Here is a 72,089-nt window from a genome sequence, read left to right as displayed (position 1 = left end):
AGCAGGTGTCCTCTCTCACAATCCACTCCTGTGAAGACGCAGGGTTTCCAAAGGAAAAGAAAGGCAAGCTTCTATTACAGCTATAACATACACCTCCATCACGCTGGACATATGTATTTTCTACTTTGTTTTGAAGTCACCCTGACCACATCTGCAACAGATTTGAGCCAACTTTGCTCCCTAAACGAGTTTTCTTTGATGCATCTCTACACAGTAGAAAACACTAGATTGTAGCATTGCAAATAAACATGCCAAGAGAGTTTTAGAGTTGTTGGCATTTCAGAATGGGAACACTTTTCCATGAGAAATGGGTCAAATTTTATTCTGGTACATGTTAATATGTTATGTAAATATCAAGAATGAACAAAAGGAAAATATCTCTGATTCTGTGGATTATTTAGGTTGTTATCAAAAAATGTGGGTCATTGTCAAGGAGGGATTGAATTAAAAAATGTCCCTACTTTTGCAGACAGAAACAAACTTAAGAATTATTTTCTTAACTATTTAATCTTGTGATCCAAATACAATCAATTTCTATTACTCTTACTTTGTTAATAATAAAAAAATTTTAATTAATAATAAAAAAAACATAGTAGGAAAATAAAATTGGAACAGAGAAAAGAATGTTAAAGAATGAAGAAAGAACAACTAATGTTTGATGACCTGTCAAATTGAAATGATTACAAAATTATAAATATGAGCTTTCTAAATTATGTATTTTTAACTAAAATGAAGGACCAGAAAATAGTAAAATTGCTTTCCTTTAAAGACTTTGCAGATGTGGAACATGATTATCTTCAGACATTTTGTGATTATTTATCTCTCTATTTTCCTGTTACCTGGTTACTATCTGAAATAACAGTGGATTCTGCTTTTCCTCATCTCTAATTACAATTTAATTCATGTCTTATAACTTTTTATAGTAGACTAGAGTTTCTTATTCTTTTTCTGAGATTCAGCATTACTATGAGAAACTTCCACTTTTTAATCAGAACATTTAGCCATATCATTTGAAAACCCAGTGATACTAGAATCTAATTAGCTGGGACCCCTGGGTCAGAGCTGCTCTCAGCCCTACAGCCTCTTTCTAGCCAGGTAAATGCAAGGAGGCAGAGATCCAGGCAGAGATCCCAGGCTGGGAGATATGAGCTCTGTCTACAGAGGATCCTTGTGCCCTAGAACTCTGACAGAGGGATGAAGGAAGCACATCATGGAGACTTCTTGGGACATCAGGGTCATGTTTGTGGGACAGATCACATAACACCCACCTGTGACAGCATTATTCTACCCATTCCATAGTAAAATAAGCAACTCTAATTCTCCTCACTCTGTTTGAGAAGAGAAATAATGGACATGCAGTTTTTTTTTTTTTTAATGACAGTATCATTGAAAAATACAAGTCTGCATTTTAATTCCCACAGTGAACACACTGACTCATTGCACAGAGGTTAAGGAAAACAGGAGAAGGAATTTTTTTTCCCCTCTAGATTGAGAATTCAAGTGAGAAGGGTCAAGTTGGAAAAGAATCACAATGTACAGATTATGATTAAATAAGAACCATAAAAAATTTTTAAAAACACATTTTTAAAATTTGTTTTTCCCAATGACTTTTATTTCTTTGGAAATGTGTAAAATAGATATGTACATTTATATGTGCTAAAAAGATAAACTAAAGCATTATAAAATTCCTCTCTTTAAGTTTAAGCAAACAGCAACTCTTGAAACGGATAGTGCCAAACAAGAAATAGTTTGGGAGTTCACCAAAGGAACATGGGAAGGTTTCTATGAAGTGAATACAGAAGGGAAATAAAAGGAAAAAACATTGATTGGTTGCTCCTCCACAGTTACTTTATTTGGTCTATTTCATTGGAAAATCCCTAGCTACATAATCATCTCTGTTGGCTGCTTCTGACTGGTTGAATTTAAATTTTGTTTTTATAAGAAACAAGGGCTTTACAAGAAATTGTTCACGTTTTGCTTCTGATTGCAAATCAAGCAAGGTTGAAATCATTTATGAAATCTAACTAAATTTATTTGCTCAGGGATTCTTCAGGCTCATCCTTCATTTTGCTTTAATATATGAAAAATGAACACATCCACATAGACTTAATTTATGTACAGATAAATATATTCAATATATGTGAGTACATACATGTATGTGCATATTTAATTTGTTAATGGAGAACTTGTCATTTGTAAGTTGGATATTTTCTTTTAGTTGATGAGCTTTCAGCCTTCCTTTCTATATGATCCAGTACCCTCTTACTGAAGGACAATGATGCTCTAGAAGGTTGTGCATATGTATTTCATTTTGTATGGGCTCATAAGATGCCCCAAACTGGGTCTTTGTCTTTCTAATGAATGTTTCCAAAGAATGAGGAGCAAAAAGAATTCTTCCAAGGCTTCAGTAGAAACCAAGTCCTAAAGCCTCAGAAGACCTGGTCTGATTGTTTCTGCTAAAAGATAGTTACTATTATTTTGGCATTTGGCCCTTCGAAGCTATCCCATTCCCAAGCTTGATTCTCAGCCACACATTGATTCTATGATCCTCCACAGCCTTCTAATAATTTGTGATTTTGCTTAAGCAAGTTAGAGTAGGTTTCCATTTTTTACTGCCAATTGTACTGAAAATGATACAAATGCTGAGAATATTCTCAATCTTGCGGTTTAACTCTATCCCAAAATAAAATTTTAAGACTACCAAACTGGCAGTTTTATAGAAAGAAAACTACAGCATTTGGAAAACAATAATTTTTGGACTTCAAAGTACATTCTCCTGCCAGGCACAGTGGCACATACCTGTAATACCAGTTGCCCAGGAGGCTGAGGCAGGAGGATCACAAGTTCAAAGCCAGCCTCAGCAACTTATCGAGGCCTAGCAACTCAGTAAGACCTTGTTTCTAAATAAAATATTAAAAAAGTGCTGGGATGTGGCCCTGAGTTCAATCCCCAGTACAAAAAAAAAAAAAAATGCATTCTCCGAAAGTAATAAGAAATGAATAGACAAGGATCTATGGTTTTGAAATTAGGAGTAAAAACTTGGCTTCCCATACATCTAAAATTTTTAATCTATTATAATATTGTACTTTTTAATGATTACCATTAAACTGTTCTCCATTAAGATTATAAATTAACATACTAATATCAATATGGTTTTAAATTATGTAAATAAAACTAAAACATTATTGAGCTATTTGTCATGCACGAGTTCATTCCAACTACCTTCAAAGTCATGTACTATGTGTAGACTGAAACATGGGGTGTTTTATAAGAGTAATCACAAAAACCATGAAAAGTTATAATATCCCACCCCCAATGGATAGACCCATACTATCATTAGGAATCATTTTTATATTTTAAGTTATCATGAAATACAAAAAGGTTTTACTAAACTTTTTAGAAATATCCTTTTTATATATTTTAGGCAAAATTCAAAGTATAGTATAGTAGGAAGTTTCAAAATTGCTTTTATGGATAGTTGAAGAAGAGTTTAATAAGGTAAAGTCATCCTAGTTAAAGATCTTGGCCAGGAATTAAATATATTAAAATTATACTATTAAACACTCCAAACAAGAGAATCATAAAACTTTCTGTAGTCAACAGACATAAACAACTATACGCATGCATAGATAACCTCTTAAGAGATTTATTTTTTAAAAAATGATAAGACCAAAAAATAAAAACAAGACAATTAGCTGACCTCTTATAAAACAAACAAACAAAAAAAAACTATGAGATACCTTTATCCATAATTATTTTGTTATTAAAAACAAAGCAGACACACCAGAGATATGAACAATTGTGCTTTATATGTGTAATATGAATTGTAATGCATTCTGCTATCATATATAACAAATTATATAAAAATTAAAAAAAATAATTAGGCCCATTTTGTTTTCCTCAAAATCCTTCCTTGTGTTAAACCTCCTTATTGGTTGAAATTTGAAAAGGAAATGGGATCTCTGGAGGGACCTCTACAGTTGATCTTCCAATGGCAGAATAAATTTAACAAATATGTAGGGAACTAAATTCAGAAATGTATCATAATAACACTTTCTCCTTTTATGTTTCTAAAAGCTTTGAAAGAAGATAATGGATGTAACATAGAATATGCAAACTTTAAACTATGTGAAGTTCTATAGAGAATATCAAACAGTGGCATTTACTGATAAAAAGCACAGGCAACATAAAAGCAAAGTGGAAGATACTAATGGGCAACCAACGACGTATTACCACAGTTTTATCTTCCATGATGTGTTAAAGTAGTTTCTTCCAAACACCATAAATTTGCAAACTCTCCAAAAGATGCATTTAAAAAGCTGAAAAAGATGCAAAGGAAATATTGAGATTCTTAAAAAGCAACATAAAGTGCCCCAAGTATAAAGATCAGCACTTTTCAAGCATGTATCATCTCTCCCACTGGCACCATGTACAGCCTTTGTAGCTGCAAGGTGTTGACTGCTTCAAAGTACTCTAAATCTGTTCTATTTGCTTTCCCCAAAGCACCATAATTAAATTCAACAATCTGTATCAGCACTCAAGCAGATGACTTGCTGAAGAAAATTACACAACAGGACCACTCATTTTCCTTTAAAATTAGGACATGAAATTTCCAATGTACATTTACCTTTGTCAATAATTCTGTACTTTTCAAATGAAGTCTTTACTCTATGCTATGTTTATTTTATATATTTTCTTTACTCTGGCATGTAACACAGAGCTTAAGATTATAGATTCCAAGTGATAATAAATATGTAGAGCAATAGGACCTTTCCAAATTTGCAGGTGGATGTGTAATTGACTCAAAATTGTTTGGCTGGACCTTCCAAAGAAATTCCACTTCTAGACACTAGGCACATTCCCAAGAATGTGTACACACACACACACACACACACACACACATGCCTGAGCAATCAAAGCATAGTCATTTTACTAATAATGGCCAAAGACTGGAAAGCAACCCAAAGGTCCATCAATGGCACAGTAAAAAATATGTGGTGTATTTATACAATGGTATTCCAAAGAACAAAGAAAAAGAACAATGATCAATGCATGCACCAATATGGATGAAAACCAGACACAGAAGAATATAGATCATATGATTTCATTTGTGCACAGTTCTAAGATCAAGGAAAAAACTTACCAATTGTAATAGAAGTCAACGTGGTGACAGAATTCTGAGTGAGTGTGTATTGATGGGGAATGAGGAACACGAAAACCTGAAAGGGAGCTGAAACTTCTCTATTTCTTCAACTGGATAGTGGCTACATGGGTATGTGCATATAAGAAAAATTATTGAGTTGTGCATTTAGGTTGTTGCATTTTCTATTTTGCGCTGTGAATTTTTAAGATACTTTCATTTTGAATGTAAATAGCCATAAGAAGCTGCAAAGGAAAGTACAGGAAAATTCTGTGCTTCTTCCCCCCAGTTACCCTCAAATTTAACATCTTACACACATACATTTTGATACCAAAACCATGATATGAGATTAGTATAATCTATAGAGGTTATTCATAGGTCATACCTGCACACTTTTGTGTACATAGTTCTATGCAATTTTATAATGTAGGCTTATGTAACTATCATTTCAATAAGATATTCAATTGCTATATTCTCCACAAGATTTCACTGATAGCCACACACAACCTCTCCCCCTTATCGACTCTGGCAAATTCAGTTGTTCTGAATAACTTATTTCTCAAATACAACGTACTGAAATATGAAATATATGTCATTTTGAGACTGGAATTTTTATTGAGCATAGTTTTTGAGATCCATCCAAATTGCTGTGTATATTAATTATCTGTTCTTTTTCATTAATAAATAGTACTCCATGAATATATCAGATTGTTTAATGATTTACCCATTGAAAGACATCTGGATAATTTCTAGGTTATGGATACTATAAACAAAATTGTTATAAACATTAATATATATGTTTATGCAAGGAAATGGAGGCCTTCAGTTCTCTGGAATAAATATAGAAAAATATAATTTCTAGGATGTATGATATGTCTACTTTTAGTCTCAAATTTAAATTAAAATTACAATGTAATTTTCATGTGCATGTCTTTTTTTGCTAAAGATATTGAACTTTTTTCATGTGTTTATTTGTTATTTATGTATCTTTTTTGGTGATGCTTCATGCATTATTCTTGCATTACTTTTATCAACACAAAAGTAAAAAAAAAAAAAAATGCCCTAAGAAAAAAGATTTCAGGCTCTGGAAAAAGACTCCTTTAATGTGAATCCGAGCTTTGCAACTTATCAGGTTGTAACCTAAAGAAAGTTTCCTCATTCTCAGTTCTAGCTTGCCTCAAACAGAGAATTGTAAGACATGAATATAAGTAGATCTACTAACTCAAGAATTCCTTGCAACATGGTAGTTGTGGTTTTCAACATTCTTCAAGGTATGTTATAATACACTGCCTAAGTGTATTAGATCTATTAATTCAGTACGTCCTTACAACAACCTTACAAAGTAGTTCCATATTTTATAAAAGAGGAAATGAAGTCATGGGAGGGAGTGTCAAATGATTTTCCCACGATTAGCAAGCTGTCTGAGGCAAGGCTGAAGAATTGAACTGTAGCACTCTGCTCCAGAATAGTGCTCTGAGCAAGAAGTTGTCAAATGGGAATGGAACTTCCTTCCCAATTCACTTACCTGCATCTGGATTAATTTCCTACCTCGACATTAAAAGAAGTGTGAGTTCATTCACCCAGGGTCGACCTCTAAGCTTTGCTTGTATCCAATCCCTATAGTTTGTTCAAGGATTTTATTTCTGATGTTATCTCCCTTCTCTTCTGCACTCTCAAGTTCTTCCTCCCACCTACATGACTTCATTATTAGAGTCAAGACTTAACTGTTGATATTTTTACACTTCTGATGACTTTGTATTACTCTATAATTGACAGATATTGCTTTCTTCATTTCATAGCAACACTCCCTAAATGACACATCCATATTTTGGGGCTCCACTTATTCATCTGTCTTTACTTCTAAGGAACTGTAATTAGACTTTGCTGCCACTACTCACTAGAAGAGCTCACATCACCTTATCAAGTCTCAAAAACCTTTATCTTTTCTCACCATTTAAACTATTGATTCCATCTTCTTTCTCAAACAGCTTTCCTTTAACTTTCTATTTCAATGTGATTGCTTAATTCTCCTACTTTCTTAGCAACTGTGTTTTAGTCTCCTTACTGACCCATCCTCTTAAAGAAAGCATGGCTCTTAACTCAATTCTCTTTTCTGACCTGCCCTCTCCCTACATGGGTGCACTCAGACGTATGGCTTTAAACACATTTATTGGTCGAAGATTGTTGAATTTCCATCTTCGGCTATGACCCTTCCAGAGAAGGGTTGAGAACTTGAGTTACATGTTCAACTGTCTAGTTGATATCTGTATCTAAATATAGTATTGGCTTCTCAACTTTGATGTTATCCAAAACTGATTTGTTGATTGCCATATGCCCAATACCCAAAACCTACCCTTCCTTCAGTCTTCCCAGCTGCAGTTAGTAATGACAAGCCCAAAGCTTAGAAGATATTTTTGATTCCCCTTTCTTCTACTCTATTTACACAATCCATCAGCAAATGTTTTGGCTACTTTGTAAAAACAGAGATTACATATCAAGTCACGGGTTACCCATTGGTTCCATGCTGTAATCTTTGAGATTCTGCTGCATTTTGTGTTCTTTCTTTTACTCTTGTCTTTCCATGCCTAGGCCAGACTGACCACCTGAAAGTACAAGTTATATTTTATTATATATTTGCTTAAAATTATCCAGTGGTTTCTCATTGTATCTACACTAAAATCAAAACCATTATCCAAATACTTATTATGAAAAAAGCCCTGTGGGGACTGAACCCCACTCATCTCTCTGAGTTTCACTTCTCCATGCTCCCCATTATTCACAAATTTCAGTCTCCCTGGCCTTTTAGCTAGTGCTTAGGTATGTCTAATTTTTACTGCCAGGAGTTTTTCTGCTTTAGATATTCTCATGACATTTTTTTGTTTGTTTTACTAATCAATTTTTTTTCAAATTTCTCTTCTTCAAAAATATTCTTCTGACCAGCATAGTCTAAGAAATTATCTATCATTCCCTGTTATTTCATATGCTATGATCTCCTCAGAGACTTACCGTTTTACTAACTTTACTTAGCTTTACCTTACATGAAATCAACGCTACATTTGATTGTTAGCTTCTCTGCCTATTTTCTGTTTTACCACAACTTTCTCATCTTCTCCCTTAGGGAAAGTAATTTTTCAAAGCACAAGAATTTTGCTCACTACTTTATTTCTATTGTCTACAATTTGGCTGGTATTTAAAATAATCCATCTGCTAAAATTATTAGGAGTTGTAATTTATAGGTTAATTTTTAAAAAAAAACTTAGAGGTGACATATGATAGATATATACCCTGAAATATAAAAATGTACATTCATTCAGGATCTTTTTATGTGTGAGCAAGTCCTTCAGGTGTGGGTACAGTAATTAGAATGCCCAGTCACTGCGGATGAATCATACTGTGAATGCACCATTTGTGGTTACCAGACAAGTAAGGATGAAGAAGCAATTAAAGACATTTGTGAAGCCTTCTGGATGCAGACTTCTTTAAGATTTTTATGGTATTACCTTTTATGTTTTACAATTACCTAAGCAAATTTAAATATTTAAATATTTATTTATTTTTCTATCTATTTATTTATTTATTTTGCTAGGGAATTAAATCCAGGGCTTTGTGCATGCAAGATAAGCACTGTACCAACTAAGCTATATTCTAAGTCCTCTGTATCTTAATACCATTAATATTTTCAAAGGTTTTAATTAATTTTAATAGAAAAAAACTCTTTCAGATTGTTGCTTAAATTTTATTGGTTGTATGTAACATGCCCAAATTATATAATTAAAATCATAACTGTGGTTGTTAAAATTAGGCTTAGGAATGCTTCTTGTTAACCTTCTGGAAAATCAAGAAGGCTATGCATGAGCCTAAGTTTTCCAAACTCGCCTGAACTCCAGCCAATAGGTAAATAACCTGAGAGTAGTCCTGAGATTTTTTACAGTAAACTTAGTTAATAGAATTTTATTAAATATGAATCTTTACATATTCTCATATTGGAGTACCAAGAAACAGAGTAAATATTTATGTTTGTTCATCATCAAAAGACCCTTGGGTAAATTTATATGTACTTATAGAAAATGTTGTTCTAAAATATTACAATTTTCTGCTTTGAAATTAGATTCTTTGTTTTTTTTCACAACTTCAAAGGATACATGACACTATAAATTCAGTTGTAAAGTCAAGACTGACTGGTGAACTAAAAACAAATATCCCTGGAAGTATCCATGTTGTGATAGACCTACATGGATGTCTTCTGCAACCTGCACATGTTATAGAATATGGCAAGCAGCTGATGAAACTATTTGAAATGAGTATTTTCTATAATTACTGTGTATATAATTTAATCCTATTACACAACTAATTTTCTGACAGATCACTGAAAACATATTGACCATTTGTATCACATATAGATGCCATAACAATATTCTTACAGTAACACAAATTTCTTGCTTGCATATTGGATAAGAGCTTAATACAAGAGATTCATTGTATGCACACTGTATAAAACTTAATGCATAGTTCTTTCACATTCATATAGTATGCATTGCTTAATTTGAAATTCTGACTGGTACACAGTTACCTTATTAATAAACTTTTCCCAGAAATCATTTTTTCACCCACTTGAAAGATAAAGGCTACACTTGTAGCCAATAGTAGAAGTTAATTTAGATACATTTTTTACATAGCAGTTAGTGAAGTTTAAACATGCTGTATATTTTTTCTTTTCTTTTCTTTTTTTTTAGCCATGCTGGGTATGGAACCCACATCCCTGAGCATGCTAATGAGTGCTTTGCCAATAAGCTTAATCCCCAGTCCTGCAGTACCACTTTTAATTTTAAGAAAATGCATTCCTTGTATAAAGCCCCAAATTTCTTTTTAGGGATGTAGCAATGGATACAATGCATAAAAGTTCCCTAACATTTGGAAAGCATTAGTTGTAATCAGTAGCAGACTATTAAGGTATTTGCAACTCTATCTTTGAAATTGTCTCATTAAAGTAAATGTAATGCATGCCTCATTAAAGAAATATTATATAATTCAAGCTTTCCTGTTTATACCAAGCACAATACTCAATTCTAAATACCCAAAATGTTCTTGAACTTTTTAAATTTTTAAGGAGACAATAACAATTTATATGTTAATAAAACCATTTAAAAATTTCTCTGAAAGTTATTTCAATGCAGAAAATGAATATAGACATACCTTGGAGATATTTTGAATTGGAATCCAAACCATCACAAAAGACTGGATATCATGGTAAAGCATATAGCACAATTTTTTAAATTTCCTGTACATCTAAAAGTTACACTTATAATAATATTCTGTAGTATATTAAGTGGGCAATAACATTATGTCTAAAAAATGCACATACTTTAAAATAATTTATTGATAATATGTGCCAGTTACTGCCTGAGTCTTCAGTGAGTCATTATCTTTTGCTGATAAAGGGTTTTGCCCCAATGTTGATGGCTGCTGCCTACTCAGGGTGGCTGTGGCAACTTGTTAAATTAAGACAACAGTAAAGTTTGCCAATCAAATGACTCTTTCACAAAAGAGTTTATTATAGTATGTGACACTGATAACATTTTACCCACAGTGGAACTTCTTTCAATGTTGGAGTTGATCTCAAACCCTGCCACTGTTTTATGAATTAAGTTTATATTATAAACTCTTGGTTGTCATTTCAGTAGTGTCCACAGCATCTTCACCAGGAGTAGATTCCATATCAGAAAATCGTTTTCTTTGTTTACCCATAAGGAGCAACTATTCATCTGTTAAAGTTTTATCAGGAGATTGCAGCAATTCGGCACCATCTTCAGGTTCTAATACTAATTCTAGCTTTCTTGCTATTTCCACCATACCAATGTTATTTCCTCCACTGAAGTCTTGAACCCCTCCAAGTCATCCATGAGGACTGGAATCATTTCCCAAATTCTGTTAGTGAAACAAGAATGTTCTCAATGACATGTAGAATAGTGACTCCTTTCCTCAGACCTATCAAATGAATCATTATCTGTAGCAGGTATATCCTTATGCAATATATTTCTTAAAATATAAGAGTTTAAAATTGAAATTATTCCTTGTGCCACATGCTACTGAATGAATGTTGTATTAGCGGGTATGAAATAAACATTACTCTCATTAAACAGCTCTATCAGAGCTCTTGGATGACTAAGTGCTTTGTCAATAAGCAACAATATTTTGCTTCTGCATCAGCACCTGCTGGTTCACTTTTCACTTTGATGCTATGGACAGAGTTTCCTTCCTTAAAACCACAAGCCAACCCCCATTAGTTTCAAACTTCTTTTTCAGTTTCTACACATCTCTCAGGCTTCATACAGTTGAAGGGAGGGAGGAACTTGCTCTGGGTTTGGCTTTACCTAAAGGAACTGTTGTAACTGGTTTGACCTTCTGTCTAGACCGTGAAAACTCTCTCCCTATGGGTAACAGGCTTTCTTCTCATTCATGTGTCCACTAGAATAGGACTTTGAATTTCCTTCAAGATCTTTTTCTTTGTATTCATAATTTGGCTAACTGTTATAAGAGGCCTAGCTTTCAAATGATCTCATCTTTCCACATGCTTTCCTCATTAAAGTTCATCATTTCTACATTTTGATTTAAAGTGAGAGACAAGTGACTCCTCATTCACTTGAACACTTAGAGGCCATTGTAGGCTTATTAGGGGACTAATGTCAATCTTGTTGAGTCTCAGAAAATAGGGAAGCATGAGGAAAGGGAAAGAGATAACGGAAAGGCTAGGTGGGTAACAGTTGGCATAATCACAACATGTATCAATTAAATTTTCAGTCTTACATGAGCACAGTTCATGGCTCTCCAAAACAATGACAATAGTAACATCAAAGATTACCCACTTATCACAGATGACCATTAAAGGTAAAATAATAATAAAAATTTTTGAAGTATTGAGACAATTACTGAATATGTACAGAGATGCAAAATGAAAAGAAAAATGGTACCAACTGATTGCCCTAAGCAGGGTTGTGGTAAAACTTCAATTTTTCAAAAAATAAAAGAAAAAGATATGAAAAAAAGAAGATAAAGCCCACAATATTGGGGGAACACAGTAAAGGGAAACAAAACAAAGTGAGGGATGCCTGTAATTGATTTTGCTTAATTTCTTGCCAGCTAAGAACTTCCAAAGAGAACATTTATTTTAAAGTCAATTAAATATGATGCATCAGTGGAATGCAGTTTGGAGGACGAAGATGCATGCTGTGACCAAATTTAATGCATATCCTCAAAGTATCTAAATCCCCTGAACAGCTTTCAAATCAGCTGGTTCAGACTTAAGTCCTCAGTACATAAATCTTTTGATTAAAGAATATATTTATACAACTTTAAATTGTATTAGATAAAAGTCTTCTCATTCTGCCTTTAGTTGATATACCAAATATAATACTTTATACACTTTTCAGAGAATGAATATCAGCAAATAAGATCTGAGATCTCAAGCTAGGCATTCCGAAGTCTTTCACAGTGAGACTGTGTCAATATAGTAGATAGAATAATGAATGATTCCTTAGGTCTAACTCTGATAATTAGTCTTACAATGGAAATTTGAAACATTTAGAACAGAACTGATGGGTTTCAATGAACTAGTCCAAACTCTGTATTTCACAAAATAACAAAACAATAAAAACTTGAAGTATGGTGAGCTTGAGAAATTTTTACAAGATGAAAATACTAGTTAAGTTTAGCAAAAGTAAGTTTCCTTCCCAAATAATCAGTCAATGATTTGGAAAAATTAGCAAAAATCTTTAAAACTTTTATAAACTTTCCATGGGATCCATATCCTGTAAAGTGTGAAGCCCTGGGTAATCTAGCTTCCTGCACTGTTTATTTTTCTTTGTACAGCATTAAACAACCAGCACACAAAACCAGGAGCCAGTGATGAAAAATGTCATAGAGACAGATACCTTCTAAGGCATTCCCTTGATATTATTTTATGAATTCTTTCCAGAGTTTACACTCAGCTCTAATCAATCTAAACCTTACATCATGTTGAGTTGAGATATTTTAATTTTTTTCTTTAAGAAATCAAACAATTCACATTCAGCTGAAAGTATTTGTATATTCCTGATTCCTGCTTAATGAAAATCCCAGTTGTCCTAAATGTGTAATACTTGGCTCAGCCTACTGTAACCAATATCATGGAATTAAATGACAAATATTCACTTCTCAAAGTTGTAGAGATTGGAAGCCAAGATCAGGGTGCCAACATGGTCAGGGTCTTGGTAAAATCCTTCTTCCTATTCTCAGCTTCTCACTGTCTCCTTATGTCCTTTAAAAAACAAAAAACAATGTCTTTTCTGACTCTTTACATGAAGCACTAATCCCATATTAGGAGGGTATTATGAACCCTTATGAACAAAATTCTCCACTTCCAAATACCATCACATTAGGAATTCAGATTTCAATATATGAATTTAGAGGAGGCACAGATACTTAGTCCATTGTATGATTCAATAGTGAATTTCCTGTTTGTCACTTCCAAGAATATTTTTACCACAAACCTATTGTGCATAAAAATACATAGTGTTGGCACAATGATATCTATGTAGTATGTTAAGTCACTATTTTTAAATGGACCTAAATTTTTAGCTCTATACTTATTGACGATTTTTTTTTCTGTGAGAATGTATATGTTACAATTCACTTTTTCTGTACATATATATTTAGGATGTTTTAATATTTGCTAATACAAATAATGCTGCAAATAAAAGATGCATGTTTTGTCAGGCATGTGTTTAAGTGTCTATAATGTATATGCCATGTAATAGAATTTCTTAATTTTGATGTATATGAATCTTAAATTTTCCTAGATGCTGTCTAGTTGCTTTCCAAAGAGGTTGTACCAATTTATCTCTGACCATAAACATAAGATAAATATTGACCAACATTAGCTATTGGCATATTCTAAAAATCTTGATCGGTATGATATATTTATTTTCTCTTTTATATAAAATTTTGAAATTCCATAATTTTCCATGAAATTTAACAAATTTTCCTGTATTTATTGATCATTGAAATGTATTATTTTGTAAATAACCCACATTTATTTTCCTTTTCACTAAGTTCTTTTCTTCTTCTTCTTCTTCTTCTTCTTCTTCTTCTTCTTCTTCTTCTTCTTCTTCTTCTTCTTTTCTGGGTACTAAATACTTCTCAGATTTCCATTAGGGCAGGAAGTATTACATTTTTCTAAATTAAGAGAGGTCAATGATAAATGTTGATATTTTGCTGGAGGAATAACTCTCAATAAATTCTTAACACTCCTTCATATATTCTTTATACTTGTTTTTCCCTATAAAGCTTAAAATTACTTTTTCAATTGTTATGTGATAAACATAGTGTTTCAGTAGGATTCTTAAATTATCACTTTGTAAATTAGGTGCCTATGGCTTACATGTTCAATACATTTGTTTATTTTTCTTTACTTAATTTTGAGGCATAGTCAATGCTGCATGTTTAAAGTATACAGTTTGCTGGCAAAGTAGCATGTGCCTATAATCCCAGCAATTTGGGAGGCTGAAGCAAAGAGGATCACAAGTTCCAGGTCAGGCTCAGCAAATTAGCAAGACTTTGTCTCGAAATAAAAAAATAAAAAAGACTGGGGAGGTAGTACAATAGTAAAATGTCCCTAGGTTCAATCTCTAGTACTAAATAAAAAACCTTACAAATAAATAAAGAAACTATGTGATTGAGTTTTGACATGTGTATATACTGTGAATTCATTACCAATATCAAAGAAAAACATTTTATTAATCCAAAAATATCAATGTGCCTCCTTGTATCCCATTACTTCCTTTTGTTCCTTCCACAGAAAAATTCTGACCTATTTTCTATTCCTAGATTTAATTTGTAATTTCTGGAATTTTTTATCAATACAGTCATGTAGTATGCACTATTTTTACAGTTTCTTTAGTTTGGTACAATGATTTTATTAGCTATCCATGCTATAGTTGTGTGTATGATACTTTATATTTTACTTGTATGTTTGCTAACAGCTTAATCCTTACTTCAGAGTTGGATTCCATTGAGTGCATATACCAAGATTTTGTGATTGCATTTACTGTTGATGCATATTTGGATTGTTTCCAGTTTGAGGTTATTTATTTATACATTAAAGTCTGCTGTGCATGTTCATAGGTAAAACTTCATGTGAACATATGACTTACTGTTCTTGGAAACATACCCCTAAGAGTGGAATGGTTGGGTCCCATGGCAGTTATTATCTTTTTATAAGGCTGATAAATTCTCTTCCAATTTTGTTGTTGCATGATACATTTTCACTGGGGTTATAGGAGAATTCCAAATCCTCCATATCCTGATCAATATGAGGTGTAGCTTGGGACTCATTGTTGTATTGATTTCTCAGCTTGGCTTTTAAAATTTAAACACCAAACTCATTCCCAAAATTTGGGAATTCTGAGAAGACACTTTCGTTGTCTAACCAGAGCAAAAGCCAAGTCAGGTTCCATTTTTCTTTATCTTCCTGCACAGGTATTGGGCTCACTTTTGTCCAAACTTCCATTGATGGTGTGACATTTCAAAGGCCCATGCTTTACAGAACCCTTTTTATAACTCCCTAACTTTCATAATAAAGACTCATTTTCTATCTATACATGGATTACCAGACTATTAAATCACCACTACTTCTCACCTCCCATTCCAACTGATTTCCAACCTGTACTTCTCTCCCACTTTTTATAATCTCCTTTCCTGGACTTTTTGCCTTTTGATTTTTTTTCTGGGAAAAAATTAAGTAAAACCCTTTCATTATACTTTATTTATGCATATTTACCCTTTTGGTAAGTTCAACAGCAATTCTTCTAGCCAATTAGCCCAATATATTCTCCACTATTTGCTTTGGTATAAGCTAAACAATTAGAGTAAATTAGAAAAGTAGACTGAAAGAAAAGACTTGGAGCAACATTATTCACAGTAGCATATAGGTGGAAACACCTTCCATATTGAGTAATGATGAGTGAATAAGCAAAATACAGTATGGACTTAAACTTAAATACTATTCAGCTCTAGAAGAGAATAAAATTTTGCCATATATTACAACATGAAATGCCTTAAGAATGTAACAAGCCAGTCACCAAAAGACAATAGTAAATGATTACACTTTTTGGAGGTATCTAAAGTGATGCAATTCAAAGAAACAGTAAGGAGATGGTTATTATTAAGGACTGAATAAAAAGATAAAAGTGTTTTTAATGGGTATGGAGTTCCCAATTTGCAAGATGAAAAAGTTCTGGAGATGTGATTAAAGCAAAGTGAATATACTTAATACTATCAAAGTGTACCCTTAATAATATTTCAGGTTGCAAATTTCTTATTATGTGTTTTTACCACAATAAAAATAAACAGATGTAAGAAAGATTTGTGATGTTTCCTTTCTATTGATTCTGAGAAATTGTCTTCCGGTTTCTTCTGAGCTAAGGAGATTACTAACTTTTCCCACAAACATTGGCAGGCGTATTTAAGAAAGCTTTTGAGCAGCACCAACAACAATAGCTTCACTGTGATGAATTTTTGAATACTGAATGAAGTCAAGAGAATTTGAAAAGATTTGGACTCACTGTGACCTCTACTCTCTGAAGTTCAGATTCCATTGCTCAAAGGGCACTTGAGTTTCCTACTTAACAGATGTCAGCTGAAGCATGAGATTCCATTGAGCTTAAAGGCAACTCCCTCTACACTTTTTTTATCAACAGTAAAACTCAAAATAAATGGTTCTCTGTGAACTAGGACAATTCCATTTTATGGAAAAATTGTGTATATTCACATCTGATAATCTTGAAACATATCTTCGAAAGTTAGTTACCTTTGTATACAATTCTCTTGACACTATGAAAACAAAGAATAGTGAAGCCTGCTATATCTAATTTAAAGCAGAAATAATACAAACAGCTTTATCTTAAATAGATATGGGATTATATACATATACATGGAGAAATATATTATAAATATATATTATATACATATATGTATATATATATATATCTTCAGATATTTTATGTATAATACCAAGATAAATTGCCTGAATATACAATTGATATTTTCAGACTATCATTGTGAAAGCAGTTATTAAATTTTCTTTATCTACTTCCAGTTATAGATTATAGATGTTTTATGAAGAACATATGGAAGGGCCCACTAAAAACCTTCCAGTGCAATTCAGTAACTTTAGTCTTTTGTGGAATCATTCTGCAGAACACCTTTTCTGAATAGCTTCTTTTATATATCTGAATTTGTATTTTGAGTTGCTTATAAAGTTCACTCAGCATGATGAAGTTTAGAGTTAAAATTTTGAGGAGAGAGAGAACAACATATTCCTATCAGTAAAATCCTTTTAATAAACATTTTAAGGAAACTGATATACGATGGTAGATTTTCAGACTCTGTAGCATTCCTTTGTGAGAATTTTTTAGAGTAGATCTGCTGTTTTGAGTAACAGTGACACCTTAGTGATGAAACATAATTTCCCTGCCACTTCCCTTGCACTTTCAGTTTACTTTCAAGGTTGCAATTAATACTTACATTTTTCAATAATTCTCAGTCATTATTTTAAAAGATAGTGTTCTTTGAGGTTGTAGAAGCCAAGTGGTTAGAAATTTAGAAAGTGGAAGATGTGGATTGGTAGCGTAAACATGGCTTTTAAAATCATAGTATTTACTAACAGTAAAAGTAAAATGAACTTTGAAAAAAAAAACATATTCCCTCTAATAGTCCAAAAGTTTTTAATAGAGGTTTTGGATTGCTGCTCCCCCCTCATTCCCACATTCTGAATCTGGCTACACTGATCTCATCAAGTTTACAGAATATGATATTAACACACACAAAAATTAATTGTGTTTCTATAAACAACCACTGAACATAAACAAAGCAAAATGTGAGATGAAGTGCCATTTATAATCATTCAAAAATTAAAATGCTTAGGAATCTCTAAATAAATAATGCTAACTAAACTCAACAAGTGCTGGAAACTTAGGTATAAATCAACAAAACATTCACAAGCCTCCCAAGCCACTGGGATTACAAACATGCACCACCACACCCAGCAAAATATTTTGAGAATATAAAAAATATTTTTTCTAAGATTTTTGAATAACAGCAATAAATTAGCATAATGTTTGACTAATTAGTGAGCAAAAGAACAAAATGGACACTTCTCAGAAGGAATATCAATGGCCAAAATTATTTGGAAAAAAATGTTCAACATCTCTAGCAATCAGGGAGATGCAAATCAAAACTACACCAAGATTTCATCTCACTCTGGTCAGAAAGGTAATTATCAAGATTTCAAATAATAATAAATGTTGCTGAGAATGTGGGAGGAAAGTTTCACTGATACATTGTTGGTGTGACCACAAATTAGCACAATCACTCTGGAAAACAGTATGGAGATTCCTCAAAAAAACTAGGAATGGAATTACCATATGACCCAACTATTTCACTCTTCAGTATGTACCCAAAATATTTAAATCATCATATTATACGAATACACTCACATCAATGTTTGTAACAGAGCAATTTACAATAGCCATGTTAAACATAAATCTTTTAGAAGAAAACTTTTAAAAGAAAATAAATTAGGGAATCAGCCCAGATACCCATCAACAGGTAAATGGATAAAGTAATGTGGTATATCCACATAATGGAGTTTTACTCAGCCATGAAAAAGAATATACGTATGGCATTTGCTAGTAAATGGATGGAACTAGAGAATGTCATGCTAAATGAAATAAGCCAGACCCAGAAAGTGAAGGGTGAATTTTTTTTTCTTTCATATATGTAAGCTAAACCATAATAAGGGGCAGGGAGGGAGTGAGATCTCATGAAAACAGAAGAGAGATCAGTGCAGTAGAGGAAGAAAATTGAGGGGGAGTGAAGAGGGATGAGAAAAGGGAAGAAGAGGGAAATGTAACTTACCAAACTATCCTATATACATTTATGAATATTCCACAGAAAATTTCACCTTTATTTATATCTATGATGTACTAATTTTAAAAACTATAAATAAATAGAAAAAAAGACCAATAGAATACAGGAAGCTGAGCAAGGAAAGGGAGGAGGGGAGGAAAAGGGAAGTATTGAGAACCAAATTGGAGCAAATTACATTCCATGATTATGTTATTATGTTATAACTTCAATGTTATATATAACTATAATGTACTCATAAGAAAAAACAATTAAAAAGAAAAAATAATAAAATAATAAGGTGGAAGATTTTTTTCTACTCATTTTAACAACTTTCATATAGTAATCAACATTGTTTTGACAGAGGGGAAAATCAAGTTGATCAAAGGAACATCAAAGAAAATCCAAAAATAAAAACACACAAGTATTTTCAGTTGATAGAAAACATTTTTTTTCTTGTATTTTGGAGTCAAAAATTTGAAAAACAATAAATTAAAAAACATTAACTAAACCTCACACCTTAAACAAGTGAATTCCAAATGGATCATAGAATGAAATGTAAAGCTATAACACTTTTAGAAGAGCCAGATGTGATGGTGTATACTTGTAATCCCAGCAACTCAGGAGGCTGAGGCCGGAGATCACAAGTTAAAAGCCAGTCTCAGCAACTTGGTGAGGCCTTAAGTAACTTAGGAAGACCCTGTCTCAAAATAAATAAATAAAAGAGCCAGGGATGTGGCTCATGTGGCTCAATAGTTAACACACTCTGGGTTTAATCTCGATATCAAACTAAACAAAACAAACAAATAAAAAAACCCAAAAAATCCTTTTAGAAGAAAAAATAGTGAAAATTAGAACTTGGTGAAGTTTTAAAGCATGATCCATTAAGAGGATTTTTAAAAATCTGCAAATTACACTTCATCAATATTCCAAACTTTTCTTCTGCAAAAGACTCTATTAAGATAATGAAAAGGCTTGAAAAATATTTGTACATGATGCATATGACAAATGGCTCACACCTAGAATGTATGAAGGACCCTCAGAACTCAACTGTAAAAATGAGCAATGCAATTGTAAAATAGGCAATGAACATGGATAAATACTTATATATGGGTGGAAGAAAAATGTAAGATGTTCAACATCACTAGACACTAGGAAAATGTAAATTAGGACCACAAACAGATATCACAAAACATATATTAGACAATCTAATCCAAATGGCAAAATAGTGACTATCCAAAATTTTGGCAAAGAAGCAATGAAACTGGGTCTCATTCTTTTCTGGTGGGAGCATAGGATATAAAAGCCATTCAGAAAAGTAGTTAGTAGTTTCTTTGCAAAACTAAACATACTCCTACCATATGACTCAGTCATCACATTGCTGGGCATTTCTCCCAGATTAATGAAAATTTATACTTCAGCAAGAATCTGTATGAAAATGTTCATAAAAGCCTCATTTAAAAACAAATTCTGGAAACAATTAAAATGTCTCTAATTAGGTAAATGGTTAAATAATATGTTATATCCATCCATGGAAAACTATTCAAAACAATAAAAAGTGATAAACAGTGAACATGACTTGAATAGATCTCAAAGGTATTAGACTGGGTCAAAAAACATTAAAAGATCATATAGTATATTAGTTTATTCATATTTCATTCTTCAGAATACAAAATGTAGACATAGAAAACAGACTAGTGGTTGTCAGGAGGTGGGATGGCTGGGGGACCATGGATGGCTATGAAAATGGTGGGAGGGCTGTTTGGTGAGCACAGGGGTGACTGCAGAATTGGTGACACTCATGATTGCAGTGGTGGTTACAGGAATCTTCTTCCACCTAATTGTTCTTTTTTCTTTTTAAAACTTTTTCTTATGAGTACATTATAGTTATACATAACATTACACAGAAACACACACACTATATCCTGCTTTTGAAATGGGATCATAATTATATAAAATGCAACCTTTGGGGAAAACTGTGTAAAATGTGTATTGAATCCCATGCTACTTTTCAGTTTTCTGTGAATAGGAAATTACTTCAATACACAACTAAAAAATGCATAAAAGAAGAAATTAAGAGGCTTTCACTTTCCGTTAATGACAGAATATTGTGTATCAGACTAACATACCTGATGATGAAAATTACAAAATAAGAATTTTAGAAAAAATACAAACCTTAGTTCTCTGAAGAGATTGGAGACTATAAAGAGGACATATTCCTTTATTTCTGACATTTTAGGGGAAACCTTTAGTTTCTCACCTTTAAGAATGATGTTAGCTGTAGAGATTTTTTATGTGTTCTCATCAAGTTTAGGTTTCTGTTTACTGAGGATTTTTATCATGGATGGGTATTGAATTCTGTCAAATGCTTTTTCTGTCTCTAATGATATGATCATATGATATTTCTAATGATCCTTTCTAATGATGTGAATTAAATTAATTTTTGGGGGGGTGTACTGGGACCATTTGGCCACTGAGCCACATTCCCAGCCCTATTTTATATTTTATTTAGAGACAGGGTCTCACTGAATTCCTTAGCCTCTTGCTTTTTCTGAGTCTGTCTTTGAACTCACGATCCTCCTGCCTCAGGCTCCTGAGTTACTGGGATTACAGGTGTTTGCCATCTTGCCCAGCTAAATTAATTGATTTTTTAATATGATGCAGCCTTGCATAACTGAGATAAGTCCAACTTTGCTGTAGTGCAGAATCATTTTTATATATTGTTGGATTTGATTTGATAATATTTTGTTATGGGCCACAGCCACATAAAATACCTGTGTTTAGTTTTAGTTTTATGATAATCTTAGTCTTGTAGAATGAACTAAGAACTACTCATACCTGGGATTTATAAAGAACTCTCAGAACTCAAGTGTGAAAACAAAGAATGCGATTGAAAAATAGTCAAAGAACTATTTGAAGAGATTGTAGAGAACTAGTATCATTTGTTCTTTAAAAGTCTTATGAAACCCACCAGTGAAATCATCTGGGCAGAAACTTTATTTCTGATTAAAATCAGAACATGATTGTTTATATTTAAAAATTCATAAAAATCCTACCAATTCTACTAGCATAAATGAAAAATGTTTCTAGCTAGAATTTACTGAGTCAATTTGAAAAAATTGATTTTATATACCAGCAACAAACAGCTAAAAATGAAGTGAAGAGACAATATTTTTAATAATATTTCAAACCAATATACTTGGCAATATATTTAACAAAAAAGCATTAAATGTTTTTATACCGAAAATCCCAAAAATCATTGAGAGAAATTTAAAAAGATCTAAATAAATGAAAAGACACAACATTCATGGATTGGAAGACTTAGAATTAGATGTGAATTCAATATAATTTATCTATAGATTAAATTACATACCATTAAAAACTCAAAAGGATTTACTGTAGAAAATGATTCTAAAAATTATGGGACTACAAAGGGCCTAAAATAGTTTGAACAGTCTTTAAAAAGATATAACAAATTTAATTGAATTATGATTATGGTACCTGATTTCAACTTTACTATAAAGTCACAGAAATAAAGACAATGTAGGATTACTTTATATAAGTAGAACAATATATCAGTGGAGTAGAATAGTATGTTCAGAAATGGATCCACATATACATGAACAGTTACTTTTTGAGATATATGCCAATATAACTTAATGGGGAAGGATAGATTTTCAACAATTTGATATTCATACATTAAAAAAAAAACCTTACCAACTTTGATCACTATCACACTTGTATGTGGATATTATTTGGGAATGTGTTACAGACCTATACATAAAAGCCAAAAAACCTTGAATACAGCATTTGTAAAGATACTCAACATTATTAGCCACCAAAAATGCTAATTAAAACCATAAAAACCTTTTTTTCACATTTATTATAATGGTCTAAATTTAAAACATTGACAATACTGATGTATGAGAGATCTGGAGTAATTGGATTTTGTATACATTTGTGTGAAGGTAAAATAATATCATAGTTTAGAAAAAAGTAGCAATTTCTTATTTTCTTATACAGTTATAAACATACCAACTCTTTGACCCATGAATTCACCTCTTAAGAGAAATGGAAAAATGTAAAAACCTCAGTATAAGAATGCTCATTGAAACTTTATTCAGAATAGCAAATGAATGCAAACAGCTAAATTTTCATCTACTGGAAAATAAAGCAACAAATTATAGTAAATTCTACTCATCAATAAAAAGTAATGAATTTCTGATATATGTGACACCTCAGAAAAAAGTCTCAAAAACATTGTGTTGAGTGAAATAAACTTGGGACAAGCAACCATATGGCATGATTCAAAATGCATGATATTGAAGAACAAGCAGAAATGACATATTACTGTAGTTGTGGAAATAGTGGTTGATTTGGGGGTCGGTAAAAAAGGTAATCAGAAAGGGACCCAGGAAATTTTCTAGGGTAGAGGAACTATTCTACATCTTGTTCTACATGATAATTACATGGGTGCATCTGCTTTCTAAAGCTTCTTGAATTGCATACTTTTAAATTGGACACTGTATGTAAATTAGGTTTCAATAAATTTGCAAAAAGTGAAAAATATATATATCATTTTTCCAGGTTGTCATTGGTCATAATCAATGTCCGCTGAATGCCTCTTCAATGACCCTCTAACCACCACTACATTTCATAATGTTGTTCTGGGAAGATGATGTATTATACTTTCGTGGTTACCCTGCCTTAAATGCGAAAAAAGAGAAGATTCCTCTCAAATTCAATGAGTAATAAATGTATGTGTGTGTGTGTATATATATATGTGTGTGTGTGTGTGTGTGTGTGTGTGTGTGTGTTCAAATTATTGAATGTATCTTATAATATTTGGTAAGCATTTCTCTTATTGTCCTAATGGACCCCACGAACACAGATTAGGACAAACTGAGCAAACATAGTACAAGGAAAGAACACTGGACTTGGAGTCAGAATACCTGAGTGTATTCTAGCTTTGGCATTTCGGGATCCTATTGGTAGAAGTGCCAGCTGACATTGCTGCTAACCTTCCCTAGCACTAGAAATATGCATTGAATTCAGTACAAAATACAATGTTCTAATGTTCCCTGGTCATCTTTGTTGTTAGCTTCAGGAGAATAGAGAAATTGTTATCAATAATAAAATATTATTATAATTCCTTTGTTCTCTTCTTTCAGTGGTAAGATTGTGCAAGAATATTTTTAAAGTGCAAGAATCAATATTTTTAATGTGCAAAAATCCCTTTTCTCTTTCATTTTTAAGGCTCTTGTGAAAGCAATCCCATGCTTCAGTGCCACCCTTTAAGCAGTTGATATAAAGCCAAAGTGACAGGGCAGAAGAAAAAATGCCATTCCTCTTTCCTTTTGTCCCTTATGACATAGGAACAGTTCCATGGCTTTTCACTGATAATTTCCTTTCAACTTTTGACATCTTGCAAAATTAATGATTGCACAGCTTTAAAAATTAAAGTGTATCCTTGCCTTTACATTTTAAATGCATTTGACTTAATGTTACTGTATAAAAAACCAATTGTATATATATATATATATATATATATATATATATATATATATATATAAACAAACACATATGTACACACAAAAATATACATTTTATAATATTAATGGTGATACATATGCAGATGAACACACATACACAGGATCATCCAGTCATTCATGCAGACTTTCATCCATTTGGTAAGTAAACTTTTTCAATGCCTCCTATATACAAGTATTGTGCTAATCCCTGGGAATATCACTATAAGCAAGAATAGGTTACATATCTTAGTGATGATAACAAAGATTTACATCCATTCCTAATACTAATCTAAACTCTGCTGTAAACATGCTTAATTCTTATAACCTTATAAACAAAGTGTTATTTATTTAAAATTCAGATACAGAAAAGAAGAGTAACTTTTCCAGTATCATATAGATAGAAACTAGTTAGAGCTAGAATTCCAGCCCAGCTGGTATATCTTGAAGCTTGAAGCTTGTGAAGGCCACACAGTGCTTCCCTGCTCTCACAACTTCTCAGCTGGAGCTAAAAGTAAAGTTGAGGGAAATACTGACTGGTTATAATGGGATGAAACAAGAGATAAAAGCAAAATATGTTTCTCTCACAATGGAAGTCTTAAATATTCCATTATTTGAACAATTGAAAATAATTTCAAATCAGATACTTTTTTAACAGAAATAAATCTGAAAGTCCTTAGCAGAGATCCATTCTTTGTTCCTATTATGTATTTGAGACCAAGATAAGCAGTGAAATTTTAACTAGATGATTGACTTGATAATGGAAAAGTATAACTTTGGAGTATGGAAGACTTTAAGAAAAAAAATAGGTTTGGTCAAATGTGTTTTTGTTACCAATGATTCATCATCCTTATATGTCTTGTCTTTTCCATATGATTTATAGGACTTCCTTGTGGGAGGAAAATTCGGTATGTCATATTGATACAGTTTTAGCCAATAAAATATGAGGGGAAGTGTTATGTGGCCTGCACATAACACTTATATTCCTGCACAGCAAAAGTTTTAGCATCATCTCATTCATAGTTTATCAGTTGTCCTCCCCCTCTGCCATGATAATACTATGTCCTAAACAAGGGTGTTCCTTTGGTTAAAATCACATACTGAATAAAACCATAGTGACTCTCATCTCACATATCAGGGGAGAGAAAAGAAAATTGCATTGTTATAAACTAGTAATATATGGGTTTGTTTTGTGTTGATAACAACCATAGAATAATCTGGTGAAATCTGAGCGTTCCAAAAGATTTGACTTTTCATATTCCTGAACCAAATGTTCTAAATGGAGTATGATATTAAAAAACTCCTTCATTTGAAAGTGATGGAAAGCAATCTGGCATATAGTAAGAAATGACAAGATTATAGTAAGAGTTATGAGAAATTGTATCCCATTTGATTCAAATGTATGATATGTCAAGATCATTGTACTGTCATGTGTAACTAAGTAAAAAAAAAAAATACACTCTTCAATTAGGAAAAAAAAAAAAGAAGAAACACCTGAGATCATCAACTTAAAAAGGGAAAAGATCAAATTTGGTTCAAATTTTTGGAGGTTGCATTCCACGGTCGTTGACCCTATTGCTTGTAGAAGCACATACTGACAGGGAGTATGTGGATGAACAAAACTATTCCTCATAGTGGGGAGGTTAAAAAGAGAAATAGGAAATGGGAATGTCCCACTATCTCTCAAGGGCATGCCTCTAAGGGCTGGAGAATCTCCCACTAGGCCCCTCCTCTTAAAATTTCTACCACCTGCCAATATTGCCAACCTGTATTTGAGAGACATTTCAGATCCAAAGCTATAGTAATAAGCATAAAGTAAAATCTGGGTATTACCAATGACCGGAGCCAATATCTTGAACATCATCTGAAATTGTCTTTACTTTCTTTTTCTCTCTATTCTTTCTCTCTCCTCTCTCTCTCTTCCCCCTTTATTTGTGTGATTGTATGTAACTATGTATACCAAAGATCTCTCTTAAGAAGAAAAAACAAAGAAAAACTAATTTCTACAGTTCCTCAGTTCTGATTCAAATAGGCATAGAAGAGTCCTGATCATATCCTACTGGGTCTTGAGACACTCCAGATCCAATCAATTATTTCCAGTCATCAACCTCTTATAAAACACAGCAGTTCTAATTAACCACACAAGCATCGGAGAGAAGCAGCATGATAATCCTTCCCTGGATAAGAGAGGGATGCTGGATGGGCAGTATCTCAGATACTGACCTTAGAAGACCTGAACACTCATAAAGACCTCAGAAATCTTGAAGCGGGAAGAAGTGAGGGAAAAGATAAAGAAGAGTGATAATCATTTTATTCTGTCCAAACTGCTGCAACAAAATACCACGAACTGGTAACACAGAAATGTGTTTTTTCCCTGTCCCAGAGGAAGGGAAATCCAAAATGAAGGTGCTGGCCGATTCAGCATCCATTAAGACCCATTTCCTTATGCATGAATGGTGTCGCCATGTGAAGTCTAAAGACACAAACTCCTTTGGGATTCTTTTATAAGGGTAAAAATCCCCTTTAAACTGGTTTTTTTAGTTATACATGACAGTAGAATTCATTTTAATGAAGTTATGCAAGCATGAAATATATCTCATTCTAGTTAGGACCCCATTCTTTTGGATATACATGATGGTGGGATTCACTATGGTGTGTTTATATAAGTACATAGGAAAATCATTTCAGATTCATTCCAGTCTTTCCTTTTCCTAGGCCTCTCCCTTCCCTTCCCTTCCCTTTGTTTAATTTACAGAATACCTATTCTGTTTCTCTTCCACCCTCATTGTGGGTTAGCTTCCATATATTAGCAAAAACATCTAATCTTTGGTTTGGGGCAGTTGACTTATTTCACTTAGCATGATAGTATTCAGGTCTATTCATTTACTTGTAATGTCATAAAGTCATTCTTCTTTTTTTTTTTATTACTGAGTAATACTCCATGTATATCTATACCACATTTTCTTTATCCATTCATCTGTTGAAGGGCACCTAGGTTGGTTTCACAGTGTAGCTATTGTGAATTGAGCTTTTATAAATGTTGATGTGGCTGCATCACTATAGTATGCTGATTTTTAAATACTTTGGATATAAACCAAGGAGTGTGATAGTGGGGTCAAATAGTGTTTCCATTCCTCATCTCACTCCAGTTAGAATGGCAATTATCAAGAATATACGTAACAATAATTATTGGCTATAATGTGGGGGGAAAGGTACACTCATATATTACTGGTGGGACTGCAAATCAGTGCAACCACTCCAGAAAGCAGTATGGCGATTCCACAAATCCCTTTCATAGAGGTTGTGCCTTAATAACCTAATCACCCCTCTGAAAGCTCTACTATCTAACACCATCACTTTGGGGCTTAGCATTTCAACACACGATTTCTAAAGGACATATTCAGACTACAGCAGTTAGGATGCCAACAAACTTGCTTCAAAATTGTAAAAGGACTAATTTAAGTAAACTATAAAATTAAATGTTGTTGTCATAATGTGAGCCCTGAGAGCACGGTAGGAACATGTGTTGAAGGGTAGAGAAGGTAGAAGATGTCCTTTTCATCTTATGGTTCAAAATCTTTTGCCACCAATATCATCAGACACTTCCTTCCACCAAGAACCCCTTCCTTTCTTTCTTTATGACCCCTTCTATTTTGCCATTTTTCTCTCTCTTTCTTACCCTTTCTTTTTCTCCCTACCATCTACCACAGTTTCTAACAATGTGTTAATATATGGTAAACTCGTTTATCTTTTTAAAAAATCTTTTGAAGTTTATTATTTAACTGATGCATAAAAATATAAAAGTTGTACATATTATTGCTGGGGAACATGTGATGTGTCAATAAGTATATACATTCCATAATATTTAAATCAACCAAAACAGATTTAGCTTCTTAAGCATTTATCATTTAGAGTGAATACTTTCAAAATCATTCTAGCTTATTGAAATGTACAACAGTACATTATTGCTACCTATAGTCACCCTGTTAGGCAAAAGCACTTCAGAAATTCTTGCTCTTATCTCACCGTAACTTAGCACCCAGTGATCAAAGTGCTCCACCATCCCTCATCCTCTCTGGCCTCTGGTAATCAGCATTGTGCTTTCAACTTTTATGATATCAACTTTTTTTGCATTCTCCAGATGAGTGAGAGCATGGTACTTATCCTTCTATGCCTGCGTTATTTCAATGAACATAGTGATTTCCAGTTCCATTCATGTCGTTAAAAATGATGGGATTTGATTCTTTCTGATGACTGAATAGTATTTCATTGTATATATGTACCACATTTTCTTTATCCTCACATCTGCTCAGGGATCCACTTCTTGCCTATTACGAATAGTGTTGCAGTGAACACTGGAGTGCAGATGCTTCTCTTTGACATGCTGAGTTCTTCTCCCTTGACTTTATACTCAGGAGTGAGATTGCTGAACAGATAGTAGTTCAGCTCTACGTTTAGTTTTTTGAGGAAGCTCTACATGGTTTTCCATAATGACTAAACATTTCTACCAGCAGTATGTTAGGGTCTTCTTTTCTCTGCAACCTCTCCAACACTTGTTATCTTTAGTCTTTTATAATACCTATTTGATAATAGCCATCATCTCATTCTCCTGGTGACTTCTCACTGTGGATAGGATTTGCATTTCACTGGTGATTGGTGACACTGAGCACTTCTCAGGTACCTGTTGCCTTTTGCATGTCTTCTTTTGAGAAATGCTCATTTAGTCTATTACTTATTTATTTATTTATTTTGCTTTTGAGTTGAGGGAGTTCCTTATATATTCTGGCTATCAATCCCTGTTCAGATAGATGGTTCACAGATATTTTCTCCTTTCTATACAATGTCTCTTCACTCTGTTGATTAATTCACTTTGCTGTGCAAATACTTTTTAATTTAATATAATCCCATTTATCTAATTTTGTTTATGTTTCCTTGCTTTGGGGGTCTTTCCAGAAAATTTTTGCTCATCCCCATGTCCCAAAGACACATCAAAATCCAACTTTTTTTTTTAAGGTGCTAAAAACATGTATTGGAGAAAAGACAGTTTTTTTCAATAAATGGTGCTAGGAAAATTGGATATCTACATGCAGAAGAGGGAAGTGAGGTAACCTATTTCTCTCAATTAAGAAAACCAACTCAAAATGGATTAAAGAATTTAATGTAACTATGAAACCATTGATGGGGGGTACTTTCTTTGATCCTTTGCTGATCTCCATTTCTTTCTTTGCCTTTTCCTTCCTTCAGAGTCAAGTTTTATAAAAGAACAGGTATATTTGTTGTCTCCATTTCCTCATTTTCCATTCCTTCCTCACATTTCTTCATAGGTTTTTCCAAGATTACCAAAGACAACTCAGTTTGCAGTTACAATTTAGTTGGCCTCTTAGCAGATTTTAATTCTTCTTCGTATCTCTTTTCTTGACACATTCTCTCTACCCTTCCTCAGTTATGGCTTCCAATTATCCTTCTTTTTTTGACCATTCTCCTCACCTCCTTAATCCCACTGTGGATTTTCTGCCTTAACCTAACCATAAAATACTGGACTGTCCTCCTAAATTCTACTTGGAAAAAATTCCCACTCCTCAGTTAGTCCCTCTCTGAGCTCACTTATACCCTTGACTTACACTTGTAGCACCCCTGAGAATGAATTACACAAGTCCAGCTGTCCCTTTTCACCATGAGACAATAGAAGAGAAGCACTCATTTCCAAGAGGTCAGAGGATGACAAAGAATCTACGAACTTACATCTAATTTTATATCAAGAAAATAAATGATTTTTTTTACCTACACTCCAATGAAATTTCTTTATTTAGGAATTGTTAGCCTCAAGGAACTTCACTTGGGTCAAGTGTCCTCCCAGATGACCAACTTCACCCACACTACATGCACTAAAATTGAAGGTGAGTAGAAAAGTAACGAGAATAACAAGAAGGGTACAAATGACTGCTGGGCAACATAGGCAGTAAGCCCCCAGGGCACATCATGATTCTGGCAGCAATATCCTTCTTCCCAACTCCCAACAGAACCAGAATATGAGAGAGTTAATGAGACAGGCAACGGCCTGAAATATTTAGAGAAGAAAAATTACGAACTAAAACCTAGTAAGTCAAGAAGGTCCTGTGTAAATGATGGGTGCGGAGGGAAAAGGATAACATGATACAGAAAATCCTTTCAGACAGAGAATTAAGTATCCACATAGATATAAATGAGCAAGTAAACTAAAAGCCAATGGAGCAGACAATTGGGAAGTACTAGAAATGAAGAGAAGGTCAAAGCAACAAATTGAAGAAGAGGATATGACAACTAGAAGTATCAGATATTGTGTAAGAAGCAAAAACAAATAAAGACCTTCAGTAACCAGAATCTGAAAAGAAAGCAGCTGACAATGTAGGATGAAACAAATCTGTTTATATATATATATGTAACAGGATGGAATGAGATTAAAGGATTGGATTAAAACTCTGCAATTTCATCACTAATTTAACTGATTTGGCACCAGGAATGGATTCTGTTGCTAACAGACCTGTCTAGTGAGTTGGTGGTACAATTGTGTTCCCACCCAATAATGCCAGGGGATGTTGTTAATATAAATATGTTCAGCAAGATAGTAAGTTTATATTTAGCTCCATAAAGCAGAGAATGTAGGATATTGCGGTTTGGAACTTCAGTTTCCCCAGCCCAAAGGCCATGTGTTCAAGTCTTGACACACATAGTGGCACTTTTGGGGAAGTGGTAGAACCTTTAAGAGTGGGACCTAGTGGGAGGTTTTTGGTCATTGAAGACATTCTTTTGAAGGGGACTGTGGGGGCGCAGTCTCCTCCTCTTCTTTCTTGTTTCCGGGCACTGAGGTGAGCAGTTTTCTTCCATGTCATGGTCTCCCACCACAATGTGCTTCCTGGGCAAAGCCCCAAAACAATGGGGTCAAGTGATCATGGACCAGAACCTCTAAAACCATAAGCCAGGTAAATATTTCCTCTCATCTTAAAAAATTTATCTTAGATTTAAATTTATTTTTAACTAATACATAAAAACAGAATTATGCAAATTAATGGGGTCTACGTAATATTCAGTATACATTGTTATAGTTTGAATCTGGCTTGAATCTGGATATTCCCCAAACTTTCATGTGTTGAAGCCTTGGTCTCCAATATTCAAAGGTGGGGCTTTTGGAAAGTGATAGGACCACAAGGGCTCTAACCTTATCATCCATTGGTGGATTTATAGCCGAATGGACCATTGTGATATAGTGGAAACAGTGAAGTGGGAGCTAGTGGAAGGGAGTGGATCCTTGTGAATATACCCCTTGGGGAGTATCCTTTACCCCTGTTCTCCTTCTCTCTGTTTCCTATCTGCCGTGAGGCCAGCAGCTCTGTTCTACCATTCCTTCTCTGCCATGATGCTCTGCTTTACCACAGGCCTAAAAGCAAGGGACCACTTACCTGTGGAGTCAAACATCTGAAACTATGAGAAAAAATAAACCTTTATACTTGAAATTTCTTTTCTCAGATATTTTGTTGCAGTGATGGAAACCTGTTAACATATGGTGTATACGTTGTGGGATGTTTAAATCAAGGTAAATACATCAACCTCCTCGAATATGTATAATTTTATCATTTATTAATAGGAAAAACATTAAAATACCTTTCTTCCAGATTTTTGAAACATACAGTATATCCTTTTTATATATAGCTACCTACTCTGCTGCAGCACACCCAGACTTCCTGCTGCTAGCTGTGAATTAGTACCAATGACCATATTTTATAAGTTGATTTTCTCAGATATTTTATTATAGTGAAAGAAAGCTTACTAACATGAGTCAAGCAAGATGAGAAGTGTGAGATAGAGGAATAAAAAAGCATAAATGGTGAGAGATATTTAGGACAAGAAATAATAAACTTGATGAGTAAGAAATCTCAGACCTAGAATTTTGCATGAATGTAACAGTATTAACAGGTTTTTGGTAAGTATTTTGATCAAGATATTATAGGAGGCCATCCTGAGTAGTTGGAGATAGTATTCTAAAAAGAGGAGGCTGAGATCAATTGAAGTTTAGGTTGACAGATGTGGCCAGCTGAATAGACTAATATGGGATAGATTATACTATTATCAAATTACTTTATGATCAGATACAGAAGTGGAACTATGACTAGATAACTGAGATTGTGCCTTATGACATACCTAATAATTAAATACATAAAAATTATTTTGAAGTGCCTTCATGGTGGATAATATTATATGGGTGGGAGCTAGGAAAGCAGGTTGTGAGACCAGAAAGAAGAAAGGAAGAGGGAAAATAGCTCATAGTCCTTACAGTCAGAAAATATGTGCCATAGGTTTTTATCATGGGTCTTAAAGTTTTGGATGATTCCATTTAGAATGAGTCCAATTATTCCAACTGTTGGTTGAAGTCATCATTAGGAACAAATTCAGCTGTGGAACTGATATTGTCATAAAAGCAAAATACACCTGCAGGACTGAGGTCATCATGGGTGGGGGCAAATTTATCTCTTGGTGTTGAGGTCATCCATGTAATGTTACCACTGTATGCCTACAGAAAGTTGGATGTGGCAAAGATTTTGCTTACCAACACTGTGTGCCATGAAGAAATTTTGTGGTACCCCTATGTAGAGGTAGGTATAATGCAACTAAGTAAAGAGAGGTTCTTGTGGAAAACAGGTCATGTAAAACCATGCTTCAACTGGGTTAAATAGAAAGTGCATGCTGAGGCTTTTTAAAAATTTCTTACATACATGACAATAGTGGAATGCATCGCAATCATAATTACCCATTCACAGCACCATTTTCGTAACTCTGCATATAAAGTATGTTCACGCCAACTTATGCCATTATACCTGAGCTCTCTTATTATTATTATTATAGGCTAGCGATTGGGCCTATGGAAAAATTCAGAGGCCTAAGCCAAGAAGTTAGAATTTATCACTGGTGCCCAAAGAAAGAATATATGTGAGTTGTTATATGAGTTTTTCCAGATGATGAAATGTTTTTCCGGGGGATGATACAATTTGAAAACAGGGCTCAAACATCAAAAATAAAGTCAGACTCTTTTTTATTAGTGCTCTATGATGGGCCTGGAATTTAAAGGCTTTAGAAACCTATACAAATTAATTCTTTATTCCAACTGGCATTCAAGGGAATGCTTTTTGGAATGACAGTGGGCTGGACATAATATAACACAATAGAAGTTTTTCTCTAACTCACACTGTTTATAGAGTAATAGAAAAATTGACAATACCTGGAAATTGAAGCTGCTACAAAGCAAGTGAGGACATGAGAACGCCCTTGTAATAATAAGTTAAGCCTAGCCTCCTTGAAATAGCTTTCAAACTAAGGACAAAGGGATGGAAGGTTCAGACAAGATAAGAAATAACTAATAGTTTAACCTTCATAGGCACCGAACACTAGGCTTAGAATATTTTTTGACTTAAAAAAAAGCCAATTGTTTTAAACTTAGATTCTGTCCCCCTTCGTTTTTCATTGAAATAGTTGTGAAAGATAAATTAGGTACAATTTTCACCTGTGAGACACAGGAAATTCTTTAAATATTTTAAACTTTGTACTTTGTAGATTTTTTTTTCTGATTTATGCAGACTTAAGCAATTCGCATAAACTAAAATTTGAAACAAAATAAAGCAAAAATGTTTTTGACGTTGAACCTATGAGTGTAGGGTGAGATTTTAAAATGTAGAATAAAATTCTATACTGGTCATTTGAGGTTAACAGAACAAACTTTCCCTGAGTGCATATGGTGAAATTTGTCATTACATTGCTTTGAATTGAATGTCATTATGTGTGAAAGTTCATTTGGTGAAAGAAATGAGTTCTTTCCACAAATAGTTAACCATATGTCACAAAAAAATTCTACAATTTTTATAGAGAAACTCCTAGTTCAAGAGAGTGTCATGAACAAATTTCTTACTTGTGAATCTAATATATTAGTTTACTATTTTACATATTCTTATCAGTGTGCCCTTTCATTGTGTTAGCAGAGTAAGCAGAGATATACCTTGTGCTTATTTCTAGCATCAGAATTAAAGATCCTCATTTATTCATTCAATTAATATTTGTTAAACTCAGAATTCTGAGTTCTAGAAGCTCCAGCAAACGGTTGTGCAGTAGAGTTAAAAGATAATGACTGAGGTAAAATAGAAATGAAGAGCATAAAAATTGACTCCTGATTTGCAACACTGTCTTAATTCATTTTTAGTTGCTATAAGAAAATATCTGAGACTGAATACTTTAAAAGGAAAAAAGGTTAATTTAGTTCATTTTTGAAGTCTGAGATTCCAAACCTCTTGCTGTTGGATCTGTGAGAAACCCCCTGGCTGTGTCACATCCTGGCAACTGGCATCATGGCAGGAGCTTGTGGGAGAAAGAAAGATCACATGGCAAGACAGTAGACCAGAGTGAAGGGCAGGGCCAGGTTTGTCCTTCTTAAACACCCCTTCATGAGAACTGTATCAGGTCCCTCTTACCTAAGAGACTCTTACATGATGTCATCTTTGAAAACTCCCAAACTTCTTAACATCACACACTGAAGACCAAGCTATTCATATATAAACTTTTGGGGGACATTACCAAATCCAAAATATAGCAACTGCCATCCTCAGGGATGCTAGAATTGCTTCCAAGGATGACAGGGTTTGAGGTACAGAAGACGACTGTAACTAGGAGAGTTGTCAGTGAAGGTAGTATATGAAGTTGGAGAGTACTTAGAAGTATGGAATGATAACTGGCTACTTGAAAGTACACAAGAACGTGGTACCATATCAGCATTAAAGAAGTAGAGAAATGCCAACTGCTTTCATGCAGGTGCACTTGGAGCTAATGCTTGAGACAAAGCAATAAGTTGGAGAGAAAAAAAATATTATGATGTGTTCTTTATTCCTCTTTTATTCCATGCATCTTACAATACTTGATACTTAGTTTGTAACTATCACGTTTTCACATTTATCACCATATGTTTTGAGTGCACTTGTTTTATTTTTTCTAATTGTACCTTACACTCAGTAAGGAATGAAAAACATGGCTTATACATCTTTATAACTCAATTCACAGTAGGTAGCAAAATTAGATACTTCACAAATATGCATGAGTGAAAAAATAAAGGTCATTGTCAGCAAGTGACCCTTCTGACATGAGATTTAACATTACTAAAAGGGTGATGCTTTTAACACATAGGACTTGGGGGAATATTCCTATCTAAACGATAGCACTTGGCCATTGTGAACCGTGCTGCAGTGAACCTGGGAGTGCAGATGTCTCTGTTGACATACTGATTTAATTTCCTTTAGATATACACTCAGTAGTGGGATTACTGGATCGTATAGTAGTTCTATTTTTAATTTTTTGAGGAATATGCCTACTATTTTTCTGAGTGGTTGTTTAACTTTATATTCCTACAAGCAGTATGCAAGGGTTCTCTTTTGTCTACATTCTTAAAAAAAAAAAAAAAAGAAAAAAAAATATATATATATATGGCCAATCCAAAAAGAAAAGATCAAATACAGGTTTAGGTTTATCCCAAGTAATCATGCCTATTTTATATCACATGATGCAATGATTATTAGTTTTTATCAAAACTGAATTATCATTAGTGGATACAAATGTGACTACCATTATGAAATATGAAATTTCCGTCTGTTTTGATATATAGATATTTTGAATGCTTGTTCAAGTTTAACCAGCTAATTGTAGGAATGACAAAAGGAAACCCACTTCATAATATGTAGTGATAGTTCTGTGATATGTGTCATCAGATTGCATAAATAGTAAAATATTTTTTCACTGGGAAAGGAGATAGTAAGAGAGATTCTATTGACAAAAAATCCTGGGATATTATAACATTTTAATTCCTTTCAATGTGAAAATTCAGATGAAATGAATTCCTTGAAAAATAAAATTAGCATAGCTGAGACCAAAAAATGAGAAAAAAGAAAAAAAAAATGTGAGTGATCCAATATTATTAAGTACTTCAATTCCATATGCCCCATATGGTAATGAACAAACATTGCTCAGCCTATTATGAAGTCAATATAACTTTGATACTTAAACATGAAAAAGCATTACCAAGAAAGGATTTGATTACATGAATGTTTAGGTAGTTTAATATTTGAAAATAAATCAGTGCAATCTGCCCTGATGACACAGCAAAATAAAAAAAAGTATATTATTTGATAAAAGTCACTGTTTATTCATGACAAAAACCCAGAGTGAGCAAAGAATAAAAGGGATTTCCCTTTATCTGACAAAGAATATTTACTAACTAAAAAATACTACAGTATATGTTATATTTAATGCCAAGCTATTGGTTTCCTTCTCTGTGACATATGGAAGACAAAGATGTTTTATATCAGCACTTCCATTTAGCATTGTATTGAAGCATTTTGACAGTTCAATATGAAAATAAAATGCATGAAAAAATAATGTGAAGATTGAAGATGTTAAAATATTTATTGTGTGCATTTGGCATGTTTTTGCACATAGAAAAGCTCTAAAGATTCAAAAATAAGCAAATTAATAAGTTAATTCAGCAATTTCTTCAACAAATGGTGCTGGGAAAGCTGGAAATCCATATGCAGCAAAGTAAAACTAAACCCCTATTTCTCACCCTGCACAAAACTCTACTCAAAGTAGATCAAGGATCTAGGAATTGGACCAGAGGACCCTGCACCTAATAGAAGAAAAAGTAGGCCCAAATCTTCATCATGTCAGATTAAGCTCTGACTTCCTTAACAAGACTCCTAAAGCACAAGAAATAAAAACAAGAATTAATAAATGGGGTGGATTCAAACTAAAAAGCTTCTTCTCAGCAAAAGAAATAATCAATGAGGTGAAGAAAGAACCTATATTTTGGGCTCAAATTTTTGCCACATGCACGTCTGAGTACTAATTTCCAGGATATATAAAGAACTCAAAAACTTAAACTTAACACCAAAAACCCCAAATAACCCAATCAATAAGCAGGGCTGAGGAATTGAACAGACACTTCACAGAGAAAAAATATAATCGATCAATAAACATGAAAAATGTTCAGCTTCTCTAGTGATTAAATAACTGCAAATCAAAACTATTCTGATTTCATCTCACTTCAGTCAAAATGGCACTTATGAAGAATACAAGCAACAATAAGTGTTGGCAAGGATATGGGGGGATAGGCACACTCATACATTGCTTATGGGACTGCAAATTGGTGCAACCAATCTGGAAAGCAGTATTGAGATTATTTAGAACACTTGGAACAGAACCACCATTTAACCCAGCTATCCCACTCTTCCGTCTATACCTAAAGGACTCAAAAATAGAATACTACAGTGATGCAGCTACTCAATGTTTATAGCAGTACAATTCACAATTGCTAAACTGTGGAACCAACCTAGATGCCTTTTAATAGATGAATGGATAAAGAAATTGTGGTACATAAACACAATGGAATATTACTCAGCATTAAAAGAGAATAAAATTATGGCATTTGCAAGTAAGTGGATGGCGTTGAAGAACAGCATGCTAAGTGAAATAAGCCAATCCCCAAATCCTGGGACCTAATGTTTTCTCTGATCAGTGGATGGTAATCCATAATTGGGTGGGGGGCAGCAAGGAATGAGTGGAGGAACTTTGGATGGGGCAAAGGAAAGGGAGGGAGGAGGAAAGGGAGTAGGAAAGATGGTGGAATGAGATGGACATCATTACCCTAGGTACATGTATGATTGCACAAATGGTATGACTCTACTTCATTCACAACCAAAGAAGTGAAAAATACTGTGCCATTTGTGTACAATGAACCAAAGAGCTTTCTACTATTATTTATGACTGATTAGAACTAGTCATAAAAAAAGATCATGCATAGTTAACAAACAAAATTTAATTACATTTTTAATCAACCTATAAAAAAATAACAAAGAAGTTGATATTTAAAAATGCAGTCAGGTGTGGTGGCACATTTCCTGTAATCCTAGTGACTCTGGAGGCTGAAGCAGGAGGGTCGCAAGTTCAAAGCCAGCCTCAGCAAAAATGAGGCACAAGCAACTCAGTGAGACCCAGTCTCTAAATAAAACACAAATTAGGGCTGGGGATGTGGCTCAGTGTTGAGTGCTCATGAATTCAATCCCTGGTACCAAACAACAACAAAAAATAGCATAAGCCATAAAATCATGTTTCCATGGATAAACCTATAGAAGAAAGTGTACAAGGCTAACAAATGAAAACTATAAAATATTGTTGAAAAATTTAAAAAGACCTAAGTAAATGCAAAGATATATTCTGTTAAAGATTCAATACCATGAGATTTCATTTTTTCCCAGTATGTATCTTAACATTCAATACAACTTAAACCAAAATCACAACAGGCATCAGAAGAAAATTACAAACCCCAGAAGCCATGCACAACATATAAAGTTCTTAAATTTGTCTATAAAAATAAATAAATAAATATTCTGGTATAAAACTAAATTCTTATCTCTCACCAGTTACAAAATTCAACTCAAAATGGATTACAGAGTTAAATGTAAGATCTGAATCTATAAAACTATGAGAAGAAACATATGAGAAATAATTCTAGACATTGGAATGAGCAAGAATTTTTTGGAAATGAATCCAAAAAGCACAGGAAACAAAAGCAAAAGTAGAAAAACATGACTACATCAAGCTAAAAGTATTTGCACACCAATAGCATAAAGGGACAACCTAAAGAATGGGAGAAAATATTTCTAAATTATACATTTGATGTAGCATTGATATTCAGAATAAATAAAGAACTCAAAAACTTAATAGCAATAAAATAACCCCTCTAAAGAATGGGCAGTTGAACGAAATAGACATTGCTCAAAAGAAGAAAAACAAGGGGTCAACAAATATGTAAAAAATAATAAACATTACTAATGAACAGGGAATGAAAATCAAAACTAGAAAAATATGTCACCTGATGGTAGGAAGAATAGCTGTTATCAAAACAACTAAAGATAACCTGTGGCAATGTTGGATGCAGGAGAAAGAAAACTCCTGTACAATGTTGGTAGGAATGCAAATTACTACAGCTGCCATGCAAAACACGATGAAAGTTCCTCAAAAATGGGAAAGTAGTGCTACCGTGTGTGATTCAGCAATTCCATTCCTGGGTATGTATCCAAAGGAAATGAAATCAGTATATCAAAGAGACATCTGCATTCCCATATTTACTGCATCATTATTCACAATAACCAAGAAATGCAAACATCCTAAAGGTCCATCAACTGATGACTGGATGAAGAAATTGTGATGCATACACACAATGCAATTCAGCCATAAAAAGATAATCAAATCCTGTCATTTGTGACAAGATAGATGAAACTTGAGATCATTATTTCAAGTGAAATAAGCCAGGTTCAGAGACATGTGCTGAATGATCTCACTGATATGTGGAATGTAAAAAAGTTGACCACACAGAAGTTGAGAATAGAATAGTGGTTACCCAAGAGTGGGGAGAAGGAGGGATTACGAAAGGTTGATCAGTGGATGCTAATGAGCTACACTAAGATAAGACCAAGAATTCCTCCTGTGCTTTTTGTACAATAAGGAGACTATAAATAAATAACAATAATGAACTAAACATTTGAAAAATGTAGAAGGGAGGATTTTGAAAGTTTTTTCATAAAGAAATGACAAATATTTGGGGAGTCAGATTTGTTTAGCCTAATTTAAATTTCATAGGATCCATACATGTATTATAACATCATGCTACCTCATGATGTTGAAGTTTTTTATGTTTTATGTCCTAATTAAAAATCAAATAAAATAATACTGTGAAAATTAACATTGTATTCATCAAAAGTACAATAATTAAGAAGAAAAGACAAACTTTCTTAGTGAAAGAGTTTCTAAGAACAAAGACAGCAAAGGCTTAATATAGCTAAAGTCAAATAAGCATTTTATTGATGAATAACTACAAGTGGGAAAACATAAAAAAAGTACTGCCTTACCCATAATTTAATGCAAATTAAGTTGACAATAATATAAATTTTCAATCATTAGATACATGCATATTTGAAACACATAGTTTATGTTTAATAATATTGAGAAATGGCAAGGTTTTAACATTTTCATTTACTATCACTATGAGTTGAAATAAAAACTAGGACATATTTTTAGGATATAGTTATCAAAACTAGAACTGGAGGATGTTATGTTTATGTTAGTGAAATAAGCCAGACACACAAAAATAAGAACCACATATTCTTTTTCATATGTGGAAGCTCAGACAAGTTGACTTGAATGCCAAAGTGATTTATAAAGATTGACAAGATTGGAGGTGGGGTTGATAAAGGAAGATGCGTTCCATCAGTGAATGCTGTAGGAATGTGCTGAAATACCACACTGAACCCCATAACATGTATAATGAGCTCATGCTAATATAAAATAAGTTTTGATTTTTCTAGGCAGCAAAGAAGGAATCAAAATAGTAGGATTGTAATAGTAAACTAAAAATAGTGAGACAAAATTGAAAGTGCATGTACTTTTTGACTAGAAAAAAACCTACTGCTGTTAAATTATGCATATGTTGACCAAACATGTTATTTCAATGGTTTGTATTATTCATATGAAAAAAGGAAAATCCAAAAACCTACGTGATTAGTTAGGATGGAGTAAAAAGCAAAGATAAAGTGCTGTAATGCAATCCATGAAGCTACTAAGGAAATTAGTGAGCTTCTGTCTTGATTTCTGAGATTTGACTATAAAAATAAATCTTTCAAATAACATTAACATTTTATTATATTAATATGCATTATATTTGTTTCTATTTCTATATATTCTGGTTTATGCATTTTTTCCTTGAAATAGATACCTATTAAAATCTGTTCATAAGAACTACTATTGCTAAAAGGTACTATTCTTTAAGTATAGTGAATTTTTACTAATAATCATACATTTCTCTTTTTTTAGTTGTAGATGGACACAATTTCTTTATTTTATTTATTTATGTTTATGTGGTGCTAGTGATCAAATCCAGTGCCTCACACATGCTACGCAAGTGCTATTGCTGAGCTACAACCTCAGCTCTTAAGTAGATATTTTCTATTTTGGAGAAGTTCACGTTTTTAATTTTTTTGTTGGAATACACTTCTAAATTAATCTTTTGGCATTATTATGTCCTAAATAATATTTGATACATAGCCAACTTTTGACAACTGTTTATTGAAAGAAGGAAGGAAGGAGGGAATGGATGGAGGGAAGGAGAGAAAGAAGAAAGGAATACCAAATAAACTCATGAAAATTCATTTTTGTTCAAGTGTACTAAGAACTATGAGTATAGACACGGTTATTTCCACTGATTAAAATTGCTTTAGTGACAAGTGCTCTTTTACTCATAGGTATTTCCAGGAAGATATGTCAACTCTGTGTCTTGAGATTAGAACTGTCCTAAGTGAGCACACTTCTAAATGCTTATCACTTCAGTGTGGCTTTAACATATATTCCAGCCACCTGATACATGCTTAAGGCTGTATTGTCATTGCATAGTTAGATACTTTGAAGGATTGACAGGAAAATTTGCTGGAGAATTGGTTGAAAATAGTTCAATTATGGTGAAGACATATATGCTCAACAAACAGACATGTAGACCAATGATACATTTCTTTATCTGTTTTTTTTCCTACAGATTATATGTTGTACTTTCATTTTTGTCTAATATTAGTCTATAAGCAGTCATTAAAAGACATTTCTACCTTTGTGTGTATGTCTCCCTCTTTCTCTTTCTCCGTGTATGTGTGTGTGTGTGTATGTACACACACATACATATAATTCCAGTTGATCCCAAGTTTGAGGCCAGCATTAGTGAGGCTGCTCAAAATAAAAAAATAAAAGGGCTGGAATGTAGTTCAGTGGTAAGGTGCTCCTGAGTTTAATTTATCATTGCCAAGAAATAAAAATAAAACTTTTATCTATTCATCCTTTGAGGCAACCAGTTTGCTTCCACAACTTGGTGATTGAGAGTAATGCTGCAAATATGGGCATGAACACGGTAGTGCAGGTGTTTCTTCACAGGTTCAGTTCCTCAGGTATATACCCAGACATGAGATTGCTGAATTGTATGGTAATTCTACATTTAATTTTTTTGAAGAGCCTCTCGATTGATTTCCATAATGGAAATTGGCATTCCTATCAACAGCATAAGAGGGCTCTCTTTCCTTACACTCTTGTCCACACTTACTATTCTTCTTTTTGATAGTAGCCATTCTAACAGGTGTCAAGTTATACTTTGTTGCAGTTTTCAGTAACATTTTACTGGTGATAGTGATGATGAGCATTTTTTACATATCTGTAGGCCATTCCTATCTCCTCTTTTGAGAAATATATGTTCACCTGTTTTAAAACTTGAGTTGTTTTCTTTCTATTGAGTATTGAATATTTTGGATAATTGCCCCCTTATCAGAAATATGTTTTGCAAATATTTTCTTGCAGGTAATGAGTTGTCTCTTCATTCTTGTAACCGCTTCCTTTGATGTGCAGAAGACTTTTAGCTGGATACAATCCCATTTGACTGTTTTTACTTTTGTTGCCTGTGCTATTGGAATCCCAAATTTTATTCTTCTGATGTGGGTAATCAGTTTTCTCAACACCATTTATTGAAGAAATAGTCCTTTTCCCAATTATGTGTTATTAGCACCATACTCCAAAATCAATTTACTGCAAATACTTAGGTTTATTTCTGGGTTTTCTCCTCTGTTCCACTGGTTGATGTTTCTGTTTTCATGTCAGTACTATACTGTTTTGAATAGTAATATATTTTGAGATCAGAGAATGTAATGCCTCCAACTTTGTTCTTTTTGATCAAGATTGCTTTAGTTATTTGGGATCTTTTTAGCTTCATGTAAATTTTGGGTTTTTTTGAGATTTTTGTGAAACGTAACATTGGGAATTTTGATAGGAATTTCATTGAATGGTAGATCACTTTGGTTAGTATGTATATTTTAACAATATCGATCAATTCATGAATATTGGTCATTTTTTCATTCATTTGTGTTTTTTTCAATATCTTTCATCGAAGTTTTATGAATCTATGTATTCATGGAATACTATACCACTTTTGTAAAAGAAGAAAATTCTGTCATTCATACCAACATAGAAGGAACTGGGAAATAATATGCTAAGTGAAATAAACCAGGCCCAGAAATACAAATATCGTATGATCTGACTTACATGTGGAATCTAAAATACAGTTTTATAGCTGGGCATGGTGGTGCATACTTGTAATCTCAGCAACTCAGGAACCTTAAACAGGAGGACTTCAAGTTCAAGACCTGTCTCAGCAACTTAGCAAGGCTCTAAACAATTTAACAAGACGCTGTCTCAAATATTGAAAAAAAAAAAAGCAATAAAGTACTATATATATAAAATCAGTCATTGTGTGTGTGTATATGTGTATGTGTGTGTGTGTGTATATATATATATATATATATATATATATATATATATATATATATATATATTAAGTCAGTTTCATAGAAACAGAGAATACAAAGGTAGTTACCATATCATAGTGGAGAGGAGAAGAAGGAGAGATAAGGAAGGGAAAAGAAGTGATTTTGATTAAAAGGTACAAAGTTTTAGACTGGAGCAGTAAGTTTTAGTAATGGGTGGTACTGAATAGTAACTAGAGTTAATAATAATGTGTTGTATATTTCAAAATTACTAAAAAATAAACTTTCAATGTTCTCATTGCAAAAAGCAACAAATTAATTGGAAAATGTATATTATTAGCTTTATTGACTCCTTCTAAAATGTTTACATAAATCAAAGAATCACATCATACCCTGTAAATATGCATAATGATTTGTCAAAGAAAAAAAATTTTAAAAGGTATATTTTGTAGCATTTTTGAATAAATTAAATTTTTCTTTGGCTTTATCATCCTGAAGTATCATGTTAGAATACATTAAATACACATACACATAAACTTTGTGTTCTAGCTCAGTCCAAAAATGAAAGTTTTAGGAAAGTCTGCTCTCCATAAGCAGGACTAGGATGGTGGCAGCCTAGAAAGACAGAAAACTTTTAGGCAACAACTGCTGTACTCCAACCAAATACCACAAACACACACATTTAACACACACACAAAAGTGGCTATGCCTTCATGTCAGCAAAGGCACAGATTTCCACTTCTACCTTGAGTATTGAAAACTTATCTTTCTAATACATGAGTGATGTCAAAGGTGTGATGTCAGAGAAATCCAGCTGAGGAGTTGGACTTGGAATTCTCAATAAGGAATAATAAGGGATTCATACAGACAGTTTCAAAGGGAGCCTAAAATTCCTTTCCAGGATGGTATTAGAGGAGCCAAGTGGAAAACACGAACTCCCAGCACCATTTAGCAGCCATGCGGTCTCTCCCTGATTATAATATCAGTGGAGGGATGTGAGGAGTAACAACTAAGCATTCCTCACTCTTGCAATTCCAGCGGGTGTCACTAGAAACCTGATAGGAAGCCTAAACTTTCTTCCAAGTCAAAATGGAAACTTTAGAACTGGAAAAAAAAAAAAAAAAAAAGCAAAACCAAACCAAACAATAAAATGAAATAAAAAAGAAAGAAATGAAAAGATTCAACAACATATTAAAGGAGACAGCAGAAACAGTCAATGAACTTCAAGATAGAACAATTGAAATTTTCCAATCTGAACAAACAGAAAAGTAGGCTGAAAAAAGTAATTAGAGCTTCAAGTTCAAATAGGGCAACAAGAACTAATGTCTATGTCATTGGACTCCCAGGATGAGAGAAGAAAGGTGATGGTACTGAAAAATTATTCTAAGAAATAATGACTGAAATTTATTCAATTTTTTTAAAGACATAAACTTGACAATTAAAGAAGCTGAGAAAACCAAAATAGGGATAAGTTCAACATTGTGTAAAGAAGTATTATCAACTTTTGAAAACTAAAGACCAACTTTTGAAAGCTGACTAGACAGAGAAAACTGATTAGAATAGCTATGTATTTCTCATCAGGAATGATAAAGGTCAGAAACATTTTGAAAAGCAGCACCCTTTTTTGATACTAAAAGAACTATCAATGCAGAATTCTCTGCCCTGCAAAAATATCCTTCAGAAGTGAAGAGGAAGTCAAGAAATTTTCAGATGAAGGAATACTGATTTTTTTTTTTTTTTTTTTTTTTTTTTTACCAGCAGACCAAGCTTAAAATAATGGCTAAGAGAAATGGTGGAAATGAAAAGGAAATGATGAATGAAGGAATCTTGAGGTATATAGAAAAAGAGTGAAAATAAGAGGAAATACTATAGATGCCATTTATTTTGAATTCTTAAAATTACGTTTGAAGGTTGGAAAAAAAATCACAATGCTGTCTAAAAATGACTACATTTTTCATTTGACTACCCACATAACTTTTGCAAGTACCCAGTCTGGAAAGATATTTGATAGTGAATTGGATTGGGAAACAGAAGACCTCCATTTGTGATTTATGGATTCTTTACATATTAGTTTATAAAGTGAGACAAGATATATCCTCTTCAGTTTTCTTCTTTCTTTCTTAAAATGAGAATATAAAACATTTCCCATGAGTTTTGTAAGGTGATTTTGTGATAATATAATTTATAAACTACAAGAGGCTAGAAAACAGAATAGTATTAAAACTATTGGCTGTGCACAGTGGTGTACCCCTGCAATCCCAGTATCTCAGAAGGCTGAGGCAGGATTGCAAGTTCAAAGCCAGCCTCAGCTATTTAGTGAGTCCCTAAGCAGTTTTGTCTCATAATAAACAACCTTTTAAAAAGGTTGGGGGTTTGGCTCAGTGGTTAAAGTGCCTCTGGGTTCAATCCCTGGTACCAAAACAATAACAACAAAAAAATCTATGACTGTATACCCTTTAAACATGGTGTTATTCAAAGGTGATCTGTTGTTATTGAAAGGTAATCTGTTGTTCTGGACTATTTAAGAAGTACAGAAATTCACAATTTATGTTGAAATGATTAAAAAATCAACAGAATTAATGATCACATTAATTAGTGATCAACATAACTAGGCTATGGGGACAAAATTATATTCAAAAGTAAAATAAAATACAGATTTCCCATATGTCCTCTTTTTCTCACAAGCACACACATACACTACAATCAATAAATAAATATGTATATGCAATATACATATTAAATATCTATCATATATATTGTATACATAAAAGCAAAATATTTAAGTTTTCCCCAAAACTTATACTAATGCTTTGCTGTATGGATTTTTAAGATCCATGGATTGTTTTGTTTTGTTTTGTTTTAAATATTCTCAGCATATCTCAGAAAATTTAGTCACATATCTTTAGTTTAATGGGAAAGATTTGATACAACACGTATTTTTTTCCTGCTCAAAAATTTCTTAACACTAAGCTATCATAATCATACTCGTTTTCCAAATATGGAGATTATGATAAAATTCTCTGCTTTTTTATTATAGCATTGAGAGTAGAATCTGGGTTATGTTAAGTGCATTTCCATCTCAATCCTAAAACCATCTGATACTCCAAACCCACAAAAATCAACTTCATTTTTCTGGGTCAAGTTATCTTTAAAGCAAAGAGTAATATATTCAAATTAAAAAATCTTTGGAAATGTTTCTCAGGACGTTAACTTGTTTTTATAAGGCAACATTTAGAGATGTAAATGTAGATGCGCCATATGGATTGCATTCTACTTGAAATACCACATATAGAAACTTAATGAAAAGTGGACTTAGAAAAAGTATGGAATGTGTTAGATTACCTTTCATAACTGGGCTTTATGGTTTCAACTAAAAAGCCACAATTGGAGAGCCGAGTTGCCATATACAAGCATTTCAGTGCTACCTATGTGTTGGAAGGGACTCAACTTCAGAGTTTTAAGATCTGTCAGTCTGGAAGAATGCATCATATTTCAAAATGCTATATGTTCTGTGGTATCTTGGGTGGACCCAGATGCCTGGTTGCATATAATGTATCTGTAATTTGATATTCATTATACCCTTCATTTTTCAATTTATTCATTCACTTTATAGCATTTAATTATTGCTGTATATTAATATTAGCTTGAGGGGAGAGGCTAAAAGAAGAATAAATATATCCAGATTAAAAGCCACTGACTCTCACAGTCCATAAGCATAATATGCTTATCCCTAAGTGTGGCTGTGCTTTTTTGGTTCCACACGCATATCTTCTTGGCACCTCCAGTTTTATACATGTCAGACTCACTTCCAACAGCCAGTACCTGCATTTATTTATCTGAGGACTTTCTTGGCCACCAAGTCCTGTTCTACCTATGTGAAATAGACTAAAGATTTGGAAGGTAATGCCTTCCATAAGCAGCCCTAAACCAGTCTCCTGCAGGTAGGGTAACACTGAATCTCCAAGTTCCCCACTAGGTTCAAACTCCATTTGTTCCTGTCACTGGTTTTTCTTTCTGTCTACTTTCTTAATCTGTATCTCGGTAGCTTCTAAAAAATAAGTTACTTGTTCTAGAACACTTAGGTCAGATTCTGTCTCTGGGAAACTCAAACTAAGACCATAAGTAAGGCAGGAAGGGAAAAAAATAATCACAATAAAATATAGTATGGATTATAATAGCAAGTATAGGTATGAAATGTCAAGGTAGAAAATGCCATGGATTTGAAGGAGGGAGATGTATTCATTTGTTTACTTAACAAGCATTTATTGGGCATTGTTTTCTATGCCCCTAATTAGTGAAAATGTAATAAAGACACCAAGTCACTGCCCTAGGTATTTCTAGAAATGTAGATTATTCACTACAGGGAAAAAAAAAATCTACCTAGGAAAAAGTGGGTTGGCAGTGGGGTGGGATGAAAAGAAAAGAAGCTAAAGAGAAAGTATGGAAAGAACAAGTAAGAAGAGATGAAAAACATTTTCTGAAGGTAGATGATGTTTGCGTTGCATTTTGAACTAAGAATAATTTTTACAGATGAAATCTGGAGACTCAGAGCCTAGACAGAGGAACAGAAAGTTGAAAGGCCTAGAGTCTTGTCAAAAGGCATAGAGATTTAGGAATATCAGTTCAGTGTGCCAAAACTCAGCACACAGATATGGGAGAATGTAAGAAAGTGATAGAGGAAAGGAGGTTGCTGTAGGGTTGGCTCTGTAGACCCTTGCACCATACCTTTCTGTGTGGATTTTATCTTATAAATTGTGGGAATTTATAAGACCTTCTGTGCTTGGGCTCCAGTTGGCATGTCCATGTTCTGTGATGGTCTGAAGATGACCATTCTTGCACGAGCCACATTTTAGAGTCTGTCCAGAGTTTAAGAATTACTAAAGGACTAGTACAAAGCCACTGAATGTAGTTGAAGATATAAACTATTAATTACATTTCATAGATTTTTTTTTCAAATATCTAAGTTACAAAAGATTGTAGGAAAACATCTGTTTCGTCCTCTAATGTTGCAGGACTACAATTGAGACATATATAATAAATCCAAGACTTTAACTGGTTCACCACATTGTTCTTTAACAAGGCAAATTTAATCAAAGTCCTTGTTTTATGCTGTGTATGTTGATGTTCTCGAATACAGAGAATAACAGGATATTTAAAAACTCAGCTCTCATAGATCAAACAAGTTTTGCCCTGCATGGATTATTATTGATAATAAGTATGTGTATATGGGAGCTCATTATGCTATTCTCTCTATATTTTGGTATATGTTAGAAAATACTCTCAATAAAATAAAAAATTAAACAGTTCCCCAAAAGGATGAAATTAGTAGCAGATTCTGTTGAGCTCCTTCAGATACACCTATCCCCAGCTGCTACTCCCTGTACATCCTTCTTCTGTGTGCTTGTTGTCCTTTGGTAACTCTGGGAGCCATCTTGCCTGACTCTACCTAAGAAGTTCTCCTTCCTCACATTCTGGGGTGGCCACGGCAGAGCTTCCTGGATGGTCAGGCTGAGGCTAGCCTTGTCCAGAACCTCCTTGTTTGTCTGGCTTCTCTCTCTACTCTAACTTGCTTTCTTCACGACCCTAGAAATTTTTCCTGGGAGAACCTCCCCACTTCCTTCCTTCCATCCCCGCCTAGTAAACCATTTGTAAATGGACTCAGGGAACTCAGCTTTAAAATGTTTCATTTTGGAATTAATCTATTCATTAGAATACTAGAACCAGGTGTAGGAATCAGAAAGCCTGGTTCTCAAATTGACTTGGTGTTTTCTTATCTGTGTCAATCAATTCTGTGAGCATCAATTCCTTTGAAATAACAAAAAAATAACATTTTCCCATTTTCTTCTTATTTCAAAGAAAGTATAGTGAGGAGGAAATGAAATAGTGCATTTGAAAGCACTTTTGAAAAGGAAAAATTCTATATGATTACCTTATTTTGCTATTGTCAAAAACAGTTGGAAACTGGGTGACATTTAATTATTAATGCATTACTAAATGTGGCAATGTGAGAAATTATTTTAAGAAAAATGAAGGGAGACTTGCTGCAATGCACCATATCACTGAGATGGCTTGTTTATTTGTTCAGTTCAGTTAGACCTTTCATCTCTGTCTGCCTGTTCCTATCAAGACACTGGAGCTAGATGAATTTGAACTTTTGGTATGGACTCTGGACTCTATTATGTTTATGTGCAAGGGGTGTATGTCTTCATTTTTCTTTACAGGTGTCAAGAAATCTTGGATGTTAACATTTAATAACTTGCATCCTAAATAAATAAATAAATTTAACTTAGTTATATACTATAATAATTATCTATACCATTGCTTATGTGCTGTATTTTCCAAAATGCCCAGAGAAAAAGTAAAGATGCCAATTTCTCTATTAAGGTAATAGTCCAGCAATATAAGTACTTGCATAACAGAAAATCTAAGTACGTGTCTAAAGTGATAGCTGCAAAGATTAAACAGTTATGCTAAGTATAATGTGGTAATAGTGGCTAGAGGGCTTTGACCGAGCTTGTGCTAAGTTCCCGACCAGCAGACCATCACTCCTAAAAGATAGCCATTGAATTATCATACTCAGTGACCCAGTAATATGGCATAAAGTTTCCAAGAAATGTAGTTTGAGGAAAGAAAAGGGTTTCTCATGGGGATCTTTTTCTCCTCTTCTCTTAAACTTTACATATTTAGTTTTTAAAAAGTCTATTAACTCCTTATTTGAATATCCCTATCTTAACAGGCAAGTTGCTTTCCTGCAATATGAATGGAATTGTCTTAAAATATATAAGAGAATCCAAATTACATCTTCCCTCTCTTGTGATGCTTCTACAAATAAACTTCACTCAAAAATAATATCTAGTGTTCTCAGAGATATTCAGTTGAAGAACACAGCACACTATTTAGAAGTCAACACAGCTTATAGCAATGACTTGCATAAACTGTAACAATATTTTGTTTTGTTCTGTACTTCTTATTGTAGTTCTGAACAGACCAACACAGGAAAAAAGTAAAGGGACTGAAATTATTTCCCTAAGTTATCCTCCATAGAAATTGGTTTCTCACTGGTGAAAATTTAAATGCCATCGATTCCCAAAAGCATACTGAGCATGTAGAAAAGAATCATAAAAACTCACTGTTTTAAAAATCTGCTGCACATATTAAAGTGGCTGCAATTTAAATAATAGTTTGAAGCTTTGAAAAAGAAGGGAAATTAGAACAGGCAAGAGTTATCAAATAGAGAGTGTGTTTCAAAAATCATTTGAGTGGTTGAGTATACACATAATATATACATCCAAACTTAATCAAACTGAATTTATCTTAGACTACTATTTTCTTGAAGGAATTATAAAAACATCTTCTTTCTACTGGTTAAGAATGGGATTGTTTATTCCTCAAATAAAAATGTTGTCTACATATCAAGTGAATGAAAATAAGTGAGAAAATTGCAGAAGGGTTGGATAATTATCTGAGCAGAAGTCCGTGGCCCTCCTCACAGACCCAGTGAAGTGCCAGCTTCCAAGAACAAAGGCAATACCTCTTCTGGGAGTGAAATTCCTGAAATGCAGAGGCAGCCTTGAAATTTGGGGAAAATCCGCTTCCTGCTGACTCACCTGCCTAGAGTTCATACACCCAGACCAGCCCAAGCCCACCAGGGAGTGTCCATGAGCCAAACAGGAGAAAGACTTCCACAGGAACTACACTCTCCCCTTAGTTCTCAAACACTATTCCAATTTTTAACTGGCCTACTGTCTTATCAATGTGGAGAATTAATGTAAGCACCACTGAGTTTTTGATCTTATATTAGTCCAATTAGGACATGCACAAAGAAAAACACAAAGGAAAAAAGAAAGATAATGTAAACATGCTAGCAAATATAAAATTCTGAGGTTTTATCATGGCAGCTGTACTTCTTCCAAATGAAATCATACTAAATCAAGTGAGGAATATTAGTACAATTATAAGAAAACAGAAAAATGGTGTTTTATCAGCTTTTTCCCTGCTGTGACTAAAAGATCCAACTAGGATAATCATAGAAAAGGAAAAGTTCATTTGAGCACTCAGTTTCAGAGAAGGTCAACTCCACTCCTGTAAGGCTAGAGGTGAGGTTGAACATCATGATAGACGAGTGTGGCAGAGGAAAGTGGCTCACACAGTGACCAGGAAGTGGAGAGAGACTCCAATCTCCAGATAGAAAATATACACCCCATTGCCATGCCCCCCAAACCATACTTCTCCAGCCATATTCCACTTGTCTTCAGTTACCACTCAATTAATCTCATCAAGTAATTAATTCACTGATTGGGTTAAGGCTCTTGTAACTCAATTATTTCTTCTCTGAACCTTCTTGCATTGTCTCATATGTGAGCTTTTGGGGGACACTTCACATCCAAACCATAACAATGGGAAAAGACAAATGATATTCCATGAGTTTCTTTAACCAATGGTCTTACAAGCTTTGAACAATTTCTCTGGTAGATCTGTATTAATTTTTCATTGACTCATTTCCCAGTTGAAGTAAATAACGCATTTCTGAATAAAAGCTGTGATTATTTCACTAAGGATTAGGAAGTTAGGAGACATATTTGTTCTCTTAAGCAATATTGGATTGTTACATCAATGAACTATGCATTCAGCTCTTCCCAAGGGTTTAAAATTATTTTGTATTAAAATTTTGTAATTTATAGATTTTAAAAGTTTCAAATACTTTCAGACTTTTGCTTCTGGAAAGATGGAATAAAAATATACTTTTTCATGTTTTTTCTACTAAGTAAAAGTGAAAACTCTGGAAATTGTGTGTAAAATGAGCATACAAAAACTGTGAAAGATGGAGGGGGAAAAGCAGATCATCTAGGACTGCCAATCCAAAGAACGGTGCTGGAATGCACTCCCTGGCTTTTATTTTCATCTTATACATACTAGACTTGGAGTTGAATAAGTTAACTCAGAAATGTCAGAGGTATAGACAAAAAAAAAAAAAAAGAGAGAGAAAGGGAGAGAAAAAGAGAAAGTAAGGGAGGAGAGAAGGAAGGAAGGGAAGAGGGAATGAGGAAAAAAATAATGAAAATGACTTTCTTTATCAAAGGACAGGGGGAAAGCATCATAAGAAAACAGGAAACTTTTAGAAAATAGCCACTCTACTTTATCCAAACTCCATAGAAAGACAACGGTGGGGAAACGTGTCCCCATCCCCATCCAAATCAGCAAAGCTTAAGTGGTGAACCCAGACTTCCATCCTTACCAGGCTGCAAAGAGGCACTCCAGTCCACCACCTTCTCCAATACCACCACCAAAGAGTATCAAAGAAGGCCCCGTAGGGAGTCAAAATTTCCATCCCATTTTACAGTGGGAAAAAGAAAATGTTAACTGGCCCCAACACTGTCAGTGAAGACAGGGAGGCCTATACTTTTATTCCCACCCAGTGTAAGCAGCCTGGATAAGTAGAGTTAAAAGCACAGAAAATTGCCAGAAACAAGAAGAACATTATGTAATGAGAAGTCACACTCTAAGACAATTCTAAACATGTATATATCATACAAAACAGAGCTTCAGATTATTTGAAGCCCACACTTTAGTGTTTGGACAGTAAACACTAAAGGGAACAGAAATGAACAAATGCAAAATTATAGTTGGATATTTTAACATCCCTCTCCCAACAATTGATGGGACAACTAGGCAGAAAAATCAACAAGAATATACAAGAATCAACAACACTTTCTACTAGCAGAATGTAGTCAAAGTTTCCAAAAGACTGCACCCAGTAACAGCAGAATATACATTCTTCTCCAAGTAACCGTGAAAAATGTATCAGGACAGGTCACATTCTGGGCCATGGAATGACAATTTTAAAAGAACTGAAATTCATACAGAGTTTGTCCTCTGAACACAGTGAAATGAAAGTAGAAGCCAAAACCAGGACAATAAAAAAATCTCTCCAAGTACTTGCAAACTAAACTACACTGTTTTATTGTTTGTTTGTTTGTTTTGGTACCAGGATTTAAACTCAGGACACTCAACCACTCAGCCACATCCCCAGCCTTATTTTGTATTTTTATTTACACAGGGTCCCACTGAGTTGCTTATGGCCTTGCTTTTGCTGAGGCTGGCTTTGAACCTGTGATCTTCCTGCCTCAGCCTTCTGAGCCACTGGGATTATAGGCATGTGCTACCACATTCACCTGAGCCTCTGGATCTAGCCATGAATGAAAGCTAGTACTATCTCTAGATTCCTCAGTTATACAGTTATACTGGCCAATAACTTTCTTTCTTTCTTTCTTTTTTTCTTTTTTTTTTTTTTTTTTTTGCTTAAACTAGTTGGTCTTAGTTGACATGGATCCATATCACTTATAAACAAAGCAGGTAAAAAATAAAAAATAAAACTAATAGAAGTTCAACAGTCTTATCAACAAATTATTTTAATAGCTACATACACTTTTATTTCCTATCATATTGTCCACTATTTCAAAACAAAATTTGTGCTCTCAAACTTACATGATTTATCACTAGTGATTACCTATTTAAATAGTTAAATTTTCAAGAATACTGCACTTTAAACAAAACATGATTATTACCAGAGGCCACCATACCCAGCTAAGCTTTACCTTTCTTAATGATCTGAGGGTTAAAAATGGAGCTAAAGTAGTGCTGAATCCCAAATTAGTAAGGATAAGTGAACACATTAGAATAAAAGAAATTTCAGAATAATTCATAATCCTTTATCAAGAACCTAGCAAAACATTAATAAAACAAAACAAAATAATAGCAAGAAATATAAGTGCAATCAGTGAAGTAGATCTGGGAATGTAAGTGAGTGATACAGGAATGTTTTGTCCAGCATATTTAAGGCCCTAAATTAGGTTCCCAGAAGAGAGGAAAAAAGAAAAAAGAAAAATAAAGAACTGAAATTAAAGACAACAATATAATAGAATCTCAATAAACAAACATGATTCTTTGTGAAGATTAATAAAATTGACAAATCTCTAATAATTTTAATAAAAATAAGAAAAATGGAGAAGACACAAATTATCAATATTAGTAATAAACAGGAGGTTATTACTACACAGACTTTAGACAACAAAATGATAATAAGGGAAACCTGTAAGAATTCTATACATATACATTTGACATCCTAGAAGAAATAAATTAGTCTTCAAAAACACATACTACCACAACTTTTTCAAAATTAATTTGTAACAAGAAAGATAGAAAGAAAAAAACTTGATCTCCAGTCCCTGATGGTTTCATTAGAGAATGCTAACAAACTTTCAAAATATAATTTTCATTAATTCTACACAACTTAATTTAAAAAATTAAAGTGAAGGAAATAATTTTTAATTCATTTTATGAGCTAGTATTCCCTTAATACCAAAACAAAGGACAATAAAAATAAAGACAACTTCAGACCACTATCCCTGAATATAAACACAAAAATCTTAACAAAATCATACTAAATGGAATTTGGCAATATATAAAAGTAATTATATACCATACCCAATATTTTTTTCTTATTTCTAGATGTAAAGCTGTTTTAAAAAGCTAATCAATGTAACATGCCATGTGATCAAACTAAAAAAGAAAACCACATAATCATATGAATTTATATAAAAAAGCATTAAACAAAATTTAAAACACATTCCTGAGCATAGCCTTCAGCAATTTAGAGTAGAAGAAAACTTCCTCAATTGGTATAGTATGTATAAAATATCTACAGCTAATATGCTCATTAGTGAAAGAATGATTATTTTTCCCTAAAATTGAGAAAAAAACCCAAAGATTTATTTTCTTAAAACTCTTATTCATCATAGTACTATAAGTTCTAGCTAAAGTTATAAGGCAAGAAAAAGAAACAAAATATATACAGATGAGAAAGAAAGAAATAAAACTGCTCATATTTTCAGATGGCATGATTGTCTACATAGAATAAGCCAAAAGTCTACATAAAAACTACAAAAACTGATAACTGAGCTTAATATGATCAGTGAATATAAAATCAACATGCAAAAAGCAATCACAATTTTATATTCTAAGAATGTTCATGCAGACACCAAAACTGAAAGTGCAATACAATGTACATGGTCTCAAAAATGTGATACCCAGTCTTAAATCTAACAAAACATGTATAAAATTTGCATAGCAAAATCTATAAAATACTGTGAGAGAAATAAAATGAAGTCAATAAACAAAAGACTCAAGACTATACTTTCAGGGATCATTTCTAAAGAAGAAACAAAAAACAATAATGAAAATCAGTAGAGGGAGGTGGTACAATAAAGGGAAAACTAGCCAAATAAGAAAACAAGTTAAATTAACAAAAATAAACTAATATGGCTGGGAATACAAACCATGTCTCAATAATAACCCTGAATGTTAATGATCTATACTCACCAATCAAAAGACATAGACTAACAGATTGGATTTAAAAAAAAAAAAAAAAAAAGACCGAACAATATGCTGCTCCAGGAGACTCTTCTGATAGCAAAAGAAATACACAGACTGAAGGTGAAAGGTTGGGAAAAATCATACCACTTACATGGAATTCAGAAGCAAGCAGGGGTTTCCATCCTCATATCAAATAAAGTAGACTTCAAGCCAAAAGTTGATCAAAAGGGATAAAGAAGGACATTTCATACTGCTCAAGGGAACCATACACCAACAAGACATAACAATTATAAATATATATGTCCCAAAAAATGGAGCAGCTATGTTCATCAAACAAATTCTTTCCAAGTTCAAGAGTCAAGTTGACCACAACACAATAACCTTGGGTGACTTTAACATACCTCTCTAACCACTGGATAGAGCTCCCAAAGAAAAGTGGAATAAAGAAACTATAGGTCTCAATAATACAAATAATAACTTAGACTTAGCTGACATATATAGAATATTTCATCCTTCATCAAGCGAATACACTTTCTTCTTAGCAGCACATGGATCCTTCTCTAAAATAGACCATATATTATACCACAAAGCAACTCTTAGCAAATACAAAAAAGTAGAGATACTACCCTGCATTTTATCAGATTATAATGGACTGAAATTAGAAATCAATGACAAAATAAAAAATAAAAATTACTGCAACACCTGGAGACTAAACAATATGCTACTGAATGAACAATGGGTTGCAAAAGACATCAAGGGGGAGGTCAAAAAATTCTTGGAGGTAAATGAGAACAGACACAACATACTGAAATCTCTGGGACACTATGAAAGCAGATCTAAGAGGAAAGTTCATTGAATGGAGTTCATTTCTTAAAAGACGAAAAAGTCAAGAAATAAATGACCTAAGAGTACATCTCAAAGTCCTAGTAAAAGAAGAACAAATAAACACCAAAAGCAGTAGAAGGCAGGAAATAATTAAAATTAGAGATGAAATCAAGGAAATTGAAACAAAAGAAACAATTAAAAAATTGACAAAACAAAAAGTTGGTTCTTCAAATAAATAAATAAAATTGACAGACCCTTAGCTATGCTAATGAAGAGAAGGAGAGAGAAAACTCAAGTTACTAACATCCATGATGAAAAAGATAATATCACTTCTAGAAGTAGTAAGTGAATTCAGCAATATAGCAGGATATAAAATTAACACCCACAAATTAAAGACATTTCTGTATATCAGTGACAAATCCTCTGAAAGGGAAATGAAGAATACTACCCCATTTACAATAGCCTCAAAACAAACAAACAAACAAACAAAAAAACCTTGGGAATCAACTTAACAAAAGAGGTGAAAGATCTATGCATTGAAAACTACAGAATACTAAAGAAAGAAATCAAAGAAGACCTTAGAATATGAAAAGATCTACCTCACTCTTAAATAGGCAGAATTAGTATTATCAAAATGACCATACTATTCAAAGCTATATACAGATTTAATGCAATTGCAATAAAAATACCAATAAAACTCATAAAATTAATCTGGAAAAATAAGAGACCCAGAATAGCTAAAACAATTCTTTTTTTTTAATTCTTTTTTTTTATTGGTTGTTCAAAACATTACAAAGCTCTTGACATATCATATTTCATACATTAGATTCAAGTGGGTTATGAACTCCCATTTTTACCCCAAATACAGATTGCAGAATCACATCGGTTACACATCCACATTTTTACATAATGCCCTATTAGTAACTGTTGTATTCTGCTACCTTTCCTATCCTCTACTATCCCCCCTCCCTTCCCCTCCCATCTTCTCTCTCTACCCCATCTACTGTAATACATTTCTCTCCTTGTTTATTTTCCCATTCCCCTCACACCTCTTATATGTAATTTTGTATAACAATGAGGGTCTCCTTCCATTTCCATGCAATTTCCCTTTTCTCTCCCTTTCCCTCCCACCTCATGTCTCTGTTTAATGTTAATCTTTTCCTCATGCTCTTCCTCCCTGCTCTGTTCTTAGTTGCTCTCATTATATCAAAGAAGACATTTGGCATTTGTTTTTTAGGGATTGGCTAGCTTCACTTAGCATAATCTGCTCTAGTGCCATTCATTGCCCTGCAAATTCCATGATTTTGTCATTTTTTTAGTGCTGCTTAAAACTCCATGGTGTATAAATGCCACATTTTTTTTTTTATCCATTCATCTATTAAAGGGCATCTGGGTTGGTTCCACAGTCTACTTATTGTGAATTGTGCTGCTATGAACATCGATGTGGCAGTATCCCTGTAGTATGCTCTTTTAAGGTCTTCAGGGAATAGTCCGAGAAGGGCAATAGCTGGGTCAAAAGGTGGTTCCATTCCCAGCTTTCCCAGGAATCTCCATACTGCTTTCCAAATTGGCCGCACCAATTTGCAGTCCCACCAGCAATGTACAAGTGTACCCTTTTCCCCACATCCTCGCCAGCACTTGTTGTTTGACTTCAGAATGGCTGCCAATCTTACTGGAGTGAGATGGTATCTTAGGGTGGTTTTGATTTGCATTTCTCTGACTGCTAGAGATGGTGAGCATTTTTTCATGTACTTGTTGATTGATTGTATGTCCTCCTCTGAGAGGTGTCTGTTCAGGTCCTTGGCCCATTTGTTGATTGCGTTATTTGTTATCTTATTGTCTAATTTTTTGAGTTCTTTGTATACTCTGAATATTGGGGCTCTATCTGAAGTGTGAGGAGTAAAGATTTGTTCCCATGATGTAGGCTCCCTATTTACCTCTCTTATTGTTTCTCTTACTGAGAAAAAACTTTTTAGTTTAAGTAAGTCCCATTTGTTGATTCTTGTTATTAACTCTTGTGCTATGGGTGTCCTATTAAGGAATTTGGAGCCCGACCCCACAATATGTAGATCGGAGCCAACTTTTTCTTCTATCAGACGCAGAGTCTCTGATTTGATATTAAACTCCTTGATCCATTTTGAGTTAACTTTTGTGCATGGCGAGAGGAGGGGATTCAGTTTCATTTTGTTGCATATGGATTTCCAGTTTTCCCAACACCATTTGTTGAAGATGCTATCCTTCCTCCATTGCATGCTTTTAGCCCCTTTATCAAATATAAGATAGTTGTAACTTTGTGGATTAGTCTCTGTGTCCTCTATTCTGTACCATTGGTCCACCCGCCTGTTTTGGTACCAGTACCATGCTGTTTTTGTTACTATTGCTCTGTAGTATAGTTTGAAGTCTGGTATAGCTATACTGCCTGATTCACACTTCCTGCTTAGCATTGTTTTTGCTATTCTGGGTCTTTTATTTTTCCATATGAATTTCATGATTGCTTTCTCTATTTCTACAAAAAATGCCGTTGGGATTTTGATTGGCATTGCATTAAACCTATAGAGAACTTTTGGTAATATCGTCATTTTGATGATGTTAGTTCTGCCTATCCATGAACAGGGTATATTTTCCCATCTTCTAAGATCTTCTTCTATTTCTCTCTTTAGGGTTCTGTAGTTTTCATTGTATAAGTCTTTCACCTCTTTTGTTAGGTTGATTCCCAAGTATTTTATTTTTTTGAGGATATTGTGAATGGGGTGGTTGTCCTCATTTCCATTTCAGAGGATTTGTCGCTGATATACAGAAATGCCTTTGATTTATGCGTGTTGATTTTATATCCTGCCACTTTGCTGAATTCATTTATTAGCTCTAATAGTTTCTTTGTAGACCCTTTTGGGTCTGCTAGGTATAGAATCATGTCATCTGCAAATAGTGATAATTTGAGTTCTTCTTTTCCTATTTTTATGCCTATAATTTCTTTCGTCTGTCTAATTGCTCTGGCCCGTGATTCAAGAACTATGTTGAACAGAAGTGGTGAGAGAGGGCATCCCTGTCTTGTTCCAGATTTTAGAGGGAATGCCTTCAGTTTTTCTCCATTCAGAATGATGCTAGCCTGAGGCTTAGCATAGATTGCTTTTACAATATTGAGGTATGTTCCTGTTATCCCTAGTTTTTCTAGAGTTTTGAACATAAAGGGATGCTGTACTTTGTCGAATGCTTTTTCCGCATCTATCGAGATGATCATATGGTTCTTATTTTTAAGCCTATTGATGTGGTGAATAACATTTATTGATTTCCGTATATTGAACCAACCTTGCATCCCAGGGATAAATCCTACCTGATCATGGTGCACAATTTTTTTGATATGTTTTTGTATCCGGTTCGCCAGAAGTTTATTGAGGATTTTTGCATCTAGGTTCATTAGAGATATTGGTCTATAGTTTTCTTTCTTTGAAGTGTCTTTGTCTGGTTTAGGAATCAGGGTGATGTTGGCCTCATAGAACAAATTTGGAAGTTCTCCCTCTTTTTCTATTTCCTGAAATAGCTTGAAAAGTATTGGTATTAGTTCCTCTTTAAAGGTTTTGTAAAACTCTGCTGTATACACATCCGGTCCTGGACTTTTCTTATTTGGTAGTCTTTTGATGGTTTCTTCTATTTCCTCAATTGATATTGGTCTGTTTAGGTTGTCAATATCCTCCTGACTCAATCTGGGCAAATCATATGACTTAAGAAATTTATCGATGCCTTCACTATCTTCTATTTTATTGGAATACAATAATTTCTAAATTCAAAATAATTTCTAATTGTCTTCTGTATTTCTGTAGCATCTGTTGTGATATTGCCTTTTTCATCCCGTATGTTAGTAATTTGAGTTTTCTCTCTTCTTCTCTTCGTTAGCATGGCTAACTAAGGGTCTGTCGATCTTATTTATTTTTTCGAAGAACCAACTTTTAGTTTTGTTAATTTTTTCAATAGTTTCTTTTGTTTCAATTTCATTGATTTCTGCTCTGATTTTAATTATTTCTTGCCTTCTGCTACATTTGCTATTGTTTTGGTCTTCCTTTTCTAGGGCTTTGAGATGAAGTGTGAGCTCATTTATTTGTTGTTTTTTTCTTTATTTGAGGAATGACCTCCAGGTGATGAATTTCCCTCTTAAAACTGCTTTCATTGTGTCCCATAGATTCCGATATGTTGTGTCTGTATTTTCATTTATCTCTAAGAATTTTTTGATTTCCTCCTTTATGTCTTCTGTAACCCATTGATCATTCAGTAACATATTGTTCATTTTCCCATGTGATGTAGGATTTTCCCTTCCTTTTTTTATCATTGATTTCCAGTTTCATTCCATTATGATCAGATAAAATGCATGGTATTATCTCCACCCCTTTATATTTACTGAGGCTTGCCCTGTGGCATAATATATGGTCTATTTTTTAGAAGGATCCATGTGCTGCTGAGAAAAAAAGTATATCCACTTGATGATGGTTGTTATATTCTATATATGTCAGTTAAGTCTAGGTTATTGATTGTGATATTGAGTTCTATAGTTTCTTTATTCAACTTTTGTTTGGAGGATCTGTCCAATGGTGAGAGAGGTGTGTTGAAGTCACCCATAATTATTGTGTTGTGGTCTATTTGATTCTTGAACTTGAGGAGAATTGGTTTTATGAACGTCACAGCACCATTATTTGGTGCATAAATATTGAAAATTGTTATGTCTTGTTGGTGAATGGTTCCTTTTAACAGTATATAATGTCCTTCCTTATCCCTTTTGATTAACTTAGTCTTGAAGTTGATTTTATTTGATATGAGGATGGCCACCCCTGCTTGCTTACGAGGACCGTGTGCGTGGTATCTTTTTTCCCAACCTTTCACCTTCAGCCTGTGTATGTCTTTTCCAGTCAGATGTGTCTCCTGGAGGCAGCATATTGTTGTATTTGTTTTTTCAATCCATGTTACCAGCCTATGTCGCTTTATTGGAGAGTTTAAGCCATTAACGTTTAGAGTTACTATTGATATATGGTTTGTACTTCCAGCCATGTTTGATTATTTATCTTTTTTTTTTTTTAATTTAGTTTGTTTCTCCATGATTAGCTTCCCCCCCCACCCTCTGTCTTTACTGAGGCACTTCCCATTGATGGTTTTGGTTATTGTTTTTCATTTCTTCCTCGTGTAGTGTTTTGCTCAAGATGCTTTGCAATGCTGGTTTTCTGGCTGCAAATTCTTTTAACTTTTGTTTATCATGAAAGATTTTTATTTCGTTGTTGTACCTGAAGCTTAATTTTGCTGGATACAGAATTCTTGGTTGGCATCCATTGTCTTTCAGTGTTTGAAATACATTGTTCCAGGATCTTCTTGCTTTCAGCGTCTGTGATGAAAAATCCGTTGTTAACCTTATTGGTTTACCCTGAATGTAATCTGCCTCCTTTCTCTTGTAGCTTTTAATATTTTCTCTTTGTTCTGTATATTGGATATCTTCATAACAATGTGTCTTGGCGTTGGTTTTTGATTTTGTATGCTCGGTGTCCTGTATGCATCTACAATTTGTATATCTGTTTCCTCTTTTATTTCTGGAAAGTTTTCTGTAATTATTTCATTCAGAAGGTTACTCATTCCCTTGGTTTGAATCTCTATACCTTCCTCTATCCCGATGACTCTTAAGTTTGGTTTTTTTATGTTATTGCATATCTCTTGGATGTTTTTCTCATGATTTTTTACCAGCCTTTCTGAGTTGGTTAGACTCTTTTCAAGATGATATATTTTGTCTTCATTATATGTCGTTCTGGCTTCTACTTGCTCCACTCTGTTAGTGATACTCTCATTTGAATTTTTAATTTGGTTTATAGTTTCCTTCATTTCTAGAATTATTGTTTGATTTTTTTTATAATCTCTATCTCCTGATAAAGATGCTTAACTTCTTCTTTTATCTGTTTATGTAATTCATTTTCAAAGAGTTCTTTCACTGTTTGAACTTGCTGTCTCATATCCTCTTTAAGGTTCCATTCCATCTGTCTAAGGTATTCCTTGAGTTCTTTATTTGACCATTTTTCTGATGACTCTAGGTCCTCCTGAATATTTAGGCTGTCCTGCATTGTTTGTACTCCTTTTCTTCCTTGCTTTTTCATGCTGCTCATGTTACCTCTTGTTCTGTTTGACTGCTGAGTTACTGTTTGCTCCTATAAATTTATTTGATGCTTGGGAGGAAAGGTATTAGAAGGGAAGAAGTCACTAAAGAGAATGAGAGTAAGCAGGTAGAATTCAAGGAAGGGGGAATAAGAAAATTAAAAAGAAATAAAAAGACAAAAGAAAAAATAGAATAGAAAAAAAGAAAAAAATTTTTTAAAAAATAATAAAAAAATAAAAATTTAAATTAAAAAAATTTAAAAAACAACAACAAAAAAATAAAAATGAAAAAAAACCCCAAATTTAAAAAAAAAAAATTGATAAATGCAGTCTTAGAGTTTGATTAACTTCTCTTCCATTAGGTGGAGCTGTGCCCACCAGGCCAAGCTTCTTCTCTCAATACGTGGGAACCAATCACTGTGCAGCAGCTCCTTCTCCCAGACTGGGCGGGTCTCCAATCCTGAGTGCCTAGGGCCTTCTCTTGTGTCTAGTCACTTCCCCACTTTTCCTCAAGCCAGGCCCCGCTCACTGGTGACACTCACCACAATCCTGGCTACTGCCAGGTCTACTGCTCCCGGGAGCCCTGTTTTCATGAACGACTGGGCACGCTCTCCCTGTTTGCCATTCCCTCAGACCCTTAGTTTGTAGAGCTTGGGGCTGAGAACCCTCAGCGAATTTTGCTTGCCCTCCGGTAGCCACGCCCCCGGTAGCTGGTGCAAGAGACCTCAGTTGTCAGCACTGGTGGGAGCAGTAGCCAGGAGTTTCGCGCCACTGGTCCCGCGCCACTTCTGATTCCCTCGGTCTGGGTATCGTGCTCACAGGAGAGCTGGGAGGGGCCCTTAAGGTTTCCCCGCCGTGTGGAGAGGGAAGGCTAGGGGATTACACACCTGTCGCCACTGGTTTCAATGAAGTTATCCCCTCTGCCACATTCTGGTGACGTCAGTTCTCTGCCGCGGTGGTATCCCATGCAAATGGCGACAGTTCGTTCCCTTTGCCGGGTGACCGATGCAACGGGTGGGTCCTGACTGGCTCTCCCAAGCCCCAATTCAATCCTGTGGCCACTGCCTATGAAGGCTCGGTTGGCATTTACTTCCGTAGGTTCAGAAGGGCCGACCAGTTGTTTCAGCGGGATTGTTTAGTGCTGAGTCTCAGAAGTTTGTCTGGGAGAAGCAGGTGAACGGGAGCTTGAATTCAGCCGATCCGGGCTCGGTGTGTGTTCTGAGAGGCCCAGACTGTTCACCCCAGATCCACGTCAGCTCAGCATTGCCTAGTGATCCTGAGCAAACAGCATTTAGACGGTTTACGACTCCCTATGCCCGCGCAGCTGAAGAGGTCAGAGACTTGATCTCTCCGCGCCTGCCGCCATGTTGGATCTCGCTAAAGCAATTCTTGACAGGAAGAGTGAAGCAGGTGGCATTGCTAGACCAAACCTTGAACTATAGTACAGAGCAACAGTATCAAAAACAGCAAGGTATTGGCACCAAAACAGACTGGCAGACCAATGGTACAGTATAGAGGACACAGAGACTAACCCACAAAATTACAGTTATCTTATATTAGACAAAGGAACTAAAACCATACATCAGAGAAAGGATAGCCTCTTCAACAAATGGTGCTGGGAAATCTGGAAATCCATCTGCAACAAAATGAAATTAAACTCCTATCATCATGCACAAAACTCAACTCAAAGTGAATCAAGGACGTAGGAATTAAACCAGAGACCCTGTGTCTAATATAAGAAAAAGTAGGCCCTAATCTTCACGATGTCAGATTAGGTCCCAACTTTCTTAACAAGACTACTATAGCTCAAAAATCAATAAATGGGTTGGATTCAAACTAAAAAGTTTCTTCTCGGCAAAAGAAACGATCTGTGAGGTAACTAAAGAACCTACATCTTGGAAGCAAATTTTTACCTCTCACATATCAGATAGAGCACTAATCTCTAGGGTATAAAAAAGCTAAACACCAAACACTAATAACCCAATCAATAAATGGGCACAGGACCTAAACAGACACTTCTCAGAAAAAAATATTCAATCAATCAACAAATATATGAAAAAATGTTCATCATCTCTAGCAATTGGAGAAATGCAAATCAAAACTACTCTATGATTTCATCTCATTCCTGTCATAATGTTAGCTATTATAAAGACAAACAACAATAAGTGTTGGCGACGATGTGGGGAAATGGAAATCTGGGAAAGGAACCACCATTTGATCCAGCTATCCCTCTCCTTAGTCTATACTCAAAGGACTTAAAAACAGCATACTACAGGGACACATCCACATCAATGTTTATAGCAGCACAATTTACAATAGTGGAACTAACCTAGATGCCCGTCAGTAGATGAATGGATAAAAAACAAATGTGGCATATATACACAATGGAATATTACTCAGCAATAAAAGAAACTAAAATCGTGGCATTTTCAGGTAAATGGATGGCATTAGAGAAGATGATGCTAAGTGAAATTAATCAATCCCCAAGAAACTAATGCCAAATGTTTTCTCTGATAAAAGGAGTCTGATTCATAGCAGGGTAGGGACAGGGAGCATGGGAGGAATAAATGAATGATAAATAGGGCAGAGGGGTGGGAGAGAAAGAGACAGGGAATGGGGTTAGAAATGATGGTGGAATGTGTTGAACATCAGTATCCAAAGTACATGTATGAAGACATGAATATACCAGAGATATGAAAAAAATGTGCTCTGTAAGTGTAATAGGAATTGTAATGTATTCATCTGTCATATATAAAAAAATAATAAAAAAAGAAAATTCAACATATTAAGCCTTCCACAAATTGGTATTAACATTTGCCAACAATTAATAGATAAATTTAAAACAATTCTTTCCAGATTACCAAAGAAATTTTGTTTTGATATAGAAAATATATTTTAAAATTTATATCTGAAAGCAAGGGAACTAGATTAGATAGAGTAATTTTGCAAAATAATAAAGTAAGAGGAATCAGTCTGACTTATTTTGATACTTAGAGCTTTTAATCAAAACTATGTGCCCATGGGTGAAGATAAAATTATTAATGGGTCAGAATACAGAAACATAAGATACACACAAAAATATTTCTAATTTTTAAAAAAGATGAAAATGCAATTCAATGGAGAAAGGTCATCAGTAAATAAGATTGGAGAAATTGGACAGCCATTAGCAAAAAATGAATTGAGGTCTCTGATGTAGGACACTAATGAACTCAAATGTATCACAGATAAGTATAAGATACAAAACTACACAACTTTTAGAAAAAATATAGGAGAAAACCTTTAGGATGTAAGATAGAATGGAATTTCTGAGATTTACACCCAAATCACAATCCATAAGAAAAAATGTGATATATTGTGTTTCAACAAAATTAAGAGTTTTACTCTGAAAATTATTTTAATAAAAATGACTTTGCCACATATTATAGCTTGTTATGAGGTAACATAATTAAAACTTTATAACATTATCAATAGATCAGAAAAACATATTCATGAAAATCATCTATCATCTCAAGCATTATAGCATTATAAAAATAAAAAACAGAATATGATTCACTAAATTTTAAATTATAATTAGATAAAAAATTATGAAAAGATATTTACAAACTATACAAAAACAAAACTAATCTTAGCAATTTGAATATGTATTATATAAAATTAATCAAAAGAAAACCTACTCAAAACAATCTGATTGAATATTTAATTACTCTTAAACATAAACATCTTTCTTTGCTTTGAAATGATAAGGGAAAATTACAAAGTTAAAGCTTAAACAATTATACTAAATGAAAATTCCAAACATTCACCAGGCAAAGATGTCATTTTAAATGATACCAGAAAAAAAAAGTTTATAAAGTACAACAGACAAAAAGGTTAATAATCCTATTCCATAAATGATTTCTTAAAAAACACCTAATATCCTAGTGGATTGGCAAACAATAGAAATAACTTCAAGAAACTTTCTAGAAATTTAATGATTTCCATAGGAAAAAATCTTACACATTAAAAAAAAATTACATATTTTTCTACTTAAGGTAAAATCAGGATCTATTTGACAATAGTCAATGGTAGGGAGTTAATGGCAAATTCAATACACTGCTGGTATAAGCAGATTTAACTTCCATGGAAAGAAAATCTTGTTATGCATTAAGAACTGATAAAGAATTCATACATTTTAATCCAATAATCTCACTTAATTTTAAAATCTCAACAGGAAATAAAGCTACATTAAAAAATTTGCATTTTACATAAGAAAAATTTAACACTAAGAAAATAATTAATTTGTTACAGCTCAGTTGAAATTATACATCTGTTAAACTAATAAGAGCAATATTATTTATAGGGGGAGACAATAATTAAAACAGGAGAAATAGAACAAAAGTGGGCTCAGTTCAAGTGTGAATTTTGACCTGGAAGCACACTGACCAAAGCCTATGGTGGAACCCCTTACCAAATGTTTGCTTAACATGGCTGTTTCCTGTCCACTGTGCTACAATCACACTTTGTTTTTCCCGTTAGTTAGGTTTTGGACGATCTCTCAGATTCCCAAGAGACCAAATGCCACCACCATGAACAATATCCTGACCACAGGAACTAAGATCCATTTATCCATTTATCCCTGTCATCAGATGTATTTACTAAGATCCATTTATCCCTTTATCCCTGTCATCAGATGTAAAAAAAAAAAAAAAAAAAAAAAGTTTCTAATTATTTCCTCTTTTGTAAGATTTTTCTAAGTTCAGATTTTCCAAAATGAAGTTATATTTTCAACTAAGTCATCCATGGAGTCATATTTTTATTTTAAACATTTATAATCAGCAATTAATTAAAACAAATACGATTCCCTTCTGCTTGTTTTTGACATTTTATTTGCCTTGTAGATCCACATTAGATATGAAAAGAAACAAATAAGCCAAGGATTTCCTGGAATGGAAAATGAAGTGAGCTTTCTGTTTTACTGTACTGTATGCTGACAATAATGTTGGAACACTCTTCATTTTCCAATTAATAAGAAGTTGAGCACATTCAGTATTCATTTTAGAAACATTAAAATTCACTTCATAAAAAGACCTTTTTAAGAACTTTCCAGAATAACTGTAAAAGATGCAGCTAATGGTGAACATAAGATGTGAAATCTCAGCCAATGTCATTATTTTTACTTAGCAGCTTTTGCTGTTTCTTTAAATATTTATGTGTCCCATGCATATCCCACCAGCTTTGACTAAAACAAATATGTTCTCTTTTAAAGCAAGATAAGTGGCTATGACTGATAGTGGCTCAGAATTCATGGTTTTCTTTGAAAAGGAAGTAGATATTATTTTAATCTCATTCTTATTTCATCAGCTAAAGCTTTGGAGTTGAAACTAGAAAGTATTTAAGTCCCTTAAACAAGGAGATATATACATATAAATGGGCAAACATAAGTCTGATCAGTCAAGAAGCCAGTAATTTACTTTAGATAGAAACAGGAGAAAAGAAGGGTTGTGAGGAAGACATTTTTTATGGTATACATCTTGTACTTTATGATTTTTTTTTACTATATTCATGCATTAACTATTTTTTATATCACAGATAATTTGAAAAGCACACAGAAATAAATATGACTGTTGTCTAAAACAAAACTTTCTTCTTCACACTCATTTTTCCCTCAAAAGAAAATGTTTGTAGTTGAGGAAAATTCCATTTGGGAATATTTGAAGAAAATTGTTCTTAACTCTCAGTGATTTATTACCATGCCTGCTGTTGAGTTTGGTGTGTTCAGGAATCTGTAAGTAGTTATGGGGCTGCCAGCTTGCTTCCTTGGTCGCTGCTGATCTGTACCATGAGTAAGTCATAAAACCTCAACATGACTTATTTGCTCTTGTGAAAAATGGAGCCCATCGTTCATACTGCTTCTTGCCTTTAGAGGGTATTGTAAATAACTTATCATGCACCTTTTGGAATGTTCATTGTTTTACCTGGAAAGAAGACAAGAATGCCATCATTATTATCACAGTAAACCGATGAAGTTAAAGCGTACCAACCTAAAATGTGTTATAGCTATTAAGTTTAAATTGGTTACGGTTCTCAGAATAAAAAATGGTACCTCTGCTACTGATTCTGAATATTATTAGACCAAAGGAAACCCAATAGTGATAGTTACAGTCATTTCTGAAGATAAAATCACGAGTGAGACCAAGATAACCATAGGAATGGCAGTCGCAATGGGGCAAAACCTCAAACTAGACCAGTGTGCTAACATTTGCCAGTTTAACATTTTTCAAAAAGCTGTTTCATGAGTTCCTTCTTAGGTTCCTTTTTGTACTGCTTTTTATAACTATTTACGTGGATATGAAGGTATTGTGTGCACATGCCAAATACAGTGCCAAATCTGTATGCCATCAGGTGTCCACAGGAAACCGCAGTCTGCTCTTGCAAGTCCAGACAGTATCTCTCTGTTCATGATGTTCCTAGAAGATGAGTATTTGGAGTTTCTATTTGTTTAAACAAAATATAAAATCCTTCTAAGTATGCTATTAATGACTTAGAATTGGTTTGATCATCAAAGTAAATATTATTAGAAAATATTGAAACAGAATCACTTCATTCCTTGACTTGGAAGTTAAGACTTGAGAAAGATACATTATTAATGCAATGAAAAATTCCATGGGTCATCAAACTCCTTTTAGCTTACATTTCATAGCAATATTAACATATGAAGGAAAGTATTCACTCTTAAGATAATGTTCAAAGAGTACTGTGTTTAGCATTGAAGAGTTAAACAAAAATGAGGCTATTCCTGCCCTCAAGAAGTTCATGGCATTATCAGCCAGAAGGGAAACTAGAAAAACATAATAAATGGTATGAAAAAGAGAATACATAGAAATAATATTCTATCAGGACTAGAGAGAAGTAAGGAGGAGAGGAAAAGTTTCTTAATAGGAGGTAAATATTGATAAGCACATAAATTATCCAGGCAAAGAAAAAAAAAAAAAAACGAGTGAAATCTACTCTACATAGAGAAAGTAGCCTAGAATTGCACATTTGTTACAAAAGAAGACCTACAGCAAGGTTTTTCTCGGGAAACTATTATAATGGATATGTGTCAATGGGAGAATAAAATATCATTGATTACTGCAAAAGTAGACTGGGATAGGCCATAAATTGCTAGGTATGTTTGAACGTTTAGACCAAGGCTGCTAAAGGTCTGATGTAGTCAATGGAACTGAATTAAGGAAGCACTTGTGTGGGAGTAGGTATAGGCTTGAATGCCCGAAGAACATCTACCCAAACTTAATGATATAAAAGCAACCAGTATTGCAATTAAAAAGAAATGGCCACCCTCTTTTATGCTTTGTATCTTTTCCATCCATATACTTTATTTTATGCTTGCTAGCTTTTTTACTGGTGTGCTTACTGACCACCCAATTTCAAGGTGTACCCACACACCATTATTCTTTTTATGAATATATCTTTTCATTCCTCATTCACCAGCCTCGTGTGTGAAGAGTTAAGAATTTGATGCTCCTAGTGTTATGGTTGGGATCAGGGGTGTCCTCCCAAAGCTTACTTTGAATTTGATTCCCAGTGCATCAATGTTCAGAAGTAGGCTTTTCAGAAGTGATTTCTTGGTGAATTAATTCAATTTAAGGATTAATCATTTGAATTGTCTACTGGCAGGAGGTGGAAACTCTACTCAGGTGAACAATAGTTGATTCACTGGGGGCATGTTATTTAGGGTTATGTCTTGTCCCTAGTCTCTTTCTCTCTGTTTTCTGTGAGATGATGATCAGTTTTCCTACACCATACCTTTCATCATGATGTTCCGCCTTGACTCAGGCCCAAAGCAATGGAGTCAGCCAATCATGGACTGGACTGAAACCTACAAAACCATGAGCCAAAAGATTTTTTCCTACTTTCAGTTGTTCATGTCAAGTATTTTAATCACAGCAATCAAAAGCTGACTAACAGACCTAATGTGTTGTTGCTCTTGTTTTATTTTGTCATATAAATAGCATTATTTGAAAGTCAGAAGTTAAGACATATCCACGTAGTAAGGTAATGATTAGGTCATTGCTTTAGCTTTCTTGGAAGTAACTTTGGGAATTGTAATTGTGTAAATCTAATGGATAAAAATTTATATAATTTTGGGTTCAGTCGTGGTTAGTTGAAGAGGTGGGTGATGACATTACATAAACAACATTTGGTACCATATCAGACTGACCCAGGAGAACCAGAATCAAATGAAGTTTGAGGACAGAACTCTGAGAAAAAGGAAGGGTTATGATATGGCTAAAGAAACAGATGCCTTTGTAGCTTAAAAGAGTAGGCAAAAGGAGAAGGAGAAACAGAAAAAAAAGAAGCGAAAAAACTAGGAGAGAGTTATGTTCTGGAGACCAGTAGAATAAAAATATCATGAAACATTTCAATAAAAAGATAATGGGTGGATGAGCTTTATGATGATATGAATAAACTCTGCTAAATCTCTGCCAGATGCATTATAATTTCCATTAAATACAGAGGTCAGGTAAAATAAGAAATTAGAACATTTTATGAGAGAAATAACAGCAATTTCATTGTGAGTGTGAAGGTGGGTACAGCGAGGTAGTACAATGACATAGAGAAGCACAGAGATAGAAGAGGCTATGTCAAGTGTCTTTAGTTTTTAATGCATAAAGTTAAGCAATAGCCAAGAGAATGAAAAAGAGCTAAATTCAGTTAAAACTAGGTTGTTAAGGAAAAGGAACTAAATTGTACTGATTTAACAAATACTAGAACCTATTGTGA

Source organism: Callospermophilus lateralis, chromosome 6, assembly GCF_048772815.1.
Source record: "Callospermophilus lateralis isolate mCalLat2 chromosome 6, mCalLat2.hap1, whole genome shotgun sequence".
Classification (NCBI taxonomy): Eukaryota; Metazoa; Chordata; class Mammalia; order Rodentia; family Sciuridae; genus Callospermophilus; species Callospermophilus lateralis.
Note: the sequence above shows the minus strand (reverse complement) of the source record.